The 72089-nt window shown below is 34.5% G+C and overlaps 5 protein-coding genes across 5 annotated transcripts in view; 1 reads left to right on the forward strand and 4 right to left on the reverse strand.

The window, feature by feature from the left end:
- Positions 1-16029: 16029 nt before the first annotated feature.
- On the reverse strand, positions 16030-26577 carry LOC115441964 (circadian clock-controlled protein daywake). Its single transcript, XM_030166899.2, has 5 exons — positions 26466-26577; positions 25698-25935; positions 20196-20326; positions 19438-19587; positions 16030-16202 (listed from the first exon to the last, which is right to left on the reverse strand). The coding sequence occupies exons 1-5, from the start codon at positions 26524-26526 to the stop codon at positions 16051-16053; spliced, it is 732 nt and encodes a 243-aa protein (XP_030022759.2). The 5' UTR covers positions 26527-26577; the 3' UTR covers positions 16030-16050.
- Positions 26578-32183: 5606 nt separating this feature from the next.
- On the reverse strand, positions 32184-38677 carry LOC115441972. Its single transcript, XM_037440511.1, has 7 exons — positions 38626-38677; positions 38489-38521; positions 37908-37979; positions 35117-35255; positions 33905-34056; positions 33403-33561; positions 32184-32368 (listed from the first exon to the last, which is right to left on the reverse strand). The coding sequence occupies exons 1-7, from the start codon at positions 38675-38677 to the stop codon at positions 32184-32186; spliced, it is 792 nt and encodes a 263-aa protein (XP_037296408.1).
- A 6637-nt stretch (positions 38678-45314) lies between these two features.
- On the reverse strand, positions 45315-52411 carry LOC115441960. The gene is made up of 5 exons (XM_037440512.1): positions 52348-52411; positions 48377-48602; positions 47043-47194; positions 46540-46698; positions 45315-45504 (listed from the first exon to the last, which is right to left on the reverse strand). Exons 1-5 carry the CDS (start codon positions 52409-52411, stop codon positions 45320-45322), a joined length of 786 nt encoding a protein of 261 aa, XP_037296409.1. The 3' UTR covers positions 45315-45319.
- A 6743-nt stretch (positions 52412-59154) lies between these two features.
- On the forward strand, positions 59155-61230 carry LOC119189842. Its single transcript, XM_037440513.1, has 2 exons — positions 59155-59183; positions 60123-61230. The coding sequence occupies exons 1-2, from the start codon at positions 59155-59157 to the stop codon at positions 61228-61230; spliced, it is 1137 nt and encodes a 378-aa protein (XP_037296410.1).
- An 8881-nt stretch (positions 61231-70111) lies between these two features.
- LOC115441978 overlaps positions 70112-72089 on the reverse strand; it is a 5576-nt gene continuing 3598 nt past the window's right edge. The window contains exons 3-5 of the mRNA XM_030166917.2: positions 71551-71702; positions 70980-71138; positions 70112-70400 (exon numbers count right to left, since the gene is read on the reverse strand). Of these exons, the coding sequence (XP_030022777.2) occupies positions 70216-70400; positions 70980-71138; positions 71551-71702 (496 nt within the window). The 3' untranslated portion in view covers positions 70112-70215. The remainder of the gene's footprint in view (positions 70401-70979; positions 71139-71550; positions 71703-72089) is intronic.

Consider the following 72089-nt stretch of genomic DNA (forward strand, 5'->3'; position numbering starts at 1 on the left):
CTTTGCAGCCTTTAGTAACACAGGACGGAGTGAGATGTTGGTCCTCCCAAATGTCAGTTAAAATATCTACCTACATTATATAATTATACAATTTTTTAGTAGAATTAGCTTGGTATTTGAAGAAATGATCATATTACATCCAAACACCATTAATTATGTAAAGCTGATATCTAGGTATCATGCGATTTCGCTGAAAGCTAGTTACAGCGGAGTTAATGCGCCGTGGATCTTCTCTCAGTGGCAGCGGTAATGGACTTGTGGACGTGAACGCGCAGATTTATTGCTGTTACTATTTTTTGTAGTTGGCAGTTTAATTCCCTATGTTTTATGTACACAGATGTTATATGTACTGTGTACATAATATTATAATCATATTTAATTAACGAAAATGCATTCATATTTATATCTAATACATTACAAATAATTGTAATATCATTTTAAATGCACACCCCCTTATTCATAGACGTTTTTTATCTAAGGACGGAGATACGCTGTGATAACAAGTATGTTTCTCAGTGCTGACTGACTGCCCTATGTCTACGCACTGCGAAGGCTGCCATGCCGTCAGCACTGAAAAACAGACTTGTTATCACAGCTTTACTCCGTCCTTAGTTAAAAAAAAATATTTGAATAAGGGGGACAGTCTTTATAATAACTTGCCCGTATAGCACTTAGTAAGAAATAAAGTAGGTACTTATGATAGTATTTATGAATTTAACATTAGGCATGCATTAAAATATACACACGTTATATATAATTAGATATAAATTATTTATGTTCGTATATACCAATACAATGCCATACAAGACCACTTATGTAATTTGCTTGTAGAAACATAGCTAGCACCTAATTTAACATAGTATTATCATGCTATATAATTTATAATATTTATAATATTATCCATGGTATCAAACATATTATATTTTTTAAAAGTTTAACAAACTTGCTGTCTTTTCGCTCAATCCTAATATCCATCGGTAATGTACAAATCTTTATAATAATATGCTCATCCGTATAAAAGAAATATATTAAGTAGTTTCTCAGTAATAATAATAATAATAATATCAGCCCTGTATTATATACTTGCCCACTGCTGAGCACGGGCCTCCTCTACTACTGAGAGGGATTAGGCCTTAGTCCACCACGCTGGCCTTGTGCGGGTTGGTAGACTTCACACACCTTCGAAATTCCTATAGAGAACTTCTCAGATGTGCAGGTTTCCTCACGATGTTTTCCTTCACCGTTAAAGCGAACGATAAATTCACAAAGAATACACACATGATTTTAGAAAAGTCAGAGGTGTATGCCTTTGGGATTTGAACCTGCGGACATTCGTCTCGGCAGTCCGTTCCACACCCAACTAGGCTATCGCCGCTAAGTAATTTATAATCTTTTCTCAGTAAGTAATTTATAATCTTTAATAAGCAATAAATGATTCTTGAGCTTTCGACATTTTAGAGTTCATTATCTGTAATAAATTAGACGATTTCTATTATTTCTTTAGTATTTCTTTAAATGCACCTAATAGGAACTGAGCGGATGGTGAAAAATTGTTTTCTAACTAGTATTTTCATTTATTTTAGAGCAATTTGTCTACGGTGAAGAACGTAGACGCGAATATAAAGTATCTTACATAACGTATTTCGGCCTATCTTCAAATAACCTAGCTTACGTCTCGTTTCATAAAGTATTTTGGGTATTCTTGGAGAGATATCAATTTTCTCCGGTTGATTTTATTATTATAATATTATTGTATTATATACAATGCTTTTATGAAGGCTATTGTAGGACTGAAATGTGACGTAATTTCTCACATATGATGTAAGCCATATCAGGATTTGTATCAGGTCTAAGTGATAGGTATTTGATTTATCAAGACTCAGTAATTTCTACGGTGACAATATGCTAACAAAGCGTATCATATGTCTTCTAAATTGGTTACCAATGGATAAATATTAATTAATCTCTTATTGATAAAACTACTTAACATAGTTCTTTTATACGGGCGAGCATATTATAGGTATAATGATTGTTATAATACGTTGCCGATGGATATTAGGACTGAGCCAAAAGATGGCACGTTTGTTAAACTTTCAAAAAATATATGTTTAATACCGTGGTTAATATTTATCAAGTGCCTATTATTATAAAATAAAACGCTTTATTCATCACGTATGCGAAGATAGTTGCACTGATGATAAGTCAGGGTATTTAATTATTATTTAAATGAAGTCACTTATATAACTAAATATATTCTATATTGGTCATACAATAAATGAAAGACTATGAATTGTATAACATGGCATAACGTAAAATTAGGGCTTCTTTATGTTTCTACAAGCAAATTGCGTACATAGTCTTGTATGTCATTGTATTAGTATATACGAACATAAATAATTTATATCTAATTTAATATACATGTATATATTTTAATGTATGCCTAATGTTAAATTCATAAAATCTCATATAGGTACCTACTTTATTTCTTTTTTATATCTCAATATGTAATAGGTACTTAGACTAAAATAAATATTTTAGTAGTCTAAATCAATAAATAATCATGTCGAAAATGTGTTTGTTTTTTCGTAAGATCGTTATCTAATTCATTTGCTCATGTCTATTTTTGAATCTATGTTTTTTGAATGAGAAAAATCATTATACGTTAATGAATAATTTAAAATTAGTGGCTTTTTTAATGCAAAATGAAGCGGGTCATTGCTTCGTAGCGGAATTACGTATACGTAAAAAACAGATTCTTATTTAATATTGTTATATGAACTACCTATTTAAATTCTAAAAGATAGACAAGTCATATTATAAGGCTTAATACAAGGATTGTTAGATCGTAAGTATTACAAATGCTGACATACTTTAATTAGAAAGATTTTGCATTAGGATTTTTTTTATTTAAAATTATACATAAATGGCTGGTGGGGTCGTAGTTGTAGTTATATCTTATAGAAAACCGACATAAAAAGACAGTTTATGGTTGCGTTTCGTATAGAGAATGATATCACCGAAGGCACAAAAATTCCCATTTCGAATCTCTTTTCACATTGGCTTTCCTGGCGTGACGAAGATATAAAAATACTTTTGATGTTAAGGTATATTTAGTAGCGAATTGAGTTTAATCCTACCGTAATAAAAACTATTCTAGATTCAAATGCCAAAAATTAAACCTTCATTAAATTAAAAATCGGTCCGACCAAACGCTATCACTTATTCCAATATAAAAAAAAAAAAAAACAAAATAAATTAAACTCGTTATAACTAAATTCTAAGTTAAGATCACTACAATCCCGCATTTTAGGAATAAATTCCCGAGTAGAAAAGTAATAGTAGGCAATAAAAGTGAGGAGTATCTCCCTTAGGGCTGCCATTTTACCCTCCTGAAGCCAATTGCAACTCCGGAGAACATCTGTTGTCTTTTAATTAATGACAATAACCTACCTTTAAAGACGTTTTTGCGTTAAAGGATGTTTAATTGGTCGTTACATAAAAATTTAAGTACTAATTTACGGTGTATAAAGACACTTATAAATATATTATTGAACCCATGGCTATATAGTAACTTAGCTTTTTTTATTGCTTTGAATGACGGGACGAGCTTGCCGTTCGCCTGATGGTAAGCGATAAACAGAAGAAACACCATCCAACACCTTTAATTACAAAGTATTGTTTGTTATTCCACTGCGCTCGCCATTACAATGCCCTTCAAACCGGAACAAAAGAGTGACTAAACACTGCTGCTTGGCGGTAGAAATAGACATTGCGGTGGTACTACCCATTTGGACACTCACAAATGAGAGAACTACCATCAGTAAATCTTAATGATTTATTATGTTTACGCGAATGTTAAACATTGAAATAAAACTGCTTTTACTTATTGTAGTTTTTTATATTATTATTTTCTCCCGGCGTTTCGAAGGCTTTGCAGCCTTCGCGGTCACAGGGCGGACTGAGGCGTATGTCATCTGAATGTCAAAGTTACAATATCCACCTACATTTGACAATTATGAAAAAGGACCGCGAAGGCAGTCTTCGAAACATACGAAAAACGTATAATTTTATTTCAGTAATTTATCTTCTTATTCTTTAATAAATTGGCTAATTGTTACTTTAAATATAAAGCTTTGTATTTCCAAGTCTAAATAGCATCGCTATCTTAGCCTCGTCTCGGTTTCTCCTTGACGAGTTGTAAGCTCGTCTTATCTCTATAAATATAAATACACAACTACCATCTATATATTTAGTACATCCTTGCCCTAACAGCAAATCCACAGTCGCAATTAATCAGTACTTGCAGTAAGTCCATTTTTACTGGTAGTCTTAATACTCAAGAAGCGTTCGATCTTAATTAGCAAAGACGTTCGTAGTTAATTGCCAATACGTTGGCTAAGTGCCTCTATTTAGTCGCGGTGCCTTTCGATCAGAGTTGCTATATTGTAATAAAACTTACGAGTTTACATTTTGTACTAAACACTCGGGGTTGGAGTTAGTGCGCTATTGTCAAGAGCTCTCACAGTTGATTTAGTTACGACGTAAATGTCAAACTTAAATGTTCTGATACAATTATATAAGAGAATTTAGGTTTGTGCGCACCCTTAATGCAACATTAACAAGATGAGATTGTGTATTCAGTTTATTGGGTTTGGTAGTTAGAGCTTATACCAAATTAGTACTATCTGAGAATAGCCAACATAAAATGTATTGCAAATAAAGGATCAAAGCTATAAATAAAAACGTAAAGATTAACAAACGCCGTAGCGAAATATGATAGATAACGATAAATTTGGTGCAAAGCCGTTCCCGTTCAACTGTTTCAATAGAAAAAAATTACATTAAAAAACAAGTAACTTGGATACCAAGAGGGGGACGCAGGATAATGATAGAAGTTAAGGCCGGAAGTTGGATTTAATTTGAGATGATGTTTATTAAATAGTGTAGACCTTAAGATGGTGATTAAATTCGACAGCGTCTTAGTTGTTATAAACATTTCAGAGCGAAAAAGAATCGCGTTTTTAATAAGGGGCTTAGACTATGCACAAAATCTCTTTACTCAATGTAACATGCATCAGTAATGGGATTATACAGCAGCCATGTCGTCAAACACACCTGAATAACTGGTCACACAAAGCAATTGTTGATACCAAATCCCCGCTATTGTATCCGAATATACGAAAATCGTATAAATAGCCTAATTCAAGAAAGCCCGATGAAATAATACATAGACTGAGACTAATTGCCAGGAAAACGACTTATAAATCTCAAACACTGGAGTAATTCGTGCCTTCTTTGCTAATTTAGCTTAATAAAAGTAGCAAAAGTGAAATCTCAACAATTTGGGAGTATCATCATTAAAATATTCTCTAAGAATGTAAAACCTTTTTCGAATTGAAGTTAATATTCTATTGGCCAGCGCTTTACTTTATTCGCATATTTTACAATGCATTTTTATTTCGCAGCACCTGCCGCTCTAATCCCTGGATTGTAGTCAAAATGCACGTGTCGGATTTAAATGCTGGGTCTCCAACTAAATCGGACAGTATAAATGTAAATAGGAACTATATTCGCTTGAACTAAAAATGTTTTATTAAAACTAGTTTTAAAATATATTATCTTTTTAAAATATATAATTATTTGAATTAGTTACAAAGTGAGTGATGTCTAAAAAAACTTGAACACATCGCGACATGTATACCTAGTCTTGCCATAAATATTGTAATAAAGAAAAAAGAAAATTGTTAACTGCAAATAACATTTATTACTTTTACAGTGTGTCAGTTTAATACATAAATATAAAACAATTAAAAATATAAAAAGCTTATTCGAAGTGGTCTCCATTGGCTGCAATACAGTCCTTTAAACGATGAGGCCAGTTATCAATAGAAGCACGCACTCTTTCCATGGGAAAATTCTTCACTGCCAATCGTATAGATTGTTTTAGGGACTCCAAATTATCATGGCGTTTAGAGCAAGCTGTACTCTCTAAAACTGACCACAAATCATAATCCAGCGGATTAAGATCGGGACTAGACGACGGCCAGTCTTCAGCTCTGATGAAGTCCGAAACGTTCGATTCCAACCAAGACTGCGTGGACCGAGCTTTATGACCCGGCGCCGAGTCTTGCTGGAAGGACCATACTTGGTTATTGAACATGGTGATGTTAAGGGGCTTAACTACCTTCTCAAGAATGGTATCTTGATACACTTGTGCCGATGTTTTGATACCTTTTTCACAAAAATATGGCTCAGTCACTCCTTCATAGCTAACACCCCACCAAACCATCACTGAAGTCGGATAATGTCCACGTTGCACTCTGTCGACTAATTGGGAAGCTTCCTTAGAGCTTTGAGCATAAATACGGTCATTTTGTTTGTTAAAATGTTGCTCAATTGTAAAAATTTTCTCATCCGTAAACAAAATTTTTCTGTGACCTCCCTTTGCGTACCGCTTCAGTAGTTGTTTCGATTTTACCACCCTATTCTTCTTTAAATTATCAGTTAAGAAATGGCCAGTGCGTCTCTTATAGGCTGCAAGTCCTAAGTCATCTTTTAAAATACGCGACATGGTTCTAGGTGCTATCTTCATTTCCCGAGATAAAATCTTTTGCTTTCGGACAGGATTTCTTCGAATTCTTTCCCTTACTGCTTTGACCACCTTTTTCGTACGAACACTACGTGGACGGCCAGATCTTTTCTGTCACAAACAGAGGAGGTCTCATTGTACCTATTAATAGCCCGGTACACAAACATTTTACTAATACCAAGTGTATGGAGAGTTTTAAAAATTGCATTTGGCTCCATACCTACTTTGTGTAATGCTATCACAGCGATTCGGTTCTCTTTATCACCCCACACCATTTTAATATCGCAAAATATTTTACAATGTATTGGCGCCAAAATGAGAAAACACAATGAACAATCGTATAAAAATGACAGATTCGAAATTCAAATGTAATATTTTTTTATAATTAAGTGTAACAGTATTTATGGCCAGACTAAGTATTTAAACTATTGTTATATAAGCAAATATATTTCTCAGCATTATGAAAATAATAGAAAGGGTAAGTAGTAGCAAATTAAATGCAAGCTCAGATAAAGCTACCGTTACTAACAAAGTTAACCTTAAAGCTCAACTAACAAACTTACCGAAATGAAACACACAGACGGTACCGAACAAATTTTCATTCGAACAAAGCTGTAATCTGTAACAGTGTCTACTAACTGTCCATTTCATTCCACTAGAAAGACAATCAGAATCTTTACGGAAGGAATGAGGCGGTCCGTTCTTTTCTAGCCTCAGGTACGACTTTGTGATGGAAATAGACTTCTAAAAGTACAAGAGCAGGATGCTTTGCCAAGTCCTACCGTTATAAAACAGGTCTTAGAGGAGTAAATTGTTTTTGTGCCTTTAGGCGGTTTGCTTCGTCTAGTGGCAAGCGAGGTTCAGAAGTATTAAGCGGCGTCTGTGTCTCCTAAGCACGCTATTTATGTTTGTATGTACATGGATGAGAAAGGTAAAGTCTAAGAAAGCTTGCTTAACACGAAGAATACGGTTTACGTAGCCCGGTAAACAATGTAGTTGGAATTTCAATGCAAACAAATTTGTGTGATATTAATTTTACGCCGGCTCAGAGAAATAAATGATACAATATGTATGTAATAAAACAGTGAAAGTATTCACAAAACATGAGATTGTTATTCTGAACAAGAATCACTACTAAAAATTTACGAGCGACATGAAAAGCGTGATATTGAATTTGAATATTTAATTTCTTACTCATAAAACTTTAAAAACCATTTGTGTGAGATTTTTTTTGTTAGCCAATCGGCTAAAGCCGTATATACATAGATATGTTTGTTAAATCTTTTATGAATAGAAATGCTCTCCACGTAATTGCCGATGATATTTTGAATAGGAGCATTATCATGGCAACGAAGAATTGTACGATGTAAGAAATAAAATGATACAGTATTTTTTCGCTGAAATTGCGATGTAATTGAGGTCAAATATGATATTTGTGATGATGAGACCAATATATAAACATTTTGGCTGCTTGTATCATATTCATCAGAAATAGAATTTTAGAAATCCGATTGACATATTGCACTTTTAATTATCGCGTATAATCTATTAATATCATTTGATTTATTACGTTATTCATTATTTACAATATGTTAAATCAAATCCGTGATGCTGACACTTGTTTGCAAATTACAAGACTACTTAATCAATTCATGGATGCCTTCACCAAAACCTCGCCTCGGGAGAAAATCCTTTCGGATGACTGCACGAATTTAACCAAAGGAATCTTATTTCAAGAGGACGGGGCAAGAAAAAAATTTGATGGTACTTGACAGCGTTGAGGTCATATTTTAGTGAACCTTCAATTAGAGCAGGTGCGAGAGGGCATATTATCCAAGATGCTTATAAGAATTAAGGAATCTGAAGTATGAATTGAATTAATGGTAATATACTCAAGTGGGTGACTAAAAATATTTATTATTTATATTTCCATGATACTTATTTCACACGTACTTACAGATTTCATTCAGTGTATTACACTGTATTGAATAGTTTTAGAATTGGAAAATCACAATCAAATTCTGGTGGTAGGTCTCTCATATGTGAGAGTCCTCCTAGGTAGGTACCACCGCAATGTCTATTTCTGCCGTTAAGTAGCAGTATGTTACTGTTGTGTTTCTGTTTGAAGGACATTGTAGCCAGTGTAACTACTGGACATAATGAGACTTAACATCTCACGTCTCATGATGGCGAGCGTAGTGAAATACCATTCAATACTTCAAGGTGTTAAATAGTGTTGATTGGCTTATCATCAGGCCAACGGCAAGCTCGTCTCGTCATTTAAGGCAATAAAAAAAAAACACATTCAAATCTGCAGTACATTATATTGTTATCCACGTTATGTGAATTAATTTGTTTTGAATTAGTTCTATTGTTAATTTGCTTTTAACATTTACCAAACATAAGACAATAATTGTACTTAGTCGAGAAGTTTTAAGAAGCTAAAACATCCAATTAAGAGCAGTTTATGTGTTCCAATTGTATCCGCATATGAAAATCAAATAAGCAATAAACAACCCTTGAAATGGTATAATATCACCTCATTATGATCTGAATACGAGATGAAAACAAATTTATTTTTCACAAACATTAACTTGAATGAATTCTGAGATATCTGCATTACAGTATCTCAAGTCATTGCTTTATTTAAGACTAAAATCTGGTCTTAATGTTACCTTTTCAGCCTATTGTACGAGCGTTGGAGGCTCAATTCATACTGGCTTTAAAGGCTTTTAACAAGCCGAAGGAACTAGAAGCTTTTAAAGGGGAGGAAGTGCGGCGGAATTGTTGCATGTTAAGGTACTAACATAAATATACGTAGACAGGTAAAAATAGAACAAATTAAGACTATAGCCATTGAACCAGTTAGTTTGTGCTACATAATTTTATATAATATTCGGTATACAAAAATATATTTGTCATGAAAATATACATAATAGAGTTTCATTGAAATTATTCTGTTTTTAACTGACTTCAAGAAAGGAGGCGGTTCTCATTTCGACTGTATGTTTTTTTGGGTGTTTGTTACCTCAGAAATCTTGATTGGGTGAACCAATTTATATGATTCTTTTTTTATTTAAAAGCTGGTACTTCCCATGTATTCCCATATAAATTACATTGATGTTAGACCCTTAACTTCGGAGATACATAGAAAAACTCTTAAAATGATGTTGTCAAGGTATATTTTACCTCAGAACTTTTGACTGGGTGAACCGATTTTGATGATTCATTTTTTATATCTAAGCTAGTACTTCCCTTGTGGTCCCATTAATTATTTATTAGGTATAACTGTATATAGGTAATAATTGATTATTTTTTGGTTTTTAGTGTTTTGAAGGCGGTATAATGTTTTGTTATAAATTATAATTATGTTAATACTTAACTAGCAATTTGTTGTTTTAAGGCTTGATTATTTCATCCGTGGTAAAGTAAACCTAAGGATCTTATTACACTGGATGGATTCTCAGCGAGACCGCGGCCTTCGCCTCGCTGTGAATTCGTTTGTAATTCGCCAGTGTGATAAGAACCTTAACTTTACTTAATCAAGAATAAAGCAATCCGGCCGAAGTATAACGATGTCGAAACATTATGTACATAGTACAAGTACAGTTATACGATCCAATTTTATTGCGGTCGAAAGTATCAAATATTTGTGTAAATTCAGGAATTTCAATAAAATTTCAATACAAGTTTTAACAGATTTTTTTTATAATTTTAGGAATACAAAGGTTAGAATTATTTCTATTTTTGTAAATATTTTATCTTATTTATCGTTGTTCATTCCAATGCTACTTCCAGCATCTATCAGATAGATGCTATCTGCATACACCAAACTTATCGCTATGCAATTTTTAAACGTTAAATTTGAAAGCATTCTGGGACAAACAGCATTATGGCTTCCATTCCTGGTAATCGCATCTATTTTCCCGTGAGCCGGCACATTGTTCCACCTTTATCTGGTCTAAATTACGTTTGGGCTTAGATATCCGCCTGTCGTCTTTGTATCACTTCCCAGCTGTAATTGCAGCTTTAGTTTTAAATCTCTGTTACAAAAGTAAACCGCTTAGTGTCCTTGTTTGGTATTTTTAGTTTGACTGTTTTGATATTTATGTATACTGATAAAAAAGATATTGTGTAGGTATGTAGGCACTAATCTCTGGAACTTCTGAACAGATTTTGAAAATTCTTTCAATAGGAAGCTTATTTATTTCTCTTTGCTATAGGCTATATCCCGGGAAAATATGTATGACGTAAAAAATTTGTCCTGGTTGGAGCCGCGGGCAAAAGTTATGTGCAATAAAATGTTAATGTTTCTGTTAAGGTTGCAACTGGCCACTAATGTATGGACACGTTAGTTTTAAAAAGACATTGTAATTATATTATGTGTTTGTTCACAATTATTTCCACAGCATCATTGTAAACGTTTTAAAGGCTTTAAATTTTATTTCTAACGTTACTATTTAAATTAATCATTACATAAGAATCTTCATTTTACTTTTAGGCATTACGCGGTTTTTTTTTCAACAAAGAAAGAAAACCAGAAATACAAAAGTAATTCACAAATTGACTGACAATATTACATAATAGCAAGAGACCTTTTAATTTTGGCAAAGTACGATAACAATGATGAAAGCGGTTTAGTGACATGGTAAAGCTCCGACACCTCGTTTAATTTTGCCTTAAGGTGGTAGCTCAAGGTCCATTTTCATACATTTTGTTTCGGCTTTAATCTGGGTAACTAAACAAGTATTGGCAAGTAAAGAATTTAAATTCACGTCTAGTTAGTGATTAGTTCTCGCAGTTGAAAGAAAAACGTAAAAATAATTAATAATCATGGATATTTCTGCCTTTAAAATTTCGTCATATTAAATTTTAAAGGCCGAAATATCCATAATTATTAATTATTTTACGTTTTCTTCAACTGCGAGAACTAATCACTAACTAGACGTGAATTTAAATTCTTTACTTGCCAATACTTGTTTAGTTACCCAGATTAAAGCCGAAACAAAATGTATGAAAATGGACCTTGAGGTATCGCCTTAAGGTGTTTAGTGATAATTTAAGTCGGAGTAACTCGGATACCGACGGTTTCCAGGTGGATGATCCTAAATTTTAATTAAATCCCGAAATGTCTTCTGTGACAAATGATAATGTTTGAAATGTGACTGCTGCGGTACCGTATATGTATTATGACTGTAGTCTAGGGTGTGATTCCCGGATCGGCCTAAGTGATATTGTTTTTTTTTTTACTAAATATCAGCCCGGAGTTTGGAATTTGTGATCGGAATGGCGGTAGGCTCGCCGCCTACAGCATGAAACGGGTCACAGTTGGAGAAAAATTGGTAGTTGCACCTCTGCCTACCCCTTCGATGATAAATTCGTGTAGGTCTTGTTTGTTTTAGAAATGTCTTCTTCGGGAGTAAGATATCTTCTACTACTAACATTTGTTTTGTTTATTAGCGTTCCGAAATCCAAGTACGTTTGGTAACTTGTTACAGCTATTGCGAGATCTTGCCGCCTCTAAATATGTCTGCACTGGAGATTCGTGCATTGGGGCCAATGTTTGTGGGGTTGATATATAATATCAGCCCTGTATTATATACTTGCCCACTGCTGAGCACTGGCCAACTCTACTACTGAGAGGGATTAGGCCTTAGTCCACCACGCTGGCCTAGTGCGGATTGGTAGACTTCTCACACCTTCGAAATTCCTATAGAGAACTTCTCAGATGTGCAGGTTTCCTCTCGATGATTTCCTTCACCGTTAAAGCGAACGATAAATTCACAAAGAATACATACATGATTTTAGAAAAGTCATATGTTGGCCCTTGGGATTTGAACCTGCGGACATTCGTCTTGGCAGTCCGTTCCACACCCAACTAGGCTATCGCCGCTTATGGGGTTGATACTTGATATGTATTTGTATTGGTTATTATTTATATTATCCAGAAATTCTGATTATTCCAAGAATGTTTATGTTGTCAAGCAGACAGAATTTTAGGTATCAGAATTTTGTAATTGCAAATTTATTAGCAACAACAATATTTGCCATTTTCCTTTGTAAATTTCATAGAAATGGATTTCGAATCTTCGCTGTTTTAAGTTTCCCCAGCGATTCCGTTAAATAAAACAATAGCATCAAATAAAGGATTACGGTGATACATCAACCGGTGACACAAATAGATGTTTTTACGCGACATACTGACCCTCCTCTGACATTTTACTAGTACGACCATTCATCTGTCTGAGAGCTAGTAATACTCACTTTTTTACGAGCCATGTTTACGGCACCATGTCAGGCCCCCATAACGCCACTTAATCATCTTCAGTGCAACATTTGTGATGGAGATTTATTAAATGAAAAGTTTTTGGGATTCGGGAAGGGTTTTGCTTTTATATTATAGTGTGCCTATTTGTATAATACGGTGTTATTTAATACAATGGGTTTATGATAGATTTGACGTTTATTATAATTCATTAATTATAAATATTATAATTTCTTGACTATGGTCTTTTTAGACTTTTTTTGTCTATAAGAATAGAACTATCTACAACTTCTCTGAACGAAGGCTTATGTACGATAAATAAGGATAAAAAATGTAAGCAAAATGACTGTTTAATTTATTCATTTCAGGTTTGGAAAACAATTGACATTTTTTTAGTTTTATTTTACAGTAGATTTTGTGATAAAGGTCGGTGATGCTTGTTAATTAATTCTCAACTTTGACTCAAAATTATTCAAATACAAAATAATTCTGAATATATTATTATCTCTTGCCTCGGTGAAAGTACTAAAAACAAAATCTCATACCTATCATGTCTATTACTATGAATTTAGTAGTCTAAATACATATGTACTGTTTATCTAACTAATAACATAGTATTTTTAATGTAATATAATCATCAAACCTGACGCTTTAATAAATCAATCTTAAAGTATAATGAGACGACTGAAGATTTGCGATTTTATTCAAAATAAGCTCATAAACATTACAATATATTATGACAATCTGAAAACAATATCCCGAATTAAAAACTTACTTCACACCTTTATCCTCGAAAGGGTAGGCAGAGTATCATTATTGCGTATTTCATCAATGGCAAAGGGTCCACATAACCTGATCGCTGCGTCCTTCCCTGTATGTAGAATTTATATAGAATCTAATTATTATTAGGAAGATTTGCAGACCGCATTTATACACATTTGTACCTATCTCGTGTCGAGTTCCTTTTCGAAGAAATTCACCCATTGTCATCGTATTACATTAAGATTTTGGATGAAAAAATCTTTGAAGAAGTCCTTGTTCTGTACAACTATCTAGACAAAATGGATATGTACGTCTCATCCCAATCTAAACGCAAATTGGCCACGACGTTTTGTTACAGTAGGCACGAAGATATCTCGGTGTCATTCGCCAAAAGAAATATTTTACCATTCTCGCAGATCGATGAACAATAATTATTTATATGTTATAATTGTACACGGTACGAGTACAACTACCGCGCTGAGAGCCTGAGTTCGAATCCCGGGTTGGGCCAATAATAGGGACAGGGTTTTTCCATCTTAAAAATTACTCAGTTGCAGCTCGCAGTTAGGAAGTTGGCGGTGTGATACCCCTGTGCCTTGGAAAGCACGTAAAGCCGTTGGTCTTGCGCCTGCTCGGATTGCCGTTCACCGGACTATTAGAGTGAAGGAATAGAGATTGCACCTGTGTATTGCGCACACACTTGTGCACTATAATATCTCCTGCGAACTTGGCTGATCTCCGTTGAGATTGGCCGCCGTGGCCGAAACTCCATACCATACCATACTTATCTTAGTGACAATATACTCTCATATTTTCTGAATAATTTGTATAATATTAAACCAAGCTTTTATAAGGTTATGGGGCCGTATTCCGTTTATAGAGGTGAATTCGTCTTTTTGCAATTACGAGCATCTTATTCGAAAGGCAGCTTCGATAGCCGTACATGTAAGGGAGTCAAAAAAAACCCTATTTACCTCTACGGCTATCAAATCTGTCCTTTGATTAGAACTCCCGTAATTGCAAAAAAGATGGATATGCCCCGTAGACAGAATAAGGTCCCCTGACCTTACTGTGATTACCTTATATTTATATTTGTAATTTGTTATTACTTTTACCTACAAATAATAACAAACTTAGCGCCATAAATGCATACTTATGGCGCTATTTCACAAAGCGACAGCATTATATCTATACAGCACATTATTTTGTGTTTAAACATCTCTCTTGGAACAATAAAATCTCTTAATATTTGACCTATTAACTGTTTAACATTCTACATTTATAAAAACAGATTTTAAAGCTCCTTTATGCTAAATTATTTAAATTAACTAAACAAATTGCATGCAATTTATAAAACTTTTTAATATAATCCTATTTATAGATAACGGAATTGCAAATATAACGTCCTTATTTTAATTCAGAAAACATATTATACGGCGCCGCATGGAATAAGACTGTTAGCTATTGTTTTAGCTCGCGGCTTCGCCGGCCTAATATGCCTAAAATTATTTCCGGAATATTATTCTACCTGTAGGGGAAAATCCCTTAAAAATTTCGCTGAAATCTATCTAAAGTAAAGTAAGACTTTAGATATATATTTAATTGATTTGTATAAATTCACGAATTGTGATTCACTAGAATAACCACGAAGTAAGTCAATGCGTACTGTGAACATAGAACAGAGATACCATGGAACATCAAATATATCCAACATACATCCGTTATATATTTTTTTTATGGACACGGCAAGGTGTCCCCACTATACCTGATGGTAAGTGGAGTGGGGTCCAATAGAATGTCGACTGACGAGACTTCCCATCGGCAGCCACCTATGGCGGGTTTTAATATCTTGTGTACGGTGGTCGTTAATTTATTTATTTGTAGCTCATATCACTAAAATATCTAAAGGGAAGATACGGGAATAAGAAAAGGCGTCCAGGCCTCCAGAAATTCCGGCGTCATCTAGGCTGCTTTACTTAACTCTACTGTAATGCGTAAGTTATATTGCAGCATGTAGCTCAATTCATCCAAAGATTTGCGGTATATTTTTAATCATATTTTAAGATTTTTTTCTGTGACTATTTTTTTTTACGATGAAATTCACTCAGTTTTTTTTCTAAGTACAATATTTGATGACAGATTTTTTTTAAAAGCCCATAAAGACTATGGCGGTAACGCGCTTGCTTCACCAAGTTCACACGCGAAATGGTGACGACAAGCTCACGCGCAGTGTTGCCATAGATTCTCCTATCCGTTTATATAGTCGAGGTATACAGTACTAAATTTACATATAATATTTCACTTTTATATGTAAATATAATTAAAAGACGCGTATTTTCGCTTCGGGACCAGCGCCTTGACATTTGTGCTGTTGAATTATTAATTTATAATAAAAAGTGATAAAAAAGTCGAGTAGGCTAATTTATATTTATATTTATTCCGGCATCAATTCGTCGTAAGATACTTGTGAGAGGAGGACTCCTAAATTTTCCACAACGGCTGAGCTAAGGGAGCGACATATCGTAGGCCCGACGTCGGCGACGATTTGTCGCCACATCTCGTTAAGTATTCTGTTGATCTGATCACCTGTTAACAAAGTTAATACATTTTACTAAAAGCAAAGTTGATAATAAGTAAAATGAAGCCCAAGTATGGTATGACGATCAGCATAATGACATTATATTTAATGTTAATTTATGAGTTGATGAGACTGGTAACTATACATTGTTACAGAGTGGAGATTTTGTTGCCTAAAGACGATAAAATATGTTAATACCGTGTATTTGGGATAAAATGAATTTTGAATTTTGAATGAATTTGGGATAAAACATATCTACTATATGTGTAACTATGCGGAATTTAAATATAATACAAGGTACACCATTCCTCTTCCGATTGGATATTTTTTTAACCTGAGTCCACATTGGTTAGCCTGGTAAGGGCCGGTTTATACAAACACATCGGACTAGTGTGAAAACGCTTTAGATGCTCGAACTGTAAATTGGGTGAAATAACGCAACATAACTTGAAGGAAAAATTCACACTTCGTATCCAAAACCTAAGCATTTATCGTCTTTATACAAAGGGTCGTAAATGCCTTACTAATAAAAAAATAACTAAATTGTTAACGTTAATATAAAAACCGAAAAAACGTATTTGAATGTCATATGCTATTGATAAATCTATCATTAGGATATGTCATTCTCATACATACCGTTAGCGATAACGATTGTATAAAACATCTTTGCTATGGCCTCAGGTCATTAACCTATGGTTATTATTACAAACAAAACTAAACTGAGAATGAATATAATGCGGCAACAAAACCAGATATTTGTATAAAAAATTTAAATGAATAATGAATAACTGATTTATTATTACAAAAATGTAATTAAAGTTACATGCCGTATTTATTTAAACTTTATCTAGTTAAGATCAAATTTTATATTTCAATGTCATTGAAATGATTGTTTAATGTTTATGTTTACACAAATGTTAGACATTCAAATAAAGACTATTTTCCGGATTTTGTAGCGGCTTTTTTTTCTTTGCAACCTTCATGATTACGCGGAGGCTCTCTCGACTCATGAAAGCTGCAAAATCTTTGAAATATCGGGAGAAAATAATAATATAAAAAAACCGCAATAAAATCCGGAAATTACTTTCATTTTAATAACTATTCTATAATTGATTTATTACAACTGTTTTTCATGAGGTGTAAAGACCGCATTCAAAATCGTTACTTACCTAAGTACGGAGCAATAATAATAAATACGGTTCGACATTAGTTTCTAATTGCTTGCGGTATGACAGCCTTCACCGTGCGTAGGCACAGGGACGCTGTGATTGGCTTATATTGAGATACAACGTTACTTCAGTTAACGGTCGGATAAACGAAGCTAAATAAATCCAAAGAAAATTATGCAATTTTAGAGACTATGCGTTCGCGCGCACTCTGTACGTGTACCTTCATTGCTGTTGACGAATACGGGTGTAAGCATGATGCTCTAGTTATGTGTATTTTCATAACACTAAACTTCCTTTATTGCTGATTTACGTAGGTATATGAAAGAAGATTCTGACTCGCGGTAAACGCACAGTCGAAACTGTTGGGTCTAGAAAAACGTATTATTTTACAAATATTTCTAAAATGACGCAAGGCACCATTTAGAAGACATTTTTAGAAAACTATCATCTATGGAATTAAAATAAGGGATAAAGCTTTCAATGAAACACCAACATTCTTTTAGGTAGAAACTAAAAATTGGTATAAGTTCATGAGTAGAAAGACGAGTGACATTTCGAAAATTCCTATCTCATAACCTGATAAAGTTAATTCTGTAGCCTTACAGGCTGCTTCACCCTTCAATCTGTAGCCAAAAATATTGAATCTCAAAGAATTTCCTTTGGAAATTGAACCTTCTGTTTTCGAGGTGAAGATTCGAAAGTGATTAACTTCACCAAATAGCAATTATAGCCGTAGTAACTTATTGCCAGTCGTCGAAAATCTCATGGCACAAACAGACCATTTGTCTGCGGATATAGCAACTTTCTGCTCATAAATTGTTCTATTTTACTGTTATCGGTCCTCGAAACGCCCCCGGCGGTACAATCAATCATAAAACTACGGCAATTTTTGTTTAGAAAGCACACATCATCAGTACTCTCTGAGGTATATTTATAAAATATAGAATATGATTTTCATGCCAGGTAAACATTTCTATTTCAAAAAAGCGGCGATAGCCTAGTTGGGTGTGGAACGGACTGCCGAGACGAATGTCCGCAGGTTCAAATCCCAAGGGCACACACCTCTGACTTTTCTAAAATCATGTGTGTATTCTTTGTGAATTTATCGTTCGCTTTGACGGTGAAGGAAAACATCGTGAGGAAACCTGCACATCTGAGAAGTTCTCTATGGGAATTTCGAAGGTGTGTGTAGTCTACCAATCCGCACTAGGCCTCCTAGTAGTAGAGGAGGCCTGTGCTCAGCAGTGGGCAAGTATATAATACAGGGCTGATATTATTAAACATTTCTATTTCGTATTGTAGAATCAATTACATTCTAAATACAGCAATTCGTAAGATTTTAGTTGCTATTTTCATTAATACCTGACGCTTTAATGTATATTACGTATAGTATAAGTTAAACTTTTATAGAAATATTGAGATAGTAAAGAAATTGATGTTTGTGAAAATATTATGTCTTTAACATCCCAAATCATAGTGCGTATACATTCATGCAATTTTCGTAATAGGTAATAAACACCGAGATACAAAAAGAAGAACGCAGATATTTCGTCGCCATTTGCTTAAAAAAATCAATGCTATCCCCAGTATTAAGTAACAACGTCTGTTGAGATTGCATAGGCAAACACAAACTCTCTTTATATTATGTTAACTGACATCATAATATTATTTGAATTATTGTATTTAGAATGATTAACAATGTACTGTTGTTACTAATCGTTATGTACTGTCTTATGACGGTTGTGTACTGTTATTCTACTGAAATACTGGTGGTAGGTCTCTCATATGATGGGCGGTCGCCTCGCTTATCATCAGGCGATGGCAAGCCCGTCTCGTCATTCAAAGCAATAAAAAAAAGAAAAAAGACCTAGTTTACCTTACACTCCCTAATGACGCCTATTCTGGTGTGCAATTCTGCCAAGGCGACCCGAAGCCCTAAAAACGTTCTCATACTTACTATACTTTTATTGTACTTGTTTGGTGCACTATCCACGAAAATTGTAATTCGCCCTAAAGTATATCAAAATGTAAACAATTTAATAATTTAGCAAAGGGTAATAAAAACAATACCAACCTAAATTCTTGTCGTTTAACAAATTCTCCAATCGGAATATTGCCCTTCCAACGTCGTATTTTATGTCGTGTTTATAGATTTTCCAATGAATATTACCGTCGGGTCCCTCCACATGCTCGTACCAAAATTTTATATGAAGCATTGTATTCTCTGAAATAAATTAAATCATGCACCGAAAAGGAAAAATCGTTAAATTCCTTAATTAAGTTTTGTTGGTTCGCGCCGCCAAATTTTAAAAATAAATATAAATTCTTTTTCGCTGGCAGTCATATAAATTTTCTCAATTCACTTGCACATTGAAATAAATAACAGTGGATGTTATCCGTTTTTCACGTATAAAATTTATATAATATTTTTAAAATATTCTTTTAAAAGAAACTCATAAAAGTCAAGTAAACGAAATATAGATATCATTATTATTATAAACTGCGTTAGTTTGATCGATTGTCGCATAAATTGCTGGTGGTGGGATATATTTTATATCCGTCATAGTGGCTCACGTAAGTACGTCGCGTTCCGGGATCAGCCTATGGATTTTCGAGTCCAACAGGCCGCCATAATTGTGTTGACTATCGAGAGCAAATTATCATCCGTCAGTCGACATTTTATTAGATCTCACTCCACTTACCATGAGACTCAGTGGGTTTAATTTGGGGTCCACGTATAAATTATATACTTGAACATATAAACCCTAAACAAATAAATATAAATATATACTTATAATTTTTTTACAAAATCAAACTAGAAAAGCAACTTACTCAATTTTATTGAAGAATCTCCATTAGACGTAATTGGTACTATAAAAACTTTTCCGCTCAATTCGTATGTATTTTCAACGTCTAAGTTTACCAATGCTTCGGCTATAATCAGCTTCTTGTCAAGATCAAATCTGCAAAAAACAAATACTTAACATAAAAGTTCAATCACCGTACCATGCCTACATTACATGTATTGGACTATACATATTTCTGTTGCTATGTTCTTTTACAAATACTAGTTAAACTTGTTTGTTTACAATCTACATGCATGATATAAATTGTATAATTAAGCTTGTATGGATTGAGGCCCCCAGGAGCTCTAAAAAAATTTTAGCATCATGCTTCGCTATAATAAAATAAATTCTCAGGAGGATGCGGGTCGTTTCCAATAGGTCAATCTTTGAGGAAGGCCCATGTTCACTGGTGAACATCCTACGGCTCATGAAAATGCTTCGCTATTATAAAATATAAGTCTTCTGTTTGTTAATCCTGGAAATTAAATTAACATTTTTTTTTTAATTCGTATATAATCGTATAGTGAACTAAGAAGGTATTTTTTGTATCAAGAACGCGAAGCTGTCATCAATAAACAATTTTTAGTTACTTCTTATTTTCCTAAATAATATCAGCCTCGTATTATCGTCCCATTGCTGGGCCCTTGCCTTCTCTACTGCTGAGAGTTTAGGTCTTAATTCACTAAAATATCCTACTGCAGATTGGTAAACTTCATATACCTTCAAAATACCTATAGAGAATTTCTCAGGAATGCAGGTTTCTTCACGATGTTATCCTACGCCGTTCAAGCAAACGTTAATTTACATAGAATACACACATCATTTAGAAAAGTCAAAGGTGCGTACCATTGGTTATAAACCTGCGGCATTCGTCCGGGCAGGTCGTTCCACTTCCAATTAGGCTAGTGTCGCTTTGTACTCGATAATATAGGATTAAACGATTGCAATATCGCCTCTATATAATGTACTGTTCCATAGATTTTTAGGTAGCAACGGAGACTGACTACTAATAACTACTACTTTAAAATTAAATTATTATTCGGATTTTATCACGGTATTTTCATTTTAATTTTCCCCAACATTTCGAAGACTTTGCAGCCTCGTGGTCCCAGGGGGCCTGAGGTGTTGGTCATTCGCAAAGTCAAAGTTACAATATCTACCTACATGCGAAAAATAGTTTAACTTCAATGTCTAACATTCGCGTAAACATAAGAAATCATTATATTATTATTTTTGCTATAAATCTAGGTACGGGTCTATTGTAACATAAAGGAAAGATTAAGCTTTTTAGACGAATTCTTCCTATAGCAGACTTGACACATTTTAACGTGCACAAATTTCTTTACGATATTTTCTTTATCGTCGTAGCGAAAGATATGTTATATTGGAAATTCTTATGTGCCTTTAAATGAATTTCCAACCTACGACATTTGTCTCGACATTCCTTTGCATTTCGCTACCGCTGCTTCGTTCTAACAGAAAATAAAACTAAATAAACAAAAAATGATACAGAAATTGAACTCATCCAATAACAATACTCGTTCGCTTGTCCGCTCTGATACACTTTCATCTCGAAGCATTCCTGTCCGTCCGTTTCTAATCAACTGAATAGATGAGGTCTAGGGATTGTCAGAAAAACTGAGTAAATTTAATCCGTGTCACCGAGGTATATCTAGAGAATTCGAAAAACTATGATATGAGCCTATTCTCTAACCGGGAACATATTTTCATACTAAGGCAAGGGAAAAGCAAAAGAAGACCGCAGTTGCGTTGAAATTGATTGCGTTCAAAAAAATATTTGGTGTATAATATATCCCTCAATTTCTATCATTTTGTAAAAAATACATAAACAATTAAATAAAGAGAAACCCGATCTAAAGTAGCCTAAAATAATAATACACAAAAGCCAGAATATGATTAAAAATTATGAACAAAGTTACAACCTTCCAAACATATCTGTAAAAAAACTTCAAAAACCCGTCTTATCTTCGCCAAAATTCTCAAAATTATTTGAAAACATTGCCCCGATCATGGCGTCGGTTTTTCACACCATTACGCCTTTTGTTCGCGGAGAATCATCGCCCTGCGCCTAATTATTTCAGTGGCCTTTAACTTAAAGCGCCTTTATAAAATTATTCGTAATTAATCGGCCGACCGTAGCTAATTGTCCGTAAGTCATGCCATCGTTAGTCGCACATAGTTCATTATAGAAGCTACTGTAGACATAAAAAGTAGAGCAGATTTTTTAAATTTAATAAACTAGTTGATAATTTCAATTAATTTACTGTGAAAATATTCTTTATTGAGATTGTTATTTTAGTTTTCAGGGTTCCGTACCTAATAGCGGGAGTTCCTAATGTATTTTTGCCACACCACCCTACTCCCTTTAATAGAAAAACTCACGCACACTTTAGCTTCGATGTAAGGCAGAGGGCGCCTGGGCTTCATCCAGTGACCTAATATTATAAAAAATATTTTTTTTTGTTACACTTTCACGCCTTAATTGCTCAACCGATCAATTCAAAATTGTGTATATACCTACATTATCAGGGGAACAGAACAGAATATAAGGGTACATTTTGTTCAGAAAAAAGAAGATACTATTTCCGACTCCCGAGGGATAGAAATTGTCAAAATTGCGTTTGTTTACGGGCTCGCGTTCCTTTTACATGTTGCCTCCTTAAAGGGTGCGCCCCCTACATTGAAAATCAATGCCTTATAGAATCACTTTCAGCTGCCAAAAAATCAAACATTTAAGTTATCGCGACCAAAAAATGAAAAAAAAAAATGTTGTTTTACGCATATTTTGCGGTTTCAAAAGGAAATCAAAATATTCTTATAGACTGGCTGACTTGACTGACTCTTATATGGACACTTCCTATTGACCTAGAATAATATATTTTTTTGAAAAATGTCTTACAGCACATGTAAAGGAAAAATCTAAAAACCCTTATAAGTACTTTAATAAGAAAAAAAACGAATTTACACACTTATTATTTGCGGTTGATGCAATGACCGTGTCTAAGGATCGAACAGCAAAGTTAAGTTTGAAGTAATATACTTAGATACCTTACCTACACGTTTGTACAGAACCCTCGGTGCACGACTCCAACTCGCATTTGGCCGGTTTTTTCAATTAACTTTCTGTTTTTATCACTTAATATTATTCTCATAATTTTAACAATGTAAATAAAATCTAGGTTCGCTTGGTAAGACGTATGCTACTGCCTAATCCATAGGGAACAAAAGGAGTGAATGCGTGCATATAAGTGGACGGAGTTGCAAATGAAACAGTAAAACGATTTACTCTTACATTATTCTTTTGACGACTTTCGAACCAGCCCTATTTCTGGAATGAAAATGATGGGTTGGCCCTACAAGGGCTTAAGATAATCTATATTATTAGAGAAACATTAAAAACCTATTCATAATTGTTAGAATTATGTAAATTATTCATAATAGTACTGTTAGTCAACTGTATAGGAAACTAATTATAATTAATGATGAAATGGTACGGCCAGCATGGCCGTACCATTTCTGTAAGCACGCAGCTTAATAAATGCTAATGGATCTAGATATTCACCGAATTTACTTTGTCATATCCGAAGGGGGATTAGCGAAAACATTTCCCCTTTAGTTTGCGATATTTTATATTGTGTGTCTAGTTGTTGTTATAATTTTAATACATTATTTATTAGCAATCGTTTCTTATATAGTACTAGTTGACCTGACAAACGTCGTCCCGTCACAAATCAGGTAACTGAATTTTGTAACTCTCAGGGTTCGAATAACTGTTATATTTTTGTATTTTTACGTTGATTGTTTTTTTTTTTTTTATAATGTGGATATTATTTCATTTATTTCATAATGAGAATGCCACTTAAATTATTAATTTCCTGCAAATCCTTTTAAAGTACACATCAATCTAATTTTACATTACCATTACTATTAGATGGATAGTTTAATAAGAAATATTTCCGTAGTAATGATTTCTTATATTTACGCGAATGTTGGCCATTAAAATTAAACTATTTTTGGATTTTATCGCGGTTTTAATAATTTGGTTTCGATGTTCCCCCTGTGACCACGGAGGCTGTAAAGTCATCGAAACGTCGGGAGAAAACTAAAATATTAACACCGCGATAAAATCCGAAAAATAGTTTAATTTTAATATTTTCGTAGGTTTTTTTTTAAAAGACCTTTTATAATTGATTTTTTAAAGTGTCCGCCGTATATGAAATTAATGGTCAAGGCCTCTTTTTCAAGGAAGGATCTTAACTATAAATGCTATAGCAAGTACTTATAGGACATAATAGATATGAGATATATACCTCAAACCTCTATTTGCAAGGGCGCATCTATGGAAGACGGTAATTCATACTTTTCCCAAGCAAAATATATAAAACATGATTTTCCATTAGTATTGTGTAAGTTGTTTCCTAATTAGGTGTTTGATGTCAAAACTGGCTTGTTTACTATAAATTATCTACCATAAAAAACAATGTTATTGCTTATCTATGTACAGTCAGCTACACAATTAGCTGAACGATTTCTAAATTATAAAAACCTTTATTTCAGACTAAATATTTTTTCCTTTATATAAAAATAGCTTTTGCTAGCGACTTCTCCTGGAGTTTTTTTAGGATAAAAGTCTCGCTATATATTTTCCCGAAATTAAAATTAGCCTATGTTTTTCCGTAGTCTCCAACTTTTCTCCGTATCCAATTGATCGAAATTAGTTCGATAGATTTTTAGTTTAACGCATTTAGACAGACATACAGATACTAGCGACGGGGACTTTATTTTATAACTTTTCAATTTTCTATTATTGAAGAGAAAACGATTGTAGAAAAGGACACAATAGTTTAAAGCTGTTTGAAAATTTTAAATTTGTTCAGCTACTTTTGCGGCTGACTGTATATAAAATATTATATTTTTTAAAATAAAAACAAAAAGCATTATAAATCATTCAAACCAGTTTCAATCGGTCCTCTTTTTACACTATTTTGATTCCTCACGAAATTTGTTGATATATTAAACATAATTACCTAAATATATTTTATAATGTAACTAAAAAAAAAACCATTAAAAAAATCTTATTTTCAAAAGCGTCACAAGTCCGTAACCCTCTAAAAGAAAACTTATATGGATTAGGGGAGCTGGGCCTAGTTTGTCCCAGAAATCTCAGTCACTACGAAACACAACAGGACAATATCACTTTACGTCACTTTTCACGAGGTAGTAAATTATCCCGGTCAAAGCAGCCCATGCATGGTCATTAAACCCTGTTTATATACTATACCAATGCTGGGTAAAGGCCTCTCAACTACTGAGATGATGAATTGCACATTATAAACAATATTGCATTATAACTCTAACTACATAGAAACCTGCATAACCAAAAATAAAAAAAGTTTATCTAAATTCCAAAATGTTGGAGAAAGTCGTTGCTGAGCAGTTAAAGTATTTAAAAGTATTCATAGCTTACCGAAGATCTTCCATCTTCAGATCGGAAAGTCCCGTAAAATTATTGTCTTTGAAAACAACCTTGAAGCCACTCTCGTTGGGTACATACACGATCATCTTCTCAACGTACAATGGATCTAGTGGGGGGAGGCCTCTACTCGGATCTCCCAAAGAGAACCGATGAATAGACTCCCTCGCTGATTTCAGAGCACATTCGTTCAAATTAGGATCGTTTCTTGAACATGAGTTTATGTATTCAGCTAAAAAAGATACAAATAAATAGACAGTACCTATTATAAGTAATTTGTTGTTAATTTTTTTTATACTAGCAGAACAAAATATCTATATCAGGCAAGTAAACCTGACATGGCTGCCTCGGTTCTTCGGATGCGGGGTCTTAAAGTGATTTTTACGATAATAACATAAAGGGCAAAATAACTAAACCGATGTTCTTTCTACACAAGATAGATTAGACCAAATATAATGATGCCGATCGACTAGAGGCGTTTCATTTCGCGCCGATCGACTGAAGTATTCACACCGGTTGGACTACAAATTCGTCGAAACAAGCCATTGCGTCAAGATAAAGCATTTCATATACGCAACAAGGTCGCCATAGGAACCAGTAATTAGTTAGAAAATACTTTTGATATCCTTCCGCCAATTCCGTATTATTACTATTTAAAATTATGTTGGAATAAGCGCAGTACTTTGCACCAAGCGAGCGGCCAGGTCGTCCCTTCATTTTTAAACAAAAACATAGGGTAAATAGTTAATTAAAAAAACTTACGGAGACTCATTGACACGACATTACTCAGCGTGCCTAACACAAATAACAAAAAATGCAACATTTTAAATTCACGGTATGAATGGCGCTCGTACGCTGCGTAACTGCACTCCACAGTGTAGTTCAGCATTTTATAAACAAACTTTAAAATTACATGTTTCCAGAGTCTTCATTAAGGAAGTACACACCCATCAATTTCACGTCAACACGTGTATACAAGAGCACGCGTGGAAACTGCATTTAGTATTTTCCACTACTTTATCGCTATTTTCCATATCCATGGACTGCTATGTTTGAAACCTGTCCGCTTTGTACGTACTAAACCGGCAATGCATAACAAATAAACACCGTCGTTTATGAACAAAATTTATGGTTGCATGAATATTTACTCTAATGGGCAGTGGATTTAGTTGCATTAAGGTCGAATATCCAGCGAAATTATCTGTTATGAATTGTTTTGTAATATCATACTAACATTACGTATGTTCAAGAAGGTACATTTAATTTAATTGTGGTCTTTTAACATAATAGATGTCACGTGCTGAAATGGTATAAACACAAGGGTCGTAATGCTATATCAAACACTGCAATTATACTCGTCTCGTCTTTAACAAAGTCTCGTGTACAGTCGCAAAGAAAACATTAATTAATGATGATACATCTCGAGCTGAACATGAAATTAATCAACGAGTTATTACATGACAAATCGACTACATACCGGCAAATTTGACATTTGAACGGAAATTTAAAGCAAATTTTTGATTTGAAAGCGAATAAATACCCACGCATATTTCACGTTTCGGTCTTTTGCAAATAGAATCAATTTGTAGGTTCGTTAAAAATATATCATTTATATAGACTATGTTACAAGGTTACCAAAATGAGACGATTTATAACTTGTTTGCCTCAGTAACTCAATCGTATTCATTATTTGTTTTTATTTACATCAAACCAATATTCTAAATTTCTTCGTGCCCTATAGTCTAAAATCATTAACCACTATTGCGATCACAATTTCAAATAACTTAATATAGTTCTGAAAGTAGTCATCAACTTAAAATAAGTCATAAATTTTGATACAATCAGCATGAATATCTGGAATCAATTGGTCATCCCTATCAAAAAGGTTATATATACCGATTGTAAACTGTAAAGACATAATTTTACAAATTTGCATGTTAAGCGGGAGCAGAATTTTGAACCTTACAACGTTCATACACTTCACTGTTTGTCCAGTTTAGTCGAAAGCATAAGGGAATGCGTCGATTAGAATATCAGACTCAAATACAGTAATTGTTTAGCACTTGTATTTATCCAAAACACATCCCTATTTACCTCAGTACTGCAGTTCTTTGTCGCACAACTTCAAAATGCATCTACATTTACAATTTATCTGGTATACTGAAAATTCACAAGCGGTTGTGACATTTAATTAATTGCCATTAGATGACACATTTGTTTGTTACAACAAAAATTGATTGACTTGATTACATCTAAATATTTATAACTAAATAAACTTGAAATGTTGCTTAGCCAAACGAATGAAATAGGCAATGAAATGGTATATTTCTATCCACCTATATTTTTTGCTTGATTATATCGCTATATTGAATTTAAGAAGTAAACGAGTTTGGAATAAATCAGTACTTGTTTTGTTTATCGATTGATTTTTTTTATGTCCAACTTTATTGTTTATAAATAGGTACTTTTAAAACTAGGTGGACAGGTTAGACTTAGATAAAAAAATGGCTCTGAACACTACTTATGTCCGCGACTCCATCTGCATGGAAATATATTTTGAAAGCCTATTCATCTTATACGGTTTCTGGATTTCTGATCTAATTTTATTCAGCCGTTTGTCTGCATGTTTTGAAACCCCATGCTCTTATTTAGTTACTGGATTTATGATTAAAATTCATTCAACCATCTGTATTTGATGCATGAACATTAACTCAGAAGCAGTCAGCAGATAGTCTTCAATTTTATATAAACACATCTTAGTAAAATAATTTTATTATCAACTAGTAAAGTTTTTGTTCAAGTACTATGTAAACTACAACTCGTGTAATTATCGTCTTTATTTGTATTATCTGTCTATTGTAGGTATATATTGCATACATTGTATGTATCAGTCACTTAGTTCTGGAAGTTCAGTAACTAGACGAATTATTTCCTAGATTACGTCAATTTATATAAAAACGTTAAGTTCTAAATGAGTGACAATTAAATTAAATTTTCAAAAATAAGATTATTGTTAAAATGAGGATATGGGCTTAACAATTAGCCAAGTTTTGTAAAAATGCATTCAGATAGAGGGACAAACGTCGGAACTTAAGTTTTTGTTTGAACTTCGAATCACAAATATTCATCCTTGATCAGGTATCGATACACAAATAAAAATGTTAGAGTTCAAAACAAAATGTTAACAAAATGCCATGTTGCAATTAATTGTCTACCTACAATTAAGTAGGCATTATTGGTATAGCCGGTATACACAAAAATTTAATAGAATATTTTTATAACAAAATATACCGAAGGAAACGAAAGCAAAAAATTTCGTGCAAAAAAGATTACGGAGTGTAACAAAAACACATTTCAGAAAACATCCTCTTGAAGATGAAACTGAGAGTCCACTCGACATAGAACATACATGAAAATCGTCGCAGATTAAAAATGTCCAGTGCTATATTGCAAGGAAATAATACTGAAATTAATGATATTAAACTATGATATTGACGCAAAGACGCTTAAAAGTAAATTAACATTTAGCCTAGTTGAGAGTGAAACGGACTGTCGAGACGAGTGTCTGGACGTCCAAACCAATAAAGCTATATGTGTACCTATTCTTTGATTGTCGTTTACTGTAACAGTGAAGGGGAACATCGTGAGGAAACCTGCATACCTGAGAAGTTCTCCATCATAATTTTGATGGTATGTAAAATCTGCCAACTCGCATTAGGTCAGTGTGGTGGACTAAGGCCAAACCATCTAAGTAGTAGAGAAAGTACCTGCTGAGTATTGGGGCAGAATAGAAAAAAGGTTGATATCATACTCAGTTGTTTTTGGTCTTCTTTTGTCACCTTGTTCCTTTTTATCACTTTTTTTCAATTTACGGACATATTGGCTATTGCTGTTTTATTATACGTATTAATTTGTCTGCTGCTAAACAGACATATTATAATGAGAATTTTAATAGTTTTTTTGTTTTTTTTTTTATTCGACTCGGATATTTTAGTGAACTTTTCTATCCAATTTAAATATTAACGAACGAGTTACTCACATCCGTGCTTATATCACGGAGCAATAGACTGGGAGAAAAAATCAGCGGACGTATTATGCATTTCATAAATCCTCAACTTATTTGTAGATATACAATAAGTATAGTAAATAAACCCTCAACTTATTCGTACAAAAGACAATACAATGTCTACATTGGTAATTTAAACAGTATCAAGTAATGATTTCTTATCTTCACGCGAATGTTAGACAATAAAATTAAACTATTTTTCGGATTTTATCGCGGTTTTAATATTTTAGTTTTCTCCCGACGCGACGTTTCGAAGACTTGCAGCCTTCGTGGTCACGGGGGGACTGAGGTCAAATCCGCAAAGTCAAACTTACAATATCTACCTACATTTTACAAATATACAACTTTTTAAATTTTAGCTGTTGGTGGTTCGATCTTCGCAGAATGAACTCACCGTGTCTCAGTATCAGTTAGTACACTTATGTCTTCTAATTCAGTAAACTGATGTATAAATAGTATTTTATACTTCTGAATAAAAATACTAAGAGGAAGTTCATGTAATGATTAGCTTAAAATGTTATTAGTCTTTTACGTAACGATTTGGGAAGGGCTAGGATGGATTATCAGCCACCGGCATCCTTAGGTTCAGTACGAAAAGTATTGGCAAATATGCCACATCATTTTAGTTTTCTATAAATTTACATTGATCTAGTTCTATTCTTTTTAAGCCGAAAACAAATATTTTTTTTATATAAGAAAAGTTCTGTTAACTTTTGGATTCCATTAAATCAATTACAAGCAATTGGAAAGTTTAAAAGAATAACATTAGCTAGTTTTTCTAATAACAATTATGTTTGTTGTTAGGTTTTATTTCCTTTCTTCAAAGGAATACAAAGGTCATGAAATGATAAATAGTCATAACCGACTATAAACACTGACACAGCTAGAAAAAAATTGGGTACGTTGATAATTTTAAGAAGGTAAAATAAGAAATTAGAAGTAAAAGATATGCCTACGTAAGTGGGTCGCATTCTGAGATCAGCCTGTGTATATACGGTTCTAACAGGCCGGCATAATTGTGTCGACTACCGAGGGGTAATCATCTCTCGTCAGTCGACAATCTATTGGACTCCAACCCACTTACCATCACATACAGTAAGGTCACTTTGTCGTGCCCGTATTAAGAAGAAAAAATACATCGAATTCGTTAAAACTTTTGAACTAATCTAAGTGATCCTCAGAATCATAAATGTATAATAACAATAATTATAATAATATCAACCCTGTATTATATACTGTCCCACTGTTGGGCACGGGCCTCCTCTACTACTGAGAGGGATTAGGCCTCAGTCCACCACGCTGGCCTAGTGCGGATTGGTAGACTTCACACACCTTCGAAATTCCTATAGAGAGCTTCTCAGGTGTGCAGGTTTCCTCACGATGTTTTCCTTCACCGTTAAAGCAAGCGATAAGTCACAAAGAATACACACATAATTTTAGAAAAGTGAGAGGTGTGTGCCCTTGGGTTTTAAACCTGCGGACATTCGTCTCGGCAGTCCGTTCCACAACCAACTAAGCTGTCGCCGCTTGTGAATTATAAATATCTTGATGTAATTAAATCTATTACACTAATTTTAGTATTACCTCTTTATACCAACTCATTGACTTCAGAAGTAAACAACAGCGGAGTTCTATGCAATTTCAAAGCAAATTGCTCCGTTGTTTACCACCCACTCGTTATAGAAAATTATTATGACACTGAGTACTTTACACATTGTATTTACTATGTGGCCATTCATGTTGTGAAAGCAAAACAATGGTTATAGCATGAAATTATTTAAAATTTGCTAGGTTTAGGTTAGGTTAGACTGCTTTTTATAATCAAGAATTTTATAACAAAAGAAAGAATATTTCCTTCTGACGTACTAAAAATAGAGTCGATTGTAGATATCACAAAAGCAGACAGAATTAAATTATTATGTTCCTTCATCGTCTTATTTTAATTCAAAACAGGTTTTGAAGCATACGATAGTATAAAGAAAAGTCTTACATCGAAAAAGTAAAACATTATATTTCACTTTCAACTAATTAAGGAACATTTTCTAATGCCTATAAAAATGTATTAGAAATAACATAGAATTTATACTACTCAAAGCTGAACTTATTGTACTCGTAACATGAATTACAAAGAAGTGCGTCAAATATTCGTATTGAGCAAGTTAATGTTTAATTCATTCTCAACAGTCTCTATTTTATGTAAAAAAAAAAGATCATCATACATTTTGACACAAACTGTTTTAACTACATAATTTATTACTTTAGCTCCTAATGCGGTCTCAGGCACTGTTCAAATTTCCATACAAAATGTACTTAATCGTAATCAAAACTAATTTAAATTATATTTATATGGTCAATATTCGTGCTAGGAGTACAGTAAGTTTTACAACATTGGTATTCTTCAGAATTTTCTAAGTTCAATAATATTTGTTACTAATGAAGTACGAGACGTCGTCATCGATGTAATCGCTAACAGGGACGTTGTTAAAGTATTTCTGTGTTAAGTCAAAGACATATTTGAAGAATCCATCGAGGACAGAGACTCCAGTCGCCTTCAAAATCATCTTCCAGTATTGGTTCACAACACCGAGGATAAGGTCACCTGAAGAGAAAAAGAAGATTAGTATGGTTTCTTGTACTTTTGCATTTCTTCTTGCAATTTCTCTAGTTCAAATTAATGTGTAACACCTTTTGATAAAACATTAAGGCAGTAATGATGTTTATATGATTTCTGTGTAGTCGTTATCGCATTTGTTGGTGGAATATTCGCAAGTATTGTGCTTTCCGTAGAATAGCGCACACCCGATATACGGTGAAAAATCTTCTTTGGTAATTTATTATTTATAACTGAGTCGACCGGTTTCATTTTTTATTGAATTGAATGACGAGACGAGCAAGTAGCTCGCCTGTATGAGTAACGACTGCCTAGAACTTTAAATTACAAAGAACTGCGTTGCATGACATTGCACTTGATCAAATTATTCAAAACTAAACCTTATTCCGCCCGACAGTAAAATTATGGACCATTTTATGTTTTAAAACCAATTGAGCTCGTTTCAGCATGTTAGGTTTTCCGATACACATAGAGAGCTTCATAATTTAATTTGCCTTAGATAAAACCAAAGATTACCCACAGAGTTCATGATAACCATAAATTAAACAAGATTAAACGACTAGTAACTAGTGAGACTTAAGGACTGTTCTGTCCTTATTTAGTTAGCCTAGGTTGAATTTACACCATTGAAGAAGATGGACTGAACTATTCAGTATTATTGTGATCAGACCTACAACTAATCATATAAGATGTTATTAAATTATCTACATTAGCTATCAATACATATGAATAAAGGTAGGTAATACATTGTAAGCCCCAAATAGACAGAAGTGCTTGACCCTATCTAAAAATAATAATGATATAGTAAGAATTTATGATTGACTAGGTTTTGCCCGCAGCTTTTTCTGTTACAAAAAGTATTTTTAAACAGCATATCTCACAATATCTCTCTCCTTCTTTCTTTCATTATTTTTATTTTTATGAACTTGCTTTCTTTAGAAAAATATAGAAAGAGAGGGAGTTAAAAATATCCCGCTACATTAAAGTAACGCAACATGAATAAAATATTAATATTGACTTACTAGCTTCCAGTTGGCCTAAGTAAAGGGTGTCGGCAGTAAAGCTGATTCCTTGCAAAATTTCAACGCCAACTTTAGAGTTTTCGAAGTTCAGGTTAAGGAAGTTATCATTTCCACGCCTTTCAACATTGAAGAGGAAATCGTATGACAGCTTCAATTTTTCTGCCAGCAAAAAGAATTGATTAATATGAAATCTTAGAATGAGTACTCCTCTGAAGATTATCTGGAAAAATCAGTATCTATTAAAGTGTGGTATGGATTTCTAAAGTATATTTGCTGTATTGCTTGATGTTAAACTGAACTGATTGCAAGTTAATTATTGTTTCGTAAAACTTCGAAAGGATCCCAAAACTCAATACCATAACAATAAAAACACATACATTTTAAATTATTTGACAACAATATCTTTATGATTTAATGTCGATGCTATTCGCTACGAGTTAAACTTTCATAGTACATTAGTTTGTATGGTCTACAAAATATTTTCATTTTCCATAATACTTACCAACTTTGACTCCACCGTTGCCCTCTCCGCAGATTAAGTCACCGTCCAATAAGTTTCTGATTAAGGAACTGTTGGAGTAAAGTTTGTAATGACCGTTGATGCTGCCGTCGCATACAACTTCTACGGCTCCGTAGCGTTTGTCAAAGTCCAACCTGAAATATGGGAGAAATTCTATTATTTAAACAAAGGCATTAATTGAAATAGCTGCGATAGCCTAGTTGGTTGTGGAACGGACTGCCGAGACGAATGTCCGCAGGTTCAAATCCCAAGGGCACACACCTCTGACTTTTCTAAAATCATGTGTGTATTATTTGTTAATTTATTGTTCGCTTTAACGGTGAAGGAAAACATCGTGAGGAAACCTGCACATCTGAGAAGTTCTCTATAGGAATTTCGAAGGTGCGTGAAGTCTACCAATCCGCACTAGGCCAGCGTGGTGGACTAAGGCCTAATCCCTCTCAGTAGTAGAGGAGGCCCGTGTCCAACAGTGGGACAGTACATAATATAGGGCTGATATTATTATTATTAATTGAAATAAAACTATTTACGGATTTTATCGCCGTTTTTTGAATTGCAATTTTCTCCCGACGTTTTGATGACTTTGAATAATTTTATTTCAGTGTTCTAACATTAGCGAAAACTTAAGAAAAAATTATGCAAAGACATTAATTGTAGAACTCTGGAATATGCATAGTATGTTAGGATACAAACGTGTTAAGACGACGATTGCAAACGAGACCGGAGATGTACAAACTGTGTGTGTAATGGTATGTGTGTGTTTTTTTTATATCAAATTAATGTACGGTTAATGAGATTATAAATTAAATTAATAATTATTTCCTTTTTCCAACTAGGTGTTGCTCGCAGCTTCGTTTGTGTGAAAGGCCTTTCCCGCTGCAACAATCCCTAAATTACTGTAACGATCTATAGTTCCATCTGTACGACGCCAGCGCCATCTGATTGAAAATTCTAATATTTCCCACGGAACAAATTACTGGGGAAAAAAGTACCTAGCCTATATTCTACAGAACATGTTCTATCTGTGTGCCAAATTTCATCCAAATAAATACTATAATAATAAACATTTAAACATCAGACATATTCACACATTTTCGCATTCATGTAATCAGATTTAATGGTATTTTTAACTAATATCAACTTAAAATTGTTTTATATGTAATAAAAATATGAAAAGTAAGTTTGCATACTAACCAAAATTTGTCAACTACGCAAGACCTCAAGCCTTGGCCGACACCTTCAACCAATTCGAGATCGAGCCATCCGGGTACTGATGCAGCGTAGTTTTTGATCACAACGGAGTCCAGTTTCGGGATGCCGAGGTTTGGGTATCCATTTTAGCAACCTCCCACACTACTGACCGAAAGTAGTTTTTCAAGCATTCACTGTCTTTGTGGTTGCATTTTTTACAAGGCGACACTGAAAAAATATAATTGAATATATTAAAACAATTAAAAACTATTTTAGATGCAAGAGCGACACGATTTATTAATATAAAAATAAATCGTGTTGATTACAAATGAGGATGGGTTTTATGCTAAAGTTATGACAATAAAAAATATTTATTACATAGGTCATTTATGTTCACGAATCTTAATTTATTCATTTTAGTATCTATTTTTGTTTATTTATGCATAAATATTTTAAATCACTACGTCAGCGTCTTGAATCACTTCTTGATGGATGTTTTTTTTTAGATTTACGCAACTTTTAAGTATTGCAACGGTAAAGATTTTTTTTGGAATTTTAAACGCACTGTTTCCAACCATAATTTCCACTAAAGTTTTTTTAAGAACATCATAAGACTTAATGGCATTTCCCAAAGCAAACGGCCTTGAGAATTCGTTCTGTACATCTACGACACCCAAGTTACGGGAGAGAGTATACAAAGATTTACGAATAATTTTATTTAAAATATCATTTCTTGGCTTTTCGTAAATATTAAACTACCAAAATATTCCTTATTAAATAATCTATTTTATAATATTGGTTGCAAATTAAAATTACGCGTATTGGGAGGAGATGCTAAGAATTAACAATGTTTTTGCACGCCTTTTGTGTAGGAATGTAGTATTAATGGTAGAAATAAAATAATGATTAAGTTGGATATAAGAATGCTTAGTATTCGTAATAAATATAATTATATCTTATTAACCCTTTTATATATTATAGTTTGCCATTCTGTTTTATTTTGCTGTGAATCTTTTAGAGCATTTTTATTAGATTTACGTTTCTATCCGCAAAAGAGTAAATACCATAGGTAAACGCTAAGTTATTTAAGATTTTACTGTTTAAAACTTCGAGCTAGATGATATATCTGGCTGATGATAGACTGAGCTGTATTCTTTTTGCATCCTTAGTTGTGAAGGGCTAAGAAAAAAAATATATTGTGTATGTAAAATATTAACAAGCTAGTTTAATGTGTATGTGCAATACCGTGCGGAAGATTACGATTGAATCTTCCTTTGTACTGATAATTCTATAGGTTTGTCAAGCATATTTTTTCCCTGTTTTATTTTTGTTATTTATTTTTTTTCTTTATTCCTACTGACAATTTCAACGGTGTGACAAGCTTTTTTTCCATTTAATTATTATTTAGATTTTTTTTTCTGAATTTAATTTATATTATAACAACATACTAGTTAAATATAAATTAACGTTTATCAGTATTTTTCGTAATATTTTTACAAATGGCACAAGCGGAAAATCAATAAAAAAGTATTTTTAAAACGCCATGGAGAATGCTCGCCGCTGCGTGCTTACATTATAAGGTTAAGGTTTTCGGAATGCTCTTAAATAGAAGACCTAGATAATAGACACTTTGAGATATTTATTTTTTATAATATTAATAGTATTATAATTTTACTTTTATTTAATAAATAAAGCCATATATTCGTCTTGAACCTCTACTAACATTGTGCCAAAAATACCAATAACAAATATTTTAACCAAAAATCCCAATTCCATGATGTTGCCGCTGCGATGAATACTCTTAGAGCAGTAGTAATTGCAAAACGTGTAAAATAAAAATTAATTTTATTTTATATTTATTTTGTTCGAAACTTACACTTTTTTATTTTACATCTACGGTTCGAGTAACTAACTGATTGTAAAGTGTTATTTTCAAGAGATATGGGCGGGATTTCATTTAGTAATGCATCATCAAGGCGACTCTGTATAATATGTGAGTGAGATATGTTTTTTTTTAATGATTGTGCAATATTGCCTTCTACATATCCCCTCTTATTGACATTTTGACAGTCTGAGCTTATAAAAATTGCATTGTTACGAAATATCAATTTTCTGCCATCTTGTATGAATTCAATTATGAAATTTATATTAAAGAATTTATTGATATTCTATTCAATAATTTGCGCTTAGATATTAGGTATTAGAGCAAGAGCCCGTGAACCCCAGACCTTCGTTATTTTATAAAAGCTGAAAGTTTGTTAGCGCATGCTCCCAACACAGGTAACAACGATGGGCCATTATGAAGTTTGGGCTACAGTGGCTTTGGCAGGTACACGGTACTAAAGGTGTGTAAAGTAGCTTTGATTACACGCAATTTTGTTCGTACTCAATAAATACGGTTTACTAAAAATACTTAATAAACACAATGAATTAATTATTTATCAAAAGTCATATAAAATTTTAATGGAAATAATTATTTAGAAAAATTTTAATTACAGGTTATAATTATAACTATTATCGAACATAATAATTATTATTACCCAATAATTATATCCTGTAATTCATAATTTTCAAAGCGATTACGCCCATGAAAGTTTTTATATAAATATAATTTATCAATTTTTATTTTAGCTACTATAATAATAATAATTATTATTATTTATTTAATAATTTACAATTATTTTCCTACAAGTTATCGATACGGTCTTGTCTTTTATTTTTCTTATTGGAAATTTATAAAACAACAAATATCAGCATATGGAAATAATAATAAAAAAATATCAATATTACTCACCAAAGTAAGCATCAGCCAAAACTATGGCGCTCACAAGAAGGATCACAATTTTGCCAACAGCCATGTTTACTTCTGTTTTCGAAAATGATTTGAACAGATATAAACGCAGACATCCGCAAGTAGCTTATATATTGACGTCGCCAAACAACCGCACGTATAAATGCGGACAAAAAAAACGTGTCCAAGGTCAGTTTTTTACTTTGAATATTATTAGCAATTTTGATTTTATACGTTCATTTATTTATTATTATTATAAGTCTTTTTTTTTTGATAAATTAATATATGCGACTCTAATGCTAAAAATAATTTTCAAACGAAATAGATGTAAGAAAATTAGTTTTTTTTTAATTATCAGTCTTTAGAATGGGTAGCGACGATTTCGAGAAATCTTGGTGCAACAAGATACCCCGGGGCCGTCCCGTATGCCTTGAAGGAAGCCACCGCGGGTTTTGGTTGGTATGCCGGTCTAGGGTATGCAGGGGTTACGGACTCGGTCTAATGCTCGCTCGGATGATGCTATACTCCCGAGTGTCGACATTGGGCCGTAAGACCGGTGAAACCAACATAACCATTCCACTCACCCTCCATGTGGTGGTAGCCGTAAGGCGTTGTCCCTGCGAATAAAAAAAGGCTTAGAATGGAGATTATCACTAGGTCCGTGAAATCACTTGAAACTTTATGACCGCGGACACCTGATAGGAAAATCATTGTAACTCACTTTTTGGACAAATTGAGTTACAATAGTATTCCGGCTCCTCATTTTCCCTCATTTTTTATATAATCCCCGTTTATTTATTCTATTTAATTTGGAAGTTATAAAAGGGAAAATTATCATAAGTTGTCAAGTGGAAAGGGTATCTTTAGATACGTAATGCACCCTCCCTCAATTGTACAAAATGTAACAGTAAAATTACACAAAAATTAAACCGGCTTCAAAAAGCACCAGATACAAAAAAAAAATATAACAGGCAAGGTGCGTGGGGGTAAGACTGTTGGAGGTGTACCATCGTATAAATCAAATAACTTGCTATTGTTTTATAGTTTTTATTTTCTGAGAACATTCCCTGCTCCCATCTTGATCTCTACATTCCACTTGTTCGCGCGAGTGATTCCGAAAAGTTATGTTAACGTAGCCAATAAACAGGATATCGGTATTTCGCTGTCCCTTGGCAGATCCGGACTAACCCCATGCAAGAATATGCTCAATTTTAATTGAGTATTTACTGTTTTCAAGAATTTTTTAGCTATATGTTATCATAAAGCAAAAAAATATTTAGTCTTGTTTATTCATATTTGTCGAAACACATCGATAGTTAACGCTGTGATCAATCTTTACAATTATTTGCATTTAAAGAACGGATTAAAGTCATTCAATATTGCACTTGTTAAATACTGCAAATGTTTGTATAAGTACACAAAAACGTAAAAATTTAATAATTAGGCAAATTTTATTGGTTCAGGGGAATAACTGATTTTGTTGAATTGTTATTTATTTACACGTGTACCTACTATTTATTCTAATATTTATAAAAATATCTACAGTGTCAATAGTGAGGGATAAGATCGGGTCATCTTCATCATCAGCCCGATACAGTCCACTGCTCGACATAGGGCTCTCTCAAAGTACGCCACAGAGCCCGATCAGCTGCTTTATGCATTCAGTCGCTGCCGACCCTCTTGTGTAAGTCGTTTCACCATTTGGCCTCAACTAGCCCCCAGCGCTTGTAATATCGGGTACCTAGATCTATTTTAAAAACAAAATTAGCTCCTAAAAATATTTTAAGAAATTTATATATTTTTTCGAATTTGTATAAATGACAGTAGACTCAACCAAACGCAACAAAAAAAATTAGCTAAAAACGTCATAAGAAAGCAAAATTCGCAATTTAGTTTACTGACTTAATTATTATACTTATTTTAATTTTAAAACTAAAACACTGACGATTTTAAAAAAAAAACCATTTGGCCAATCTGGAGGTATATTCTTTCGAATAAAAAAATAATTTTCAAAATTGGTTCATAAGATTTTTTTCTATAAATATTGATACGGTGGCAAAGATCTTTTATGCGAGAGTCCTTCTGGGTAAAAACCACTGGTATGTCTAATTTCGTAGCTAAACAGCTTTGAACAAGCACTATTAAGTTTCATCTTTGTTGTAAATATGGTATATGTTCTTAGTAATTAAATAAAGTTAGTAAAAAGATGTTATTTACATGAGTGTTTATTTCGGACTAAAGAGAAGTAACTATGGCAAACAAAACACAAATAGTTCTAAAAATAGAACATATAAAAAATAATAAGTCACGACGAAGGTTACAATCTCCAACAGCATAAATAACATCTTTTTACTAACTTTATTTAATTACTAAGAACATATACCATATTTACAACACGTTATCAGCACGAACGCTTAGTTCTTAGTTTTTGTCACGTTATTTGGTAAAATAAAGTTGAATATATTTTTTGTGTGACTAGGAAATAGTAATAGTCTGAAAATATCACATGAATCTGGAGATGTTTCGAGTATGAAAAATTCCCTGCGTCGATCACATCTTTTCCATTTCCTTGTTTGAGGATAAAAGATGGATATCCGACTTGGAAGTTCAAGATGCGAAATTACCTTATCCATGAGGATTTATGGGAAACAATTAGTGGATACCGAGATGGAGACACAACCCCTGCCTCTACAAAGGTACGCAAAGACGCAAAGGCATTAGCAAAGATATGCTTATCAGTAGAAGGTGCAGCGATAACCCATATAAGATGTGCGAAAACTGCATCTGAGGCATGGACTTGTTTGCAAAAAGCCTTTGAAGATAAGGGAATAGGACGAAGATTATTTTTGGAGCGTAGACTGTACAGGTTGAGTCTATCAGAGTTCAAAAATATTGAACTATATATTAACGCAGTTATGTCAACCGCACAGGATCTTGCGGATATTGATGTACTCATAGAGGACAAGTCTATTGCTGCAATACTTTTGGGAGGTCTAACTCCAAGGTATGAACCTCTCATTATGGCTTTAGAAAATTGTAATGTAGACGTGACTACAGAGTTGGTGAAAACAAAACTGCTTAATGAAATGTCCAAAGATGTGGCTACGTCATTAGACTCTGTTTTTCATGCGAAGAAGAAGCCTAAGTCAATGAAGAAAAATATAGTTTGTTATGAGTGCAAGACACCTGGACATAAGAGACCAGACTGTCCACTGAGAAACAAGAAGGAGAAAGGCAATGCTGTAAATACCAATGATACGATATTTACAACTCTTAATACTTCTGGAAACCCAAGAAAGGACATATTTTATGTAGATTCAGGTTGTACTAGACACATGACTTCTAGACGGGACTGGTTTCAGAATATCTCGATACAGAATCAAGGTTCTGTTACTGTCGCAAATGGAGAACAGATTAAGTGCTGCGGAATTGGAAATATTTCAATAAACACGCCCGAGAACGTGGTCAACAATATTAGTGATGTTGCTTATATACCAGATTTGAAAGCTAGTTTGTTATCTGTATATAAAACTGTTGAAAAGGGTTTTATTTGTGTTTTTGATAAAAATGGATGTAACTTTTATAAATCTGATACTTTTAATTTTACAGGTGAATCTGTTGCTCATGCCTTGCCCTGTGGTGGACTGTACGTTTTAGATGGTACTGTAAATGTTTCCGAGAATGTGGCGGATATTTTTTTGACACAAGATGTGCACTCTGGCTCTGAGACTCTGGCTGTCAGGATAGTTATCAAATTTGGCATAAGAGGTTAGGACATTTGTGTCGTATAGGCATGAACCAACTGAAAAGTCACAAGGTAGGTATAAAGTATACAGGAGTAGATAAAACTAGTTGTATCGCTTGCGTGGAAGGTAAACAAGCAAGAAAACCTTTCAAAAGGTTAGCGTTTAATAGGGCTACTTCCCCTTGGAACTGATCCATATGGATTTGATGGGACCGGTGTCTACAACTTCTTTTCAAGGAAATAGATATATGTTGACAATAGTAGACGATTATACGCGAAAAGTGTTTGCTTATTTTATTTCTTCTAAAACAGAAGTCAAAGATATATTTTGTGTGTTTCAATGTTTTGTTGAAAATCAGTTAGATAAAACAATTAAAGCAATTAGGACTGATGGAGGTAAGGAGTTCGTGAATAAAGAGTTTGTTGATTATCTTGCTTCAAAAGGTATTGAACATCAAACAACGACGCCTTATAGTCCTCAGCAAGTTGGAGTAGCGGAACGCACCCATCGTTCGGTTACAGAAAAGGCAAGAACGTTGCTAGCTGAAAGTTCACTACCGAAAGCATTCTGGGAAGATGCATTCCAAGTTGCCATTTACCTTAAGAATAGGTCTCCTCATCGAGCCTTTGGTGGACAAATTCCTTATGACAAATGGTATGGACGAAAAGGTGATAGCCATCTAAAAGTATTTGGTTGTAGAGCTCTAGTCCATATACCTTCGTGTCACAGGAAGAAATTAGATGTCAAGGCACAGGAAGCAATTTTCGTCGGTTATTCTAAAAATCCAGGCACTTATATTTTTAGGGATCCTGCTAACCCACGAAAAGTTATTATATCCAGAGATGCAACCTTTTTTGAAAATTGCTTTACAGCGCTAAAGCAGAAGCAATCTGTCGCACAGTCAAAATCTATATTGTTATTTGATGAGCAAAAAGAGATTGAGTCTGAGTTTGATCATGACTGTCAATTCTATGACTGTGATGAGAGTATCAGCCCGGCGGCTGAAGCAACTTTACCAGTAAATCTAGAAAGTACAAAAGAGTCAGTGACTCTGGAGGAACGAGAGTCTCTCAGTGACTTAAGACTGCCTAGTGTGGAAGAAGAGACAGCGAATTTGGAACAGGAATCGCACCCTGAGCGCAGATACCCTTCCAGAGACAGAAAAACAACAAATTTTTATAAAGCTTACAATACGTCATTGGTAGATTCTAATGAACCTACGACATATTACGAAGCTACTCATGCCGATGATGCTGATAAGTGGCAACATGATATGGTTGATGAGTATAGTTCCTTAAGGAAACTCCATACATGGAATTTAGTAGATAGACCTAACAAAAACGTTATACCATGTAAATGGATTTACAAAATTAAAAGGGATGCTTATGGTAATATTACCAAGTATAAAGCGAGACTCGTCGTCAAAGGTTTTCATCAAGTTGAAAGTGTAGACTACAACGAGACGTTCGCACCAGTGATTCGTCATTCTTCCCTCCGCACGTTGTTTGCGATAGCTGCAGATATGAAGTTGAGAATGAAGCACTTAGATGTCGATACAGCTTTCCTTAACGGCGATTTAGAAGAAGAAGTTTTCATGGAGCAACCTCTTGGTTTTATTGAAAGGGGTAAAGAAAACAAAGTTTGTTTATTGAAGAAATCTCTTTACGGTCTTAAACAGGCACCGCGAGCTTGGAATAAAAAGTTAAATGAAACGCTTTCTAAAATAAGTTTCATAGGAACTCCTTCCGAACCTTGGGTGTATACTAAACTTTTTGGTAAAGAACTTGTAATATTAGGAATCTTTGTTGATGACATAATAGTCTTCTTTAATTCTGATTTGACATTTGACACTGTCAAGAATGATTTGTCGAAATATTTTTCATTAAAAGATCTCGGAATACTGAAATGTTACTTGGGACTACAAGTTGAAAGTGATTCCGAGAGTATAAGGTTGAACCAGCGAAATTATATTCTTTCTATATTAGAAAAATTTAATATGAAGGATTGTAAGGCCGTAGATACTCCATTAATTAAAAAGAATATGGAAAAAGAATGGATGGTCAAGTCGGTGAGTCTTATCCTTATCAGAACTTAATAGGATGCCTCATGTATCTAGCGGTAAACACACGACCAGACATCGCTTACGCCACGAGCTATTTAAGTCAATTTAATACGTGTTTTACTAAAGAACACTGGAATGCTGCTAAAAGGATTCTGCAATACCTAAAAGGTACCCTAAACTATTCATTGGTTTACAGGAAGAATAGAGAACCTTTAAAGGGTTTTGTGACGCAGACTGGGCAAACTGTCCAATCGACAGAAGGTCATACACCGGTTATGTTTACAAGTTAAGTGGAGGTCCAGTATCATGGGAGTCCAAGAAGCAACCTTCTGTTGCGTTAAGTTCGGCCGAGTCAGAATATATGGCATTAGCGTCTGCCACGAAGGAAGCGTGTTACTTACGTCGGTTTATATACGAGATAACAGGTATACTTTGTTCAGTTAACTTAGCTTCTGACAGCCAAAGTGCCAATAATCTTGTTCGAAATCCTGTACACCACAGCAGGACGAAGCATATAGATACTAGGTTTCACTTTATTAGGGAAAAGGTATCTAATAATATTGTTAAGTTAGAATATATAAAAAGTAACGATATGCCTGCTGATGTACTAACGAAGGCCCTCGGACCTCTAGCACACAAACGATGTGTAGTTAACTTAGGTTTAGAAACTTAATTATTTTATTAGTTTTGTTTCTGTCACAACTGCGATTAAGGGCGGCTGTTGGAGATTGTAACCTTCGTCGTGACTTATTATTTTTTATATGTTCTATTTTTAGAACTATTTGTGTTTTGTTTGCCATAGTTACTTCTCTTTAGTCCGAAATAAACACTCATGTCAATAACATCTTTTTACTAACCTTTTTTAATTACTAAGAACATATACCATATATACAACAATCTTCAAGCAGTTTATAGTTGTAAATTCTGGGCATTTTGACTTACGGTATAGCATGTTATAGCATGAAATTATTTAAAATTTGCTAGGTTTAGGTTAGGTTAGACTGCTTTTTATAATCAAGAATTTTATAACAAAAGAAATAATATTTCCTTCTGACGTACTAAAAATAGAGTCGATTGTAGATATCACAAAAGCAGACAGAATTAAATTATTATGTTCCTTCATCGTCTTATTTTAATTCAAAACAGGTTTTGAAGCATACGATAGTATAAAGAAAAGTCTTACATCGAAAAAGTAAAACATTATATTTCACTTTCAACTAATTAAGGAACATTTTCTAATGCCTATAAAAATGTATTAGAAATAACATAAACTTTATACTACTCAAAGCTGAACTTATTGTACTCGTAGCATGAATTACAAAGAAGTGCGTCAAATATTCGTATTGAGCAAGTTAATGTTTAATTCATTCTCAACAGTCTCTATTTTATGTAAAAAAAAAGATCATCATACATTTTGACACAAACTGTTTTAACTACATAATTTATTACTTTAGCTCCTAATGCGGTCTCAGGCACTGTTCAAATTTCCATACAAAAATGTACTTAATCGTAATCAAAACTAATTTAAATTATATTTATATGGTCAATAATCGTGCTAGGAGTACAGTAAGTTTTACAACATTGGTATTCTTCAGAATTTTCTAAGTTCAATAATATTTGTTACTAATGAAGTACGAGACGTCGTCATCGATGTAATCGCTAACAGGGACGTTGTTAAAGTATTTCTGTGTTAAGTCAAAGACATATTTGAAGAATCCATCGAGGACAGGGACTCCAGTCGCCTTCAAAATCATCTTCCAGTATTGGTTCACAACACCGAGGATAAGGTCACCTGAAGAGAAAAAGAAGATTAGTATGGTTTCTTGTACTTTTGCATTTCTTCTTGCAATTTCTCTAGTTCAAATTAATGTGTAACACCTTTTTGATAAAACATTAAGGCAGTAATGATGTTTATATGATTTCTGTGTAGTCGTTATCGCATTTGTTGGTGGAATATTCGCAAGTATTGTGCTTTCCATAGAATAGCGCACACCCGATATACGGTGAAAAATCTTCTTTGGTAATTTATTATTTGTAACTGAGTCGACCGGTTTCATTTTTTATTGAATTGAATGACGAGACGAGCAAGTAGCTCGCCTGTATGAGTAACGACTGCCTAGAACTTTAAATTACAAAAGAACTGCGTTGCATGACATTGCACTTGATCAAATTATTCAAAACTAAACCTTATTCCGCCCGATAGTAAAATTATGGACCATTTTATGTTTTAAAACCAATTGAGCTCGTTTCAGCATGTTAGGTTTTCCGATACACATAGAGAGATTCATAATTTAATTTGCCTTAGATAAAAACAAAGATTACCCACAGAGTTCATGATAACCATAAATTAAACAAGATTAAACGACTAGTAACTAGTGAGACTTAAGGACTGTTCTGTCCTTATTTAGTTAGCCTAGGTTGAATTTACACCATTGAAGAAGATGGACTGAACTATTCAGTATTATTGTGATCAGACCTACAACTAATCATATAAGATGTTATTAAATTATCTACATTAGCTATCAATACATATGAATAAAGGTAGGTAATACATTGTAAGCCCCAAATAGACAGAAGTGCTTGACCCTATCTAAAAATAATAATGATATAGTAAGAATTTATGATTGACTAGGTTTTGCCCGCAGCTTTTTCTGTTACAAAAAGTATTTTTAAACAGCATATCTCACAATATCTCTCTCCTTCTTTCTTTCATTATTTTTATTTTTATGAACTTGCTTTCTTTAGAAAAATATAGAAAGAGAGGGAGTTAAAATATCCCGCTACATTAAAGTAACGCAACATGAATAAAATATTAATATTGACTTACTAGCTTCCAGTTGGCCTAAGTAAAGGGTGTCGGCAGTAAAGCTGATTCCTTGCAAAATTTCAACGCCAACTTTAGAGTTTTCGAAGTTCAGGTTAAGGAAGTTATCATTTCCACGCCTTTCAACATTGAAGAGGAAATCGTATGACAGCTTCAATTTTTCTGCCAGCAAAAAGAATTGATTAATATGAAATCTTAGAATGAGTACTCCTCTGAAGATTATCTGGAAAAATCAGTATCTATTAAAGTGTGGTATGGATTTCTAAAGTATATTTGCTGTATTGCTTGATGTTAAACTGAACTGATTGCAAGTTAATTATTGTTTCGTAAAACTTCGAAAGGATCCCAAAACTCAATACCATAACAATAAAAACACATACATTTTTAAATTATTTGACAACAATATCTTTATGATTTAATGTCGATGCTATTCGCTACGAGTTAAACTTTCATAGTACATTAGTTTGTATGGTCTACAAAATATTTTCATTTTGCATAATACTTACCAACTTTGACTCCACCGTTGCCCTCTCCGCAGATTAAGTCACCGTCCAATAAGTTTCTGATTAAGGAACTGTTGGAGTAAAGTTTGTAATGACCGTTGATGCTGCCGTCGCATACAACTTCTACGGCTCCGTAGCGTTTGTCAAAGTCCAACCTGAAATATGGGAGAAATTCTATTATTTAAACAAAGGCATTAATTGAAATAGCTGCGATAGCCTAGTTGGTTGTGGAACGGACTGCCGAGACGAATGTCCGCAGGTTCAAATCCCAAGGGCACACACCTCTGACTTTTCTAAAATCATGTGTGTATTATTTGTTAATTTATTGTTCGCTTTAACGGTGAAGGAAAACATCGTGAGGAAACCTGCACATCTGAGAAGTTCTCTATAGGAATTTCGAAGGTGCGTGAAGTCTACCAATCCGCACTAGGCCAGCGTGGTGGACTAAGGCCTAATCCCTCTCAGTAGTAGAGGAGGCCTGTGTCCAACAGTGGGACAGTACATAATATAGGGCTGATATTATTATTATAAATTGAAATAAAACTATTTACGGATTTTATCGCCGTTTTTTGAATTGCAATTTTCTCCCGACGTTTTGATGACTTTGAATAATTTTATTTCAGTGTTCTAACATTAGCGAAAACTTAAGAAAAAATTATGCAAAGACATTAATTGTAGAACTCTGGAATATGCATAGTATGTTAGGATACAAACGTGTTAAGACGACGATTGCAAACGAGACCGGAGATGTACAAACTGTGTGTGTAATGGTATGTGTGTGTTTTTTTTATATCAAATTAATGTACGGTTAATGAGATTATAAATTAAATTAATAATTATTTCCTTTTTACTGGTAAAAGGCAGCTAGCTCTTCGTTGATATTACATTCTTAAGACAGCGATTTATAGAGCAACGAAAATCTATTGATCAATGATGCGATATTTGTTAGAATGTGTCAAGTAAGTAATATATCCAACTAGGTGTTGCTCGCAGCTTCGTTTGTGTGAAAGGCCTTTCCCGCTGCAACAATCCCTAAATTACTGTAACGATCTATAGTTCCATCTGTACGACGCCAGCGCCATCTGATTGAAAATTCTAATATTTCCCACGGAACAAATTACTGGGAAAAAAGTACCTAGCCTATATTCTACAGAACATGTTCTATCTGTGTGCCAAATTTCATCCAAATAAATACTATAATAATAAACATTTAAACATCAGACATATTCACACATTTTCGCATTCATGTAATCAGATTTAATGGTATTTTCAACTAATATCAACTTAAAATTGTTTTATATGTAATAAAAATATGAAAAGTAAGTTTGCATACTAACCAAAATTTGTCAACTACGCAAGACCTCAAGCCTTGGCCGACACCTTCAACCAATTCGAGATCGAGCCATCCGGGTACTGATGCAGCGTAGTTTTTGATCACAACGGAGTCCAGTTTCGGGATGCCGAGGTTTGGGTATCCATTTTTAGCAACCTCCCACACTACTGACCGAAAGTAGTTTTTCAAGCATTCACTGTCTTTGTGGTTGCATTTTTTACAAGGCGACACTGAAAAAATATAATTGAATATATTAAAACAATTAAAAACTATTTTAGATGCAAGAGCGACACGATTTATTAATATAAAAATAAATCGTGTTGATTACAAATGAGGATGGGTTTTATGCTAAAGTTATGACAATAAAAAATATTTATTACATAGGTCATTTATGTTCACGAATCTTAATTTATTTATTTTAGTATCTATTTTTGTTTATTTATGCATAAATATTTTAAATCACTACGTCAGCGTCTTGAATCACTTCTTGATGGATGTTTTTTTTTAGATTTACGCAACTTTTAAGTATCGCAACGGTAAAGATTTTTTTTGGAATTTTAAACGCACTGTTTCCAACCATAATTTCCACTAAAGTTTTTTTAAGAACATCATAAGACTTAATGGCATTTCCCAAAGCAAACGGCCTTGAGAATTCGTTCTGTACATCTACGACACCCAAGTTACGGGAGAGAGTATACAAAGATTTACGAATAATTTATTTAAAATATCATTTCTTGGCTTTTCGTAAATATTAAACTACCAAAATATTCCTTATTAAATAATCTATTTTATAATATTGGTTGCAAATTAAAATTACGCGTATTGGGAGGAGATGCTAAGAATTAACAATGTTTTTGCACGCCTTTTGTGTAGGAATGTAGTATTAATGGTAGAAATAAAATAATGATTAAGTCGGATATAAGAATGCTTAGTATTCGTAATAAATATAATTATATCTTATTAACCCTTTTATATATTATAGTTTGCCATTCTGTTTTATTTTGCTGTGAATCTTTTAGAGCATTTTTATTAGATTTACGTTTCTATCCGCAAAAGAGTAAATACCATAGGTAAACGCTAAGTTATTTAAGATTTTACTGTTTAAAACTTCGAGCTAGATGATATATCTGGCTGATGATAGACTGAGCTGTATTCTTTTTGCATCCTTAGTTGTGAAGGGCTAAGAAAAAAAATATATTGTGTATGTAAAATATTAACAAGCTAGTTTAATGTGTATGTGCAATACCGTGCGGAAGATTACGATTGAATCTTCCTTTGTACTGATAATTCTATAGGTTTGTCAAGCATATTTTTTCCCTGTTTTATTTTTGTTATTTATTTTTTTTCTTTATTCCTATTGACAATTTTAACGGTGTGACAAGCTTTTTTTCCATTTAATTATTATTTAGATTTTTTTTTTCTGAATTTAGTACCGTGTACCTGCCAAAGCCACTGTAGCCCAAACTAATGGCCCATCGTTGTTACCTGTGTTGGGAGCATGCGCTAACAAACTTTCAGCTTTTATAAAATAACGAAGGTCTGGGGTTCACGGGCTCTTAGACTATATAGAATACAGGTACTAAATTTTAAATTTTGATTTATTTTCCATTAAATATATTATTCCTTTAGGATTATAATTGTCAAAAATATATTGATTGTAGGCTGTTTTAAAAAACTTCTAATATAGTGTCACAATTTTTTATACGTCAGTATGTACTACAAATCGGTTTCTTTTGATCAATTATAGTGAAAAATTGTATGAAATTAAATCTAAAAACATTAGATACCCAGATATAAAAATAATAAAAAGATAATAAAATTATTTTAAAACTATATCTCATATAACTAAATAACTAAAAAGATGCCCCTTTGGAGTTATTTATTTAAAAATACTACTTGTAAAACATATAATTTTTAATTAAACTTTTTCTAGATACTCCTCTCTAGTCAGACGACGAGAGAATAAATTACTAGCGGGAATATAAAAAGATTACAGATAATTTTTTAAAATATCAATTTTAAATAGTTTTTAAAAAATATATCTGCCAAAATATTCTTTATTAAATTGAAATACGTTTTGAGCCACACAAATAAAAATAAATTACTGTTTTAAAATAATTTATAGTGTAGTAGCTTTGATTACACGCAATTTTGTTCGTACTCAATAAATACGGTTTACTAAAAATACTTAATAAACACAATGAATTAATTATTTATCAAAAGTCATATAAAATTTTAGTGGAAATAATTATTTAGAAAAATTTTAATTGCAGGTTATAATTATAATTATTATTGAACATAATAATTATTATTACATAATAATTATTATTACCCAATAATTATATCCTGTAATTCATAATTTTCAAAGCGATTACGCCCATGAAAGTTTTTATATAAATATAACACAGGTCGACAAAAAAAAAGTTTTTTTTTGTGTTTCTGTTCTAATGCTTGAATTCTGATTCCAAACATCGAAAAACACTCGGATATCAATTTCTAACTCTTAAAGTTTGCTTTTGTCTGATTTATGTTGATAAGTACGTTTTGAAGATTTTAATTGATTCTTATGAGCAATAGGCGGTAGCATTTTGATCATTTTAATTGCAAATTGTGAATTATGTCTGAACGGCAGTAGTGAGTGTTTACTAGTTTATTACTATTTAAAAAAAAGTATATTTGAGTTGTAACAACCGACTTTTATGTCGTACTTGGTTAGAAAATGGCACCAAGAAAGTGTAAACAGGATGTTGATTAATTCTGTTTTATTTGCAGTGAATTTATTAAACTAAGAAGCAAAAAATTTGCTTTGGCAACGATTTTGAAGCATTGCGAAGCCTGTGACGCTTATTATAACCTCAAAATACGGAATCAAGATGAGAAATGGGTGCCTCACGGTGCGTGTGTTAATTTCAAATTGGAAAATATAATGTGAAAGTGAAACCAATAGTAGAGCCTAAATAAATATTGATGCTACCGTTACATATAAAGTTAGGGCTAATGAAGCAATTTGTGTAAGCTCTAGATCATAATTCTGAAGCTATTGAATATTTAAAGAGATTTTTTCCCAAAATATCTGAAGCTAAAGTTAAAACTGGTATTTTCATTGGACCACAAATAAAACAAATAATGAGCAACGATGATTTCACAAAATTCCTTATTGCTACTGAAAAATAATCCTGAAAGCGTCTGAAGGCAGTAGTCAATTGTTTTTTTTGGAAATCACAGAGTCGACAATTATGAAGAATTTATTGAAACTATGCTTGAAAGTTTTAAATTGATGGGCTGCAGAATGTCCCATAAACTCCATATGCTACAAGCTCACCTGGACAAATTTAAAGATAATATGGGTGCCTATTCAGAGGAGCAGGGAGATCGTTTTTACCAAAATGTGATGGACTTTGAACGAATTTACCAAGAGCAGTACAACGAGAGTATGATGGGATATTACATTTGGGGATTAATACGCACATAAACATAAAAGATCCATTAAAAAAAAACATTTTTGAACATGATTTTTTGTTATTTTCTGTTTGTTTGCTATTATTTAGTCATAATTCTTGTATAAAAAAGACTTTGATGTTCAATAAAAACTTTTTTTATCGTAATTTTAGATAAAATTACAGAGAAAGTATACAAATTTGTATGTGTTTTTTGAAACTCAGTAAAATTGCTCTAGTTTCTACAAAAGCAAACTTTGATCGGAACAGTTATTTTTTTATTTATTTGTAACATAGGAGAAACTAAAATTTCACATTCAGGAGCCAGACTCAAAAATCGTGTTGACCGGTGTAATTTATCAATTTTTATTTTAGCTACTATAATAATATTTATTATTATTATTTATTTAATAATTTACAATTATTTTCCTACAAGTTATCGATATGGTATTGTCTTTTATTTTTCTTATTAGAAATTTATAAAACAACAAATTTCAGCATATGGAAATAATAATAAAAAAATATCAATATTACTCACCAAAGTAAGCATCAGCCAAAACTATGGCGCTCACAAGAAGGATCACAATTTTGCCAACAGCCATGTTTACTTCTGTTTTCGAAAATGATTTGAACAGATATAAATGCAGACATCCGCAAGTAGCTTATATATTGAGGTCCCCAAACAACCGCACGTATAAATGCGGACAAAAAAAACGTGTCCAAGGTCAGTTTTTTACTTTGAATATTATTAGCAATTTTGATTTTATACGTTCATTTATTTATTATTATTATAAATCACTCTTTTTTTGTTAAATTAATATATGCGACTCTAATGCTAAAAATAATTTTCATACGAAATAGATGAAAGTAATTGTTTTTTTTTTAATTGTCAGGCTTTAGAATGGACAGGGACGGTTTCGAGCAGCTATCTTAGTGCAACAAAATACCCCGGGGCCGTCCTGTATGCACTGAAAAAGGCCACCGCGGGTTTTGGTTGGTATGCCGGTAAGGTATACAGGGGTTTGGGACTCGGTCCAATGCTCGCTCGGATGATGCTATACTCCCGAGTGTCGACATTGGGCCGTAAGACTGGTGAAACCAACATAACCATTCCACTCACTCTCCAAATGGTGGTAGCCATAACGCGTTTTATTCCCGCGAATAAAAAAAAGAAAAAAGGCTTTAGAATGGAGATTATCACTAGGGCCGTGAAATCACTTGAAACTTTATGACCGCGGACACCTGATAGGAAAATCATTGTAACTCACTTTTTGGACAAATTGAGTTACAATAGTATTCCGGCTCTTCATTTTCCTTATTTTTTTATATAATCCCTGTTTATCTATTCTATCTAATTTGGAAGTTATAAAAGGGAAAATTATCGTAAGTGGTCAAGTGAAAAGGGTATCTTCAGATACGTAATGCAACCTCCCTCAATTCTACAAAATGTAACAGTAAAAATAACAAAAATTAAACCTTCAAAAGAACTAAATACCAAAAAATATATATATAACAGGCAAGGTGCATGAGGGTAAGACTGTTGGAGGTGTAGCATCGTATAATCAAATAACTCGCTATTGTTTTATAGTTTTTATTTTGTGAGAACATTTCCTGCGACAGTATCTTGATCTCTACATTCCATTTGTTCGCGCGAGTTATTCCGAAAAGTTATGTTAACATGGCCAATTAGCAGGATATCTGTATTTCGCTATCCCTTGGAAGATCTGGACTAACCCCATGCAAGAATAAGCTCAATTTTTATTAACTGTTTTCAATAAATTTTCTAGCTAAGTATATGATATTATAAAGCAAACAATTCTTTAGGCTTGTTTATTCATATTTGTCGAAACACGTCGATAGTTAACGCTGTGATCCAAACTTTACAATTATTTGCATTTAAAGAACGGATTAAAGTCATCCGATATTGCACTTGTAAAATATTGCAAATGTTTGTATACACGATTGTATAATTAGGCCAATTTTATTGGTTCAGGGGAATAACTGATTTTGTTAGATTGTTATTTATTTACACGTGTACCTACTATTCATTCAAATATTCAAAAAAATATCTACAGTGTCAATAATGAGGGATAAGATCGGGTCATCTTCATCATCAGCCCGTTGCAGTCCACTGCTGGACATAGGGCTCTCTCAAGGTACGCCACAGAGCCCGATCAGCTGCTTTATGCATCCAGTCGCTGCCGACCCTCTTGTGTAAGTCGTTTCACCATCTGGCCTCAACTAGCCCCCAGCGCTTGTAATATCGGGTACCTAGATCTATTTTAAAAACAAAATTAGCTCCTAAAAATATTTTAAGAAATTTATATATTTTTTCGAATTTGTAAAAATGACAGTAGACTCAACCAAACGCAACAAAAAAAATTAGCTAAAAACGTCATAAGAAAGCAAAATTCGCAATTTAGTTTACTTGGTTCGTCCAAGTATACTAAATTGCGAATTTTGCTTTCAATTATTATACTTATTTTAATTTTAAAACTAAAACACTGACGATTTTAAAAAAAAATCCATTTGGTCAATCTGGAGGTGTATTCTTTGGAATAAAAAAATAATTTTCAAAATTGGTTCATAAGATTTTTTTCTATAAATATTGATACGGTGGCAAAGATCTTTTATGCGAGAGCCCTTCTGGGTAAAAACCTCTGGTATGTCTAATTTCGTAGCTAAACAGCTTTGAACAAGCACTATTAAGTTTCATCTTCAAGCAGTTTATAGTTGTAAATTCTGGGCATTTTGACTTACGATAGGCAACGGCTTGCCTGTGCCTCTGGCATTGTAAAGTCCATGGGCAGCGGATGCTACTAACCATCAGGTGGACTGCTTGCTCGTTTGCCTACTAAGGCAGTAAAAAAAAAACCGTCATCCTATATGTCAATGATGAACACAGATAAGAGCCAATGTTTTATAATTGAAAATTCGAGTGGGCTTGGTACTGTTTATAGGAGATACAAGTAGTGCTCCTTCAAGTAAGCGATATGCTTTTAGGTTCTTGTGAATCAGTAAAAATATTAAAAATACTACATTTACACCACATTTCAACAAACAGGAGTAAAAACCAAGTCTCAAGCAAAATTATACCTTTTCGTAGTGCTGTTAATAACCAATCTAATGTCTTAATGGTTCTAATATGATTTTGTGATTGGACATCACTCAATATTTAGAATATCGAAGGAAGTCTGTAGCCTACATCTCAACAAAGAACCACGGCTAGCTGCCAAGCAATAGACTCCATAATTTACTACTCTATGAGTGGTATTGCTCTAACATATTGCTCTATAGGGCTACCTATGCAATAAAACAGAAACAGTTAATATTGTAACAATTATTGAATACAGAATATAGTAACATATGAATTTACACAAATAGATTCCTAAAAACTTGGTTAGATTTTGGAAGATTATTAAAAAAGGTTATTGCTATTTATTATATTATTGACAATGATTTACTCCTGTCTTATTTGCATTTCGATTTCTAATTTATCTATTGTTTATTTACATTTTATTAAATTTAAGTCTTAACATATATCTTTTAGATTTATTTTAAACTAGCTGACCCGGCGAACTTCGTATCGCCTAACAGTCGATATATTGACATTACTATTTATACGATATTAACATCACTCAATTGTTTTGCCTTGCCGGAACCCCTCCACTAACATTTAAACTTTATGGTATGATATTAAAGTTCAAATTGACTTTTAAGTATTCTTACGAATCTTTTGTATGGGAATATAGAAAAGTGTTGTTTTTAAACTTTTCAGGCAATTTTTTAAATTTTGCTCTCCGTAAGAACCATCGTACCCGTACTTCAAGGAATATTATAAAAAAAGAATTAGTGAAATCGGTTCAGCTGCTCTCGAGATTTGCGCTTAGCAAGACATTCAGCGATTCATTTTTATATTTTTGATACACGACTAATTAAGTAAAATGTTAATCCTAATGGAAAGACAGCAGAAGATTTAGATTACTTTTATATTAATATCTGTTACTAATGCATTATTTTTGTAAATCAAAGAAAGAAAGAAAGAAAGATTTGTTATTCGGACAATTACAGTATAATATGTGCAATAAAGGCAGAGAAAACAAAATACATATACCTATAAAGAAAAATACACAATTATACTCATTGTGCCAAAAATGAGAACCCTCATTCAGCTCCTTGCTGCTGCATGACGATACTGCAGCGCTGATTTATATTGAATTAGTTATATCAGGGTCTACTTCGTTATCGAAAGTGGTTATCGTAAAAAACAAAAGAAATTTTATTAATAATGTTTAGTTTTTACTGTAATTCAAACTTTAAAATGCCCTTAAAATATTTTTTTCCTTCATTCCTTCAATAAAATAAGTTACTTGTGTACATTTTTGGATTGTATTTACAAGTTACGATGTCATGTTTCAAGTAAAATATAGTGGATTATCATTTTAAATCATGAAATTATGACAGTGGGCTAAAAATTACAAAATAACTATGTGATAAATAAATCCTACCTTGATGCATTCAAATAAACATAGTTTTTGTGTCATGGGATAAAAACTTATAGAAATTGTTTGAAATTCTGACACTCTACTGTAAAGTGGCAAAAAATGAGATACAATGATCTCTATAGCTGATGTCGGACAACAATCTATATATTTAGATATACACCTGTTTTTTTTTTATTGAAATCAAGCGAATACTTTTAAAGTTGCGATATTTTTTGTTTCCGTGTTAAATAAACATTAGCTTATTCGCAGCTCCGCCCGCGTGATTTATTCCGGAATAACATTTTCCGGTATAAAAGTCCTGCTTTATATTTTCCCGGGATAAAAAAGTAGATATAAGTAAATATCCCGGGATAGATACCAAATTTAATAGAAATCCGTTGGCAGTTTTTGAGTTGATCGTGTTCAGACAGGTACGGCGGGGGACTTTGTTTTATATTATAAAATTTTTAAGAGGAGCAATTCCGTTATAAATATTTTCTACGTAAATTTAATTGTTTACATAATGCACGCAGGGGAAAATCTCAAAATAAATACATTTTCTTAGTAAAGTTTTATGTGACTCTATCGTACAATAATACTACAAGAAATATAATTAACTAGATGACCCGGTGAACTTCGTATCACCTACATACATTTATTATTATTATTTATTGTGAAACACAATTTTGCCATACCAATACGTACGTTATCATTATCTGTCTCTCGCTAATCGAGAGTACGGTTTACGCGTGCGGTAGCTTGTCGCACATTTGATTAACTTCGACGATCTAAGTCATCTTCTCCGTGGCATTTTGCGACAATAACAATAAATAAAGTTCTCACGCACTGACAAATTGATGATAGATTTTAATAATAGTCTTGAAATTTATTTATTTATTTTCTATTTTTAAGAACCCACTGACACTTTTACACTTTATTTATTTCTGAAATGTTTTGTATTTGAACAAAATAAACCAAAGAAATCGGACCTCATATTACAACTATGAAACAGACTTATTTCTGAATACATCTATATATAAGTATATGTTACAGTTCTTTATTTCTAAAAAGAGAAAAGACATGAAATGTTTGACAGGTAGGAACATTTTGTATTGAAAACTTATATTGTCGTTTTTAGTATTTTCCGTTATTTATTATTTATGTTCGTCACTGTTTAATCCATCCCTGGACTTCCACAAATAATTCAAAACCAAAATTAGCCAAATCGGTTCAGCCGTTCTCGAGTTTTAGCGAGACTAACGAACAGCAATTGATTTTTATATATATAGATATTGACGACGTTTTTTAAAAAGGACAGTCTGATAACACGCACTAAATAGATGGTTTAATGGTTGCCTACCATTAGATTTTTAGCGCCCGAGATGCGAGAAGTTTGTATAAATGCGAATGTAAGTATAATTTAATGAAATTGTAGTCTGTATCATAAATCTTCTAATTCTTATAAGTACATTATATACACACACTCGCAATTTTTATCCCCAAAGGTGTAGACAGAGACGCGACTCGTGCACTCACTTCTCGCCGTGTGTATTTCGTCATATGATGTCATTGAGGGTAAGCCTGTCGCCATATCGGATACATATTCCACACGCCGGTCTAATACTGAGTAGAAAAACCCAATTTTAAAGACTAAAGATTTCAGCGAAAATTTGCTTCACCTAAATTCACCACAGATAAAAAATAATTTATGTTACAAGATGGTACCTAGTTTAGAAAATGTACTTTGCTATCGTATAATGAAAAAACATCGTTTAATCGCGTTTGAAAAAAAAACTGATTGTCCTTTTAAAATTAGGCGTGCCACAAAATTTTGTCAATGGCAAAAAGTAACCGCAATTTTAAACTCAAATATTAAATCCAATTTGAACACTGCGTGTCAATAATTATTGTTTTCAAACGGAGATCTAATATTAAGTAGTATATGAAGATTATAAGTACCTCATAAATATATACGTATATAATTAATATTTTAATAAGTGGACATTATTGACTATGGAATATCTAGTTTATGGATTCGAAAAAATATACCGCAAGTATAAATACAGGTCGGGAGCGAAGCGCGCACTGAGCGTCTGTAGAGAGATGACGTCACAATGGCGGGCGACGGTCTCGCGTCGCTTGCGTACTGTAAAAAAATAATATCTCGGAAATTATAAGACTTTTTAAAAAATATATATACCATATTTTTCCTTTTTTTTTTTTTTATTTATTTATTACGGCTCTGGAAACAAGTCCATTGAGCCCGTCTTCCATAAAATATTTTTCCTTTTAATAGAGAGTATTACAAGGTAAAAAATGATGATATTTATCATTAGGTATCTTTATTTTAAGAAGTAGTACATACTTAAATATATTTTTTTATTATTTCTAATATTTTTAGATTGTTTATTTTTATTGTTGGCATTAACCATCTCTTCGATATTATTTAAATTTATCGGTCTTTTCTTTTAAATGGGTCACACACATACATACTAAGGCCACTTGACATTGACAAAAGGTTTTTATCGTACAACAAATATTTACTATTTAGGTATACGATAAGTATTTCAGAAAGAAACTGTAGCATGTTGCCATGTAAGCGAAACTGCATTAATAAAAACATTGTGCAATAATTTTAAGCTGAATTTTCTCAAATATTTATAAGATCGCGGCGCGGAGATTGGATAAAAAGGTTAAATCATTTCACAGTTAAAATTAGAATGAAATACTTGATTTTTTGAGTCCGAATATAATCCGGTTTTAATGAACTTTTTTAATGTCATGTGATTATATGACATTCAAATATCCCTGAATAATGTCCCTGAATGGAAAGAAACTTTCAACTTCATTTGTCTTTCAAAATGACCAAACCATTGCTAACAAATAGCAAGTAAGAAAAATTTAATATCTTTTACGTTATAAGCGTTTTATATGAAATAAAAATAAATATAACGCTAAAGGTATTTTGGAAAATCCCATTAAACTATGATTTTGATTACCCTAAATTTAATATGAAATTTGATGTAATGGGTCTCATAGGATGTAGCTAAACTGCAACGTCTTTCAAAGGAACATTATTGCACAATATTGCTTGAGGACAGAAATAGACAGCCGGATTCTAAAAGATATAGTATCTTGTCTTGAAATCGTCATAATTTGTTTACTAACTTGTTTTTTATTTGTCGAATTTGTTTAGGAAATAAAATAAATTATTATGCAACCACTCATTACCTCTCAAGTCATCGTGTAAAATATCACCGTATTATAATTAGTATTCATACGTCATGTATTTATATTCGAAGAACCTATTTATACACGGCATTTCATGATTGCCTGTAACGAATAAACGTAAGGGCAAAAAAACAACAAAATAAACTTAAAAAAATATCACAAGAAGGCTTTAGCGTGTGGTTGTGTGTTCTGCTAGCTAATAGTTGGACTTATATTACGGGCATTAGGTATGTATATGACCTAACGATCCGTTTTCCCTTTATACTTTTAACTTGGCTTGGGAATGGAAAAATATCTATTTTCTAACATTCTCGTAAAAATAAGGTCATATATTTAATGTCATATTTATTTGGGTCGAGAATCGAACACTGGATACTCTCCTTAAACAAGTCTCTTGATTAATAATACGTACTGCGTCTGTAAGGATCGCAGCGAGCCGAATCACCGCACATTAGGAGTAATGCAATTCGATTCGTCCCGCTTCGATACTACTCTAATCGACGTCAGTCTTTAGAAATAGGTCCTTCACGAGCACAATAATGAGCCAACTTTTTCAAATAAATATTGTAGGTTGATTATGTAAAGCTGACCTAATTAGGTCACTAAACGAGGCGGGCTTCCACACTGTAGGCTATGTAGACGATGTAGCGATCCTTATTAAGGGAAAATTCGTAGGCGTCCTATGCGATCTCATGCAAGGGGCAAACCCATCGAAAACCGAACTCGTATTGTTCACAAGAAAGCGAACTACAGAAAATTTTCGCTTACCTAAATTACAAGGCACTACGTTATCTCTTACAAAAGAGGTGAAATACCTAGGTGTCATTTTGGATGATAAACTGTTATGGAATAAACATTTGGACCACAAACTAGAAAAGGCCTGTATAACATTCTGGCAGTGTAAAAGACTTCTCGGCAAAACTTGGGGCGTACACCCTAAAATTCCCATATGGCTATATACAGCGGTGGTACGACCAATCACCACCTATGGAGCTGTAGTCTGGTGGCCCAGAACCAAACTATCCACAGCTAGAAACAAACTGCAGCAATTTCAGAGATTAGCGTGTACAGCTATAACGGGCTGCATGAAAACTACACCCACAGCTGCTTTAGAGGTCCTGTTGGGACTGCCGCCCCTGGATCTGTTTATCCAACAAGAAGCAGCCTCAGCAGCAGTCAGGTTAAAGACACTCAAGCTCTGGGGTACAGCAATAGGTGCCCACGCCGAAATTCTGGTAGAGGCCATCAACTACAAACCACTGATGGCCGCTCCCAACGACAGGGTACCCAAACAATATATCTTCGGAAAAAACTACACCGTAAGGCTGGCCGAAGAACAGCATGACTGGTCTGGCACACACGAACTGCGAATATACACCGATGGGTCTAAGACCAGGACAGGATCGGGGGCAGGTGTGTTCTCACCAGAAATTAACATCAAGATATCAATGGCCTTAGGCGCACACAATTCCATCTACCAATGTGAATGTGTCGCCATCACGGAGGCAGCCAAAGCAGTGGAAAAGCGGGGCCTTATAGGCCACAAAATACGTATTGTATCCGATAGCGCTGCTGTATTACGAGCCCTTGATAGCAAGACCATTCAATCAGGGCTCATACTAGAGTGCCACCAAGCACTGGAGGGTATAGGAAAGACTAACTCAGTTACCCTACAGTGGATCCAAAGGAGCACAGTGGCTCTCTAGGAAATGACGCAGCTGACGAGCTGGCAAAAAGAGGATCGGACCAGACCTTATTGGGTCCCGAACCAATCATGGCGCTCCCCTTTTACCAGCTGAGAACATGGCTGCGTCACAGAATACATAAACTACACGCGGATCAATGAGCGAGTATCAGTACATGCAGACAATCCCGGGAAGCCGTGCCACACCCGGATTCTCGTCTGACTAAGCGCCTTTTATCTTTGGACAGGGCATCCCTACGCATAGTCGTAGGTACCATTACTGGACATTGCCCACTAAACAAACATTTATATGTTCTAGGTATGACCGACAGCCCCTATGTAGGGGATGTCTGTTGGCCGACGAAACAGCTTACCACGTCATCCTGGAATGTGAAGGAGTAGCTGCGCAACGGGCAAAAATCCTCGATTCGCCGGGGTCACTCCGAGAAGCCTGTGGAGACACCAGGAGGATCCTGCGCTTCTGGAAGGAGTTAGGCTGGCTTGCTTTGTAGCCGGCATGCACGTCACGCACAATGGCCCGACTTTTTTACGGGCTAAGTGCGGAAAAAGGAGCCCATAACCATAACCATAACCATAACCATATGTAAAGCTGACGCATTCACAAGTAGTGCAGTGACGTGTAGTGTAAATCTCAGAACTATAAATAAGAGGTAAAAAGTGCTAAAATAGCCACTAAATATATATATTGACACTATTTAAGCATATTACCTTCTTTCATAAGGTGTAGGAGAGAGATGCATACTCATTGATGCATATGAAATTTACAAGGTTGTCACCAGTTTCTACGCATTTTTTATTGCTAGTGATTTGTCAATGTCGATTTCAAAAATATCGATAAATAAAAACGATGTTTCAGATTGTTCGTATGTAATTGAATTAGGATTGATATTACTTGATTTTTTTTTAGAAAATATTTGCTTAAAATGTAATAAATGGTTTAAAATAATATGACACATTTAATGACAAAATATTTTTATTATTTTAAAACTAAATCTTTAATATAACATTTTTGAAGTCCCCGGAGTCTGTGTACGGTAAAATTTTAATATTGGTTTTGAATAAACAGAAATTAAGCTCTCCGAGAATATCTCACACAAATAAGGTTGTTACCCGGAATCCAATTACATCTTGTAATACGACGTATCCAAACGTCTAAAGGAACGTCTTAGCAGTACTAAAACGAAATGTGGTTGTTAAACTCCATCGATAAATACAATTTATTATACCACTATTATTACTGAAATTATTCATAAATATATAATCAAAATGCAATCCTCTGATTGCATTTGAATCAATTAATATTTAAAAATAATTACAACCCAGAAACTGTTATATTGTATCACATCAGCCAATAATATCCCAATGTTAGGTCCTTCCATGAATCAAGAACCAGTTAATTTGCATGAGGATTGTTCCTCCCGCCAACTCTTATTTGGTTTACCGCAACCCCTACGGGCAGTGTCGGCGCTCCACAAGATAGCAATCCTGGCCCAAAACTCATCTAGCATACGAAAAAGCAAAGTGACCAGCCCAGTTCCATTAGAGCTTTGCGGCTTTCTGAACTACACCTACTATTTGAATTTTGGAGCAAAATATAATTATAAACTATAGTTGAAATAAATAAATAATAAATAAAAATAATATCTAATTACTTTCTGGCTAAGTAAAAATGACAAGACAAAGTAGATAAATTAATATTGAAATATGTTGGTTAATATATGATGAAAATAGGAATTTTAAAACAAATCCATGTTAGCGTCTACAATACGTCATCTACACAGTAGGAAATTCTCAATTTAGACGCATGATATTAACTAATGTATAGTCCCACAAACTTATCTGGCCCGGTGAGAAAGTCCCTGTTACGTCAGCGAATGGCAGGCAGATTGACTTTTCAAAACGACGTCGTTAGTTCCTCTTTCGGCCACCGGGCCGATAAGTTTGTGGCACTATATCTAAATTGACATTTCATCTCCTAATTCTTTTGAAATAAATAAAAACCATGATGTATTTATTGTTTCACTCACTCTAGTGTAAACGCTGTATTATCCTAGATGAACAAGATTGACGTTTCACAACATTTTATTTTAGTCGGGTTTCTATGGCTTTTATAATTGATCTGCCCAAAAGAATGCGACTCATAAGTCGATTTCGTTTAAATTTCATATTAATTGTGATAGACTAATGTGTTAGTCTAGGTCAGGGATGCACCTATCTAGTGGTCATGGCCCGCCCTATAATAGATGCTACGAGTACGCGACCTCGGCCCCCGAGCTACTGCAGTCACTACCAACTTTCCCTTCCATGAGTGCAGTATCCACTCCTACAGGCCATACTTTCCTTTCCCATAACATCCTCTACCCTCAAACCCTATTTCCTCTCCCCGGCTGATGATGGGCACCAGCGTCATCAGCGTGAGTCCCCTCCTGCGCTCGCCAACCCGCCTGCCAAGCGTGGCGAGTATTGGCAAATACCCCCCAAAGATGACGACACACAAAACGACCAGGCCCCCAGTCCCCGGCAGTCCTGCTATTCCTGGCTCCGGTAGCGGCCACGGTAACGGCGGGGCAGGGGGTGCGAAGAATCCCCGGGTTGGACCCCGCTACCACCTTCGACAACGACTGGCCCTGGTAACACACAACATTCGCACTTTGAGGACAGACGAGAAGATTGTCGAACTGGAAGAAGAATTGAGTGGGTTTCACAGGGACATTATGGGGTTATCGGAAGTCCGAAGAATCGGGGAGGATACGATAACCCTGAAGTCCGGAAATCTGCTCTTCTACCGGGGGGACGACCAACAATCCCGAGGAGGTGTCGGATTTCTCGTCCACAGGTTTCTCATCAACAACATCGTATCCATCGAAAGTGTGTCGAGCAGGGTAGTGTACCTTATACTCAGAATATCAAAACGATATTCGTTGAAGGTCATACAGGTATACGCGCCGACCTCGACACACCCAGATGAAGAAGTACAGGAGATGTATGAGGACATAAGTCGGGCCATACATACTTCCAAAACCTACTTCAATGTTGTTATGGGGGACTTCAACGCAAAGTTAGGCATGAGAAGCGATGCAGAGTTGAAAGTGGGGCAATTTGGACATGGGCAACGGAACCTCAGGGGTCAGAGGCTGGAAAAAGTTTCATTTCCGTGCGGCGACTTTCTGGAAAAAGAGGGACTCTTTGCGATGAACTCTTTTTTCCAGAAGCCGCCGCACAGGAAATGGACCTGGCTGAGTCCTGACGGTTCTACGAGAAATGAGATAGATTTATCTTGTCGACGAATAGACGGATGTTCAGTGATGTCTCTGTGATCAACAGGGTGAAAACCGACAGTGATCACCGAATGGTTAGAGGCTCATTGAATATCAACGTCCAATTAGAAAGGCGTCGCTTGATGAAGTCTACGCTCCGACCTACTCGTGTCCATGTCCAAAACCCCGAAAGCTTTCAACTTGAGCTGGCAAATCGCTTTGATTGCTTAAAAGAAAACCTTGCAGTGGACGAGCTAAACAGCGGTTTGGTAGAAGCTGTCCATACGGTGGGATCTAAGTATTTTAGACCTCGCCGTTGAGATAGACCACAAAAACTCTCGATCCACACTCTTGACCTCATGGCCGAACGTCGATCTATGGCGCTGCAGTCTTCCGATGGCGCCGAAGCATATCGGCGGCTCAATAGACGGATCTGGAAGTCCTTGCGACACGATGTCCGTGCTCACAATACTGTGAGCATTAAAGAGACAATTGAGCGGAACGGAGGCTCCAAAGTGTTTGCAAGAGACTTGTCTATTGGGCAAAGCCAGTTGTCTAGGCTGAAGACGGACGGCGGCCGCATGGTATCGACGAGGGCAGAGGTATTAAGAGAGATCGAGAGGTTCTACGGACAGCTTTACACCTCGGTTGCCAAACCGACTGTTAGCTCGGCTGAAGACCCGAGAGCCGAGTTGATCCGACACTTTAGCGATGATATCCCGGACATCAGCCTGTGGGAGATTGAGATGGCCCTGAAGCAACTTAAGAACAACAAGGCGCCGGGTGAGGACGGAATCACTTCAGAGCTTCTGAAAGCGGGCGGAACGCCAATACTGAAAGTCCTTTAGACGCTCTTCAATTCCGTTCTCCTCGAGGGTTCAACGCCAGAGGCATAGAGCAGGAGCGTGGTGGTACTGTTCTTCAAAAAAGGTGATAACATTTTGCTGAAGAATTACAGGCCCATCTCGCTCCTGAGCCATATCTATAAGTTGTTTTCGAGGGTCATCACAAATCGTCTCGAACGCAGGTTTGATGACTTCCAGCCTCCCGAACAAGCCGGTTTCCGAAAAGGCTTTAGTACTATAGACCACATTCATACGCTTCGGCAAGTCATACAAAAAACCGAGGAGTATAACTTGCCGCTTTGCTTAGCGTTTGTGGACTATGAGAAAGACTTTGATTCAATCGAGACCTGGGCTGTGCTACAGTCTCTCCAGCGGTGCCACATTGACTATCGGTACATCGAAGTGTTGAGGTGTACATACAATAACGCCACCATGTCGGTCCGAGTACAAGATCAGAGCACGAAGGCTATTCCACTACAGAGAGGCGTGAGACAGGGAGATGTTATATCTCCGAAACTGTTCACTGCCGCGCTGGAAAACGCCTTCAAACTCTTTCAATGGAAAGGATTCGGCATCAACATCAACGGCGAGTATATCACTCACTTTCGATTTGCCGACGATATTGTAGTCTTGACAGAATCGCTGGAAGACCTTAGCACTATGCTCGAAGACCTTAATCGAGTCTCCCAACAGGTGGGTCTTAAAATGAACATGGACAAAACGAAGATCATGTCGAATGTCCATGTTGTGCCCACCCCCATCAAAGTTGGGGCTCGACTCTCGAAGTTGTAGACGAATATGTCTATTTAGGACAAGTGGTCCGGCTAGGCAGGTCCAACTTCGAGAGAGAGGTCAATCGTCGAATCCAACTCGGTTGGGCAGCGTTCGGGAAACTTCGCAACGTCTTCTCGTCCAAAATACCTCAGTGCCTTAAATCGAAAGTCTTCGATAGTTGTGTGTTACCAGTGATAACATACGGCACCGAGACGTGGCCTCTCACTGTGGGCCTCATTAGGAGGCTCAAGGTCACTCAACGAGCTATGGAGAGGGCTATGCTCGGTATTTCCCTACGAGATCGAATCAGAAATGAGGAGATCCGTAGGAGAACAAAGGTTACCGACATAGCCCATAGGAGTAGCAAGTTGAAGTGGCAGTGGGCCGGACACATAGCTCGAAGAACCGATGACCGTTGGGGTCGAAAGGTTCTAGAGTGGAGGCCACGTACAGGCAAGCGAAAGGTCGGACGCCCGCCTACAAGGTGGACGGACGACCTGGCTAAGGTCGCAGGAAGTCGCTGGATGCAGGCCGCTTCCAACAGGTCGACGTGGAGATCCTTGGGGGAGGCCTATGTTCAGCAGTGGACTTCCTGTGGCTGAGATGATGATGATGATGATGAATGTGTCAGTCACGTGTTAGTGAATTGGTCTTTCAACCAATCCGCATAAAGCGACATTGAGTCGTGTCGTGTTGTTACATTCTAAGCTCACAGAGGTGAAATTAAATAAACGTATGTACACCAGTTGTCATGACAACAGAATTCTCAAAGTCAAAAAACATAGTTTGACACTTTTTTTCCTATGTTTTAATGTGTGCCTGCGTTATAAATGACGGGAGAACCTTCTCGTCCGCCATTCGGCAGTCCCCCCTGTTCGGGAGTGTATGATCTCGTTGAAATGTGTGTGCATGCGGTGAGTTGAGTATATTATGGTCGTAAATAGTTGTTTCTTTTTAGTTTTTTGTAGTTAATAATATAATAATAATATCAGCCCTGTATTATATACTTGCCCACTGCTGAGCATGGGCCTCCTCTACTACTGAGAGGGATTGGGCCTTAGTCTACCACGCTGGCCTAGTGCGGATTGGTAGACTTCACACGCCCTCGAAATTCCTATAGAGAACTTCTCAGGTATGCAGGTTTCCTCACGATGTTTTCCTTCACCGTTAAAGCAAGCGATAATTCACAAAGAATACACACATAATTTTTTAGAAAAATCAGAGGTGTGTGCCCTTGGGATTTGAACCTGCGGACATTCGTCTCGGCAGACCATTCCACAACCAACTAGGCTATCGCCGCTTTTGTAGTTGCAAGCTTAGAATTCTGCCGGCACGGTGTCCTTGTTGAACTCTTTCAGCTAGCCGAGGATGTAGTCCAGCAGTCCGCGAAAGGAATTGCGAGTCTTGTATCTATCTCTTCTTTTATAATATTACTAGCATTTACTCGCGGCTCCGCTCGGACATACCCAATATATAACATAGCCAATACTAGCCTTGTTATATTACCGTTCACATACTATGTAGCTGGTGGTAGGATATAATATTTTATATCTGCCCGGATAGCGACCATCGTACACAAGGTGTTAAAACCCGCCATATTGGCCCAGGTATGTGTGTTACGTTAATAGGCCGGCATGATTGTGTTGACTGCAGAGCGGTAATCATCTCTCGTCAGTCATTTTTTGAAGCCCACTACACCTACCATCAGGTACAATGGGATAACTTTGCCAAACTCGTATAAAAAAAGAAAACAACTGTGTTTTACGGTCATGAAGGTTACATAATACAACTGCATAGTGATTCCATTCTATATGCACAACATTTTACTCCGATAATATGTTCCTGTAAAAATTTGAATTTTTAAATTGATTTTTTAATAGATGGCGCTAGTGCCAAACAGGTGGCGCTGGCATCGTAAAGATTGCGCTGGCATCGAATAGATGGCGTTGCCATCGTAAAGATGGTGCTGGCATCGTTCAGATGGCACTGGCATCGTATAGATGGCGCTGGCATCGTACAGATGGCTCCATAGATCGCTACAATAAATCATGGACTTTTGTGGACTGAAAGGATTTTGAAGCGGGCATAGCCGCAAGCAATACGTAATCTATATATATAAAAATGAATCCCTATTTCCCTTGGTCACACCATCACGCGTGAACGGCTGGTCTGATTTCACTATTTTTTTTTTTTTGTTGTGTTTGTTATTGTCAGGAGAAGTTTGTTATGTAAGAAAAAATTTAAAAAAATTGTGCGGAGAATTAGAAAATTTAAGAAAACTTAACAATATTAACTTTACATAACTGTCAGTGGTTTGAAATAACTGTGAGCGATGAATGCGCACGTGCATACATAGTTAAGACAGGACAACGTCTGTCGGATCAGCTAGTTTCTTATAAAACAGAAAATCCCATTATTTACTATATATAAGCTTTAGGCATCGTATGTATTATTTGTTACGGAGTTCTTGCTGGTGGTTGGATATTTGTATCTACCTGGATAGCGACGATCGTACACCCTTGTGTAGCCCTTAGTATAATGTGCCATAGAGGCCCACGTGACTGTGGAATAATTATATCGAATGGCTAGAGATCTGTTGTTAATCGAAACCATCAAGTAAATAGGGGTCACTTTGCCGTATCTAAAAAAAGTTAGGAAGGTGTTCATCGGATGTGATATATTATTAACATCAGGAATGGATTAACTTGTTTGCCCTTTTGTCCATAAAAATCATGCGAGTAGAAGTTATTATTGTCTAGATTAGCGACGCTTCCAATTTATACTTTAAGAAGTGACGCTGTTTGGGAGTGTTCAGGATGTTTTATAATTATTATTATTGTATAAAACTCCATTAGTCATACTTATCTTTTTCTACTTCTCTTTGCATATGTCAGCGCCTACTACTCCGTATACTTACTGTCATTATTCTAGGATTCTATTCAGCTGAATATCTCTCTGCTGTTATTCTATTTCTCACAGAAGTATCTCTTGGCTAAATCACTGACCCGTTGACCGTCTTACTTTTTACCACATGTTCCATTAAAAACAGGTTCAGGTATTTAGTTAGCGATCTATCTACCCAAAACCATGTGAAATTTGTATATTTCTTATAACCAATGAAAAGCACTATAGCCCAACATCTACTTTTTTAACATGGGACATCACAGCTTAGTTTAAATTTAATCAGAATACTACTGTGATGGGCTGCGCTATCATTAGCTGCATAGCTAAGTTTTTCGTCTTTAATTCTTTCTAAACACTGCTTGTTAGTTATATTATCTGAAATATTAAATTCAACATGCGGGCACGCAAGGGCAAAGACCAAACTAGACGAAAGTCCGAGGAACGTACTCAATAACCCAACGAGTCATTTCATGCCACGAGATGCTGTCGTTTTGTCAAAGCATAATTACACAATGCCGACGTTGCTCGTAATGTGTTTCTTGATCATGATGTATGAGAAGGAATTAGCTGAATAGACAGCACAGCACATAATATTGTGACGCAAAGCATTAACCTGATTAATCACAATGACAATCGGTCCCGATTTTATGCCAACTCGACACAGTCCGTGATCTGCACTACTGCACATATTTTGTATAATATTAGGTTAGCGATCTATTAGTATCATCTATATATATTAATAGCTTTTCTCGCGGCTTTGCCCACGTGGATGAGTTTTACGGGATAAAAGCCCCACTATTTATTTACCCGAGATAAAAATTAGCCTATATCCTTCCAGAAGTCTTAAAATCTCCATACCAAATTTCATCGAAATCCGTTGGGTATTTTTGAATTTATCTCGTTCAGATAGGCATACATATTATATACTTTGTTTTGAAGTATATTTTTAGAACAGCAGCCAAAATAAAATATTGTGTTACTACGTTATTTTATTTTATTATATTTAAAGTTTTTGAACCATAAGATGGTATAAATAAAAGTCTTAAATCGGAAAGGTTCACATTATATTTAACTTATCAACTAATTAACAAATATTTGCAATGCCCGCAGTAATGTACAAGAATTATAATAAAGATTTATACTACCTGAAGTTGATCTCATATCAGTAAGTTTAACACCATTCGTATTCTTTAGTATTGTCTAATTTCAGTAAAATTTCCTAAAAACGTACGGCGAGACGTCATCATAGAGGTAGTTGCTGACAGGGACATTATTAAAGTATCTTTGAGTTATGTCAAAGACGAAATTGAAAAATCCATCCAGAACGGGAACGCCGGTAGCCCTTATGATCATCTTCCAGTACTGGTTCATAACACCGATGATGAGGTCACCTAAAGAGATAAGTAAGATTAGTATGGCTTTGTGTATTGAACATTAATTATTTTGTTGTTGTTTTGAAATTTCTCTTGGACTGAAATATCACTACTTTGTCGATTTTGTGGATGACCAACATCTCTGTCCGTCCGCTAACAATTTCGTAATTGTTAACAATTTTTCTTTATTTTTGTAAAAAAACACAAAATTAAATCACTAGTAGCTAGTCGGAAGATTTCCGCACTGCTTAAAACTTGCTTGAAGGAAATAGACATAACAGTGGTATTTACTCAGACGACCCTCGTGTAAGAGAGATCTACTATAAGTATAAGGAAAAAGTAGAGAGAAGTCATTAATTTTATCTAAAGATAATAATATTATAGCTTCTATTTATGACTGACTAGGTTTTGCTCGCAGTTTTACCTTCAAGAAAGTGTTTTTTCGGAATAACATTTTAGAACAACTCGCATTATCACTCATTCTCTTTCCTTCTTTTCCTCGAAGACCTTTTATAGACAGTAACAGTTTTTATAGTTTTTTTCCTGGTAAATAATACTCTAAAACATGCCAGGTGTCCTAATTTATAATTCACTTACTAGCTTCAACTTCGGCCAAGTAAAGGTTGTCGGCAGAGAAGGTAAGTCCTTGCAAAATATCAACACCAGTTTTGGAGCCTTCGAAGTTGCAGTTGAGGTAATTAACGCCTCCTCGGTTTTCAACCTTGAAGCGGAAATCGTATGACAGCTTCACTTTGTCTGTTGAGAAAGTAATTGATTAATATATTATGTCAGTTTGAGTAATGATTAATTATAAGACTTAACTCAAAGAAACAAGTAGTAAGGTACCTTTAATGTAAATCGCAATATGTATAAAAAATAGTACGTATACTCTTTATACAATAATGTTCTTCATTTCAAAGGTGTTCTTTACGAGAAAAAATTAATACAATTGTCTCTATAGTAGTACCGAAGCGTCAATATAATCAGATTTCTGTCGGCTTTCATTTATGTAGAATTTATGTAGAATCTTAATATCATTATAACGATTTGTAGACAACATTCACGCATATTGGTACCTATGTATTATGTTGGGTTCTCTTTCGGAATATCTCGCCCTTCGACACTGATGTATAGGGTACATAATATTTTCAAATCGCATAACACTTACCAAGTTTGACTCCGCCGTTGCCACTTCCGTGTATCAAGTCACCGTCCAACAAGTTTCTGATTAAGGAACTGTTGGAGAAGGCTCTGTAATGACCGTTGACGCTGACGTCGCATATGACTTCTACGAAACCGTAGCGTTTGTCAAAGTCCAACCTAAAATATAGATGAAATTCTATTATGCTATATACTCTAGAATGACTAAATAATGAAGCATTGTCTTGCAAACGACATCAGGCTTGGACACGCAGTGTGAGTCTAATTCTGCAAAAAAAGAACCAAACGTCCAAAAGCGTCATCTGATAGTACGTTTCTGTTGTTATATTGTCCCACTTAACGGTACAATGTAATATCACATTCTAGACGATGCAATTTTTGTCAGCCATACACACACGCCATTTATCCCCGATCTAGTACCTATACGGAGGCGCATCTATTGTACTCATTTTCCGAATCATGCTGAGATAAAGGGCGAGCCTTTCACCATATCAGCACAAATTTCAGATGATTCCAGGATGATACTCTCAGGAAAAATCCAAAACC

This window comes from Manduca sexta, chromosome 19 (genome assembly GCF_014839805.1).
Source record: "Manduca sexta isolate Smith_Timp_Sample1 chromosome 19, JHU_Msex_v1.0, whole genome shotgun sequence".
Lineage (NCBI taxonomy): Eukaryota > Metazoa > Arthropoda > Insecta > Lepidoptera > Sphingidae > Manduca > Manduca sexta.

What these genes read in the sequence shown, in the direction of transcription:
- LOC115441964 (XM_030166899.2), bottom strand. Translation starts at nt 26,526, where the DNA reads ATGTTGCATTTTTTGTTATTTGTGTTAGGCACGCTGAGTAATGTCGTG. An exon ending in TGTCGTGTCAATGAGTCTCC is followed by an intron (nt 25,936 to 26,465) that starts GTAAGTTTTTTT and finishes TATCTTTTTTAG; the next exon opens with CTGAATACATAAACTCATGT. An exon ending in CTGAAGATGGAAGATCTTCG is followed by an intron (nt 20,327 to 25,697) that starts GTAAGCTATGAA and finishes TGTTTTTTGCAG; the next exon opens with ATTTGATCTTGACAAGAAGC.
- LOC115441972 (XM_037440511.1), bottom strand. Translation starts at nt 38,677, where the DNA reads ATGAGGGAAAATGAGGAGCCGGAATACTATTGTAACTCAATTTGTCCA. An exon ending in TAACTCAATTTGTCCAAAAA is followed by an intron (nt 38,522 to 38,625) that starts GTGAGTTACAAT and finishes TTTTATTCGCAG; the next exon opens with GGACAACGCCTTACGGCTAC. An exon ending in CAACGGTGGAGTCAAAGTTG is followed by an intron (nt 33,562 to 33,904) that starts GTAAGTATTATG and finishes TTTTGCTGGCAG; the next exon opens with AAAAATTGAAGCTGTCATAC.
- LOC115441960 (XM_037440512.1), bottom strand. Translation starts at nt 52,411, where the DNA reads ATGGCTGTTGGCAAAATTGTGATCCTTCTTGTGAGCGCCATAGTTTTG. An exon ending in TTTGGCTGATGCTTACTTTG is followed by an intron (nt 48,603 to 52,347) that starts GTGAGTAATATT and finishes ATATTTTTTCAG; the next exon opens with TGTCGCCTTGTAAAAAATGC. An exon ending in CTTAGGCCAACTGGAAGCTA is followed by an intron (nt 45,505 to 46,539) that starts GTAAGTCAATAT and finishes TTTTCTCTTCAG; the next exon opens with GTGACCTTATCCTCGGTGTT.
- LOC119189842 (XM_037440513.1), top strand. Translation starts at nt 59,155, where the DNA reads ATGACCAAACCATTGCTAACAAATAGCAA. An exon ending in CCATTGCTAACAAATAGCAA is followed by an intron (nt 59,184 to 60,122) that starts GTAAGAAAAATT and finishes TGACCTAATTAG; the next exon opens with GTCACTAAACGAGGCGGGCT.